This window comes from Elephas maximus, chromosome 21 (genome assembly GCF_024166365.1).
Source record: "Elephas maximus indicus isolate mEleMax1 chromosome 21, mEleMax1 primary haplotype, whole genome shotgun sequence".
NCBI classification, from domain to species: domain Eukaryota; kingdom Metazoa; phylum Chordata; class Mammalia; order Proboscidea; family Elephantidae; genus Elephas; species Elephas maximus.
In genome coordinates, this window is record NC_064839.1 from 53,132,885 (window position 1) to 53,204,006 (window position 71,122).

Below are 71,122 nucleotides of genomic sequence, written 5' to 3' on the forward strand. Positions count from 1 at the left end.
GCTCATCCAAGAATTGGACACCATCTGGGGGAGGGGGCAGGGGGTGGAGAGAGACCTAGTAACACCCTAGCGACGATCCCGATTTGCTTCCCCAAGGTGCCACCACTCCTGGAGTGGTGGGGCTACCAGTCGGCAAGGGCACAGGGGAGGGGCAAAATGGTGGCAACTTTACTCCAAGATTTGTGCGTGTGTCCGAACTTTCAGCGCCCCTCTTAATTTAGGGAGGTGGGCATTCCCCAAATAAATATTTTCGGAGATAAGCCTGTCTCCGCCAACCCAGACGTGGACACCAACTGTTCGGAGGAAAGGATGGGTTCTTGCCACAGGAAAAACCACCTGTGGTTTGGAGCCTCTCTGTCAACTCGGGGCGGGCGGTGCAGAAAGCCAGGCGGGAGGGGCAAGGAGCAGGAGTGGGGGCGGGGAAGGTTGGGGCGCCTTCACAGTAGGGGCTCCCCCGCCCGCCCCGGTTCGACTCTGTCGAGCACAGCCTCCCCGCTCCCGGGAGAGACCGAGAGCGCCCTGGGCGCCTCCCCGTTACACAGTCCTATCCCTTTAAATCCTCGTGTCGGGGATGGGTGGCCGGGACGCCCCGGCTGGATCCCATTTCCAAGCCGGCCTGGACAACCGGGTTGCTGGACTCCCAGGGGTTCCCGAAAAGACCCGCGGGCCAGGCCAGGCTTGGCCGCGCTTCTCTCCAGACTGCGCGCGCGTCCCGGGGGCCTGGGGCCCGGTGCGGGGGCGCGCGGGCGGGGTGAGGGCGCCGGGCGGGGGCGCGCGGGCGGGGTGTGGGCTCGCGCCGCGCCGGCCGAGCGCGTGAGCTACCCGGAGCGCACGCCGCCGCCGCCGCCGCCGTCACCGCCGCCCGGGCCGCCGCATTGCTGCTGCCGCCGCCGCCGCCCCGCGCCCGCCCGCGGCCCCCAATATGGTGCAGCCGTCCGCGCCGCCACCCGTGCCGCCGCCGCCCGCGGGCTCCGCCGCCGCCCTCGGGCGCCCGCAGCGCGGCAGCCGCAGGTGGGGCGCTGCGCCCCGGGCCTGAGCCCGTTCCGCCGCGTCCCGGCGCCCGGCCCAGCTCGCCGAGGCTCCCCGGCGCGGGCTCGGCCGCCGAGGGGCATTTGCTGCTGAGGTGGAGCCGTTTGCACCCGCCGCTCCCGCTCCTGCCCCCTCCCGCCCCTCCCCTCCGCTCCCCTCCCCCCCTCCTCCCCTCCGGTCCTGTTTCCAGCGGGAGCGCGAGACGCTGGTCAGGCTCCGCGGCGCAGCTCGAAATGAATAATCGCCCCCAATTGACTTAAATTCCACTGAAGCCGTCGCTGCGGCCGCCCGCCGCTGGAGATCTGGTCGCCGTATTTTTCGCTTTCTCCATTCTTCTTTAAAAAAAAAAAAACCAGCCAACCAGCCAACCAAGAATCCGGTTTGTTAATCGCCTTCTTTTTTTTTTTTTCACCGTTTGTGGGATTTGCAAACCGAGTTTCATGCATGTCAAGTGGGGGTAGGTTTAATTTTGACGATGGAGGGTCCTACTGCGGAGGCTGGGAGGACGGCAAGGCGCACGGCCATGGTATCTGCACCGGCCCCAAGGGCCAAGGCGAATACACCGGCTCGTGGAGCCACGGCTTCGAGGTGCTGGGCGTCTACACCTGGCCCAGCGGCAACACGTACCAGGGCACCTGGGCGCAGGGCAAGCGTCACGGCATCGGCCTGGAGAGCAAGGGGAAGTGGGTGTACAAGGGCGAGTGGACGCACGGATTTAAGGGGCGCTACGGGGTGCGGGAGTGCACGGGCAACGGGGCCAAGTACGAAGGGACCTGGAGCAACGGGCTGCAGGACGGCTACGGGACCGAGACGTACTCGGATGGAGGTAGGTGCGCCGGCGGTCGGGGCCTGTTCTTTCTCTCGCCCCTGCTGCTGATCTCCGGGGAAGTTGAGCTGCTCTCTCCAGTTGGGCTGTGGGCATTTCTTGGGGCTCCTTGGAGGCCACAGCGGCCCCTGGCTACAGGTTGCCCTGCTGTCTGGTGGGGGCCAGTGCCCCGGTGCCGCTGAAGGGTGTTGGGGGGCTTTCCAGGAGCAGAGCTGGGCCTGGGGAGGGGAGCTGAGGAGAGCACGCGAACATTAGCCAGAAGCAGGCAGGGACCTGCGAAAAGGCCAGGCTGGGCCAATGGCCGCCTCTGGACCGCCAAAGGGGGAAGTGCAGGGAGACGGCCCCCTCCCTTGCTGGCAGAGTCCCCCTTGGTGTGGCTTCCAGGGACAGGCCCCAGCTTGGCTTCTTGTTTTCATGCAGTGCTGAAGGGCCTCCCTCAGTCCAGAATCAACCCAAGCCAATGGAAAGGGAGTGCTTTGTAGCGCTAGAGGCGGGGGATGCAAACCCAAACCAAAACAACAAGGCAATAAACTTCTAGGTGGTTGGACGCGGGCTAGCGTCTAAGCAGGCTGCTGGAGGGAGGGCGGCCCATCTGTTTAGCGAGAGCCCAGGAATCTGGGATGTAAGTGGCTGAATCATTTTCCCCATCAGTTCAGGGACTGGATCTGTGCCTCCATCCTAAGATGCCGCCACACGCCACACTCTGGGGTAGAGCCTGGGGCTGGAAGCCGGTGAGCTGCCTGCCTGCGCTTTTGTAAGATGGTTTCTGTGCTGGGAACTGTGGTCTGGCTGGCATCTTAATCCTTGTCCTGGACACTCCAGTGACCACCCCTTGGTGCATCAGAGACGCACAGAGCCTTTATCCTTGCTGGAAGCCAGATCCAAAACACGCCTGCTTTTAACATGCCCCTTCCCTCCACCTCAGAGCTAATCCCCAGAAGTGGCTCCCTTGCCTCCCTCTTGGTGGCTTGGTTGTTTTAGGCATGGAAACCTGGGAAAGAGGGAGCCACGGCAATGACTTATGTGCTTCTGCCAAGAATAAAAGCCATGAGTGTACGTGTGGTCTTTGACTCCCTGCCTTCTTGCTTCCTTTGAGCCTCATGAAGAAAGCTCTCAACACCTGCTCACTGGCCACATTCAGGAGTGACGGAGGGCTGGAGAGTAATTATTATTTTGGCTTATGCAACCGAAAGGCAGGGTTCATTATTACCCAAAGAGGAGGAGTCTGGGGCAGTTAATTATATAATGGTCCTGCTTGTCACAGCCCTGCCCAGCCCTAGTCCCAGGCGGCCTTTTCTGTGCTGTTGTTGTTTTCATGGAGCAGGTTGGAGAGCGCCCCTCGCCCTGGGGTGCTGGGGCCCGGGCTGGAGCAGACAGCCCTCCCTCTGTCTTGGCCATGGGCTTGTGTGTGTGTGTGTGTGTGTGTGTATGCCCCCGCACAGGCAGGACAAGGCCAGGCAGCAGATGTGGGTGGCCACGGCAGCGGGCAGGCAGCCTGGTGCTCCCAGCTGGTCTGTTTGTGAACCCAGGGGCAGCTGTCACCCCCAGGGCTACTCTGCAGAACCATCTCTCTGGGGTGCTCCCAGCTGTGCCTGTGCCAGGAGAGCTGCCTCCCTATCCCTTGCAGGCCAGCCTCACGCAGAGCATGGAGAGAAAAGAACCCAGGCCCCTCACCTTTGTGCAACTTCCCAGGATATTAAGAGTGGCATCTAGCACTCTGGTCTGCCCACCATTCTCAGCCATCTCCTGTGGCTCCCGTGGCTCAAAGAATTCATGTTTTCATTCAAATGTTTATTGAGCGCTGACTACATGCTGGATGCTGCTGGCCCTGGAAAAGCAGCGACAAAGCAGGGAAATGTTTTTGCCCTCATGGAGCTTACATTTTAATGGGAGGAGGTAATAGCTATGTTGTTGTCATGTAGGGGATGGGAGGATCTGAGACTGTGGCTGGCTATGAGTTTAGAGTGCACTGTTGACAGGAGAAATTTTTTTTTTCCAATGTATCCACTTCCTTTGGGTCTCTGCCCTCCATAACCAGCTAGCAAGCTTTCTGCATCATAAAGCACTCCCCGCTGCATGGTCCTGTTTGAGCCTCATGCGATAGCAGGGCAGAGATTGTGCCTATTTTACAGGCGAGGTCAGTGAGACCCAGGGGTCCATGCGACTGGCCCAGAGTCCCCATATTGGTGGCAGAGCCAGGGTTTAAACCCAGTTGTGTCTGGGCCAAGCGCACTTTCTCCCTCAACATACTGCTCAGATTTGTTTCCCTACCCTCAAGGGGCTCATGGCTCTCAGCTCTCTGGTGGATGAACAAAAGGCAGGCACACAGACCTGGGGCTTCTGGGTGGCAACGTGGCATGACAGAAAAATTGACCCTTCTGGTCTAGATGCCTGGGACCACTTTTCTGGAACACAGTCCCTGCTTCCCATCAGGAAGGAGGTGACTGTTGAGAATGTGTGCCCTCGGGCAGTCTGTCGGCCAACAGAGCCAAATGGGTGTCATCATCCACCGGAACACAGGTAAACGGTGGAGGCTTGGCTTCTTGTTCTCAATCAACTGATGGTCAGTGATGGGGCACACACTGGAGTGGTCAGGGAGAGCCTTTGTGAGTTAATGGTTCTGACTCCAATCTGACTTTTCCTTTGCACAAGAGAGAGAAAAACTAGGCAGGCATCCGCAAAGCTCCAAACTTTAGCCCTGCTCCAGTGCTGACTTGGGGAAACGCATGTTTTATGAATAATGCAGGAGTGGCAAATGCACCCCACATTAGCTCACGTTGGTATGGAATCTATTTCCACTGGCCACACTTCTGCCAACTTCTCCTACCCCAGGTTTGTCCTCACCTGTGCGTAGGCAGGTGACGCTCATTGATGGGAGCTGAGTGGCTCACAGTCTGCCGTGGCAAGCCCACGGAGATGCTAGGGCCTGGGGGTGTTGGATTTGCCAGCCTGGGCTTGAGTCCCAGCTCTGCCATGGCCTTGCTTTGTGACCTTGGGCAAGTTACTTCACCTCTCTGAGCTTCTGTTTCCTCATCTGTACAAAGGGAGCTAATAACATTAGAAAAGTAGGGGAGAACTAATTGGGATGGTGTGTGTGGCTATGGAGTCCCCGGGTAGTGCAAATGGTTAATGTGCTCAGCTGTTAGCCAAAAGGTTGGTGGTTCAAGTCCACCTTGAGGTGCCTCAGAAGAAAGCCTGGAGATCTACTTTTGAAAAATTAGTCATTGAAAACTCTATGGAGCACAGTTCTACTCTGACACACATGGGGTCACCATGAGTCGGGGTGGACTCGATGACAGCTCTTTTAACAGGAATATAGTAAGCATTCATTATTATTTATTATTATTTCTTGTTACCATTCACATTCAATGAATGTTACTTAGAATGATCATTATTGTAACAGTAGCTGGGACACGATAATGAGGATAATGATGAAAATGATAATTAATGGCAATATGCTACACTTAGTCCGTACCTGGCATGCAGCAAGTATCTACACTGAATTACATAACTTAGTTCTTACATCTCTATAGGGTTGACCTCATCATTAGTCCCACTTTACACATTGGGAAGGTGAGGCTCAGAGAAGCTAGATGGCTTGGCTGATGAATACTGGATGGAACCAGGATTCATACCCCGGAGAGAGCTTCCAGAGCCTGAGCTTTTATCCATTATACCTCTCTAAACTTCCTTGTAGAAAAATTCCTCCTCGCTTCTTCCTCTTCCTCCACACTCATTCTTCTCTTTTGGGTAAAGCAGCCCAGAGTTGTAGTTAAACACACAGGAGAATACAGGTACACCTGCGCCCTACCCGTACCCTCCCTCCAGTCTAACTGCAGTGCTCCACCTTGTCTCCACTCGACTCACTGGACCCTGGTGCCTTGCTGCACAGGTACATATTTCCCTTTGCGTGCCATGTATACAGAACCCCTCAGACCAAAAGTTACCCCCTACAAGTAAACCCACCCACACCCTGAAAGATATGAGTCATCCACACACCCGGCCTCTCCCCCATACACAGATTCCGTTCACTGGCCCAGATCCCTCAGCCCACACAAATCACACACACCCACAGTCAAAATCCAGAACCACCCAGGCGCCTGCGCACGAGCACACACACACGGTACACCTGTCACCCGGAGACATTTTCCACCCTGTCCCCCCAAACACAGCCATGTGCATCCTCCCAGCATTGTCTGCACGCTGCTATCCGAGCATCCGGAATCTCTGCTGGTTCCTGCTCCCGAGAAGCACATTATCACTCTAAGTGGAGGATGCCAGCCTCAGAGGAGGGTTCAGATTACAGATGTGGTATTATGCTTTGTTTCCATCTTAAATACATGTTTATGCTGCTAGGGCCTCCTGTAAGGGGGAAAAGCCATCAGAACAAAATAAACTACCATTGGGCATATTTCCGGTGGTTGGCCATAAATATGTGAAGCTGTAAACTCTTTTTTGCCCAAAAGCCTAGGCTAAGAAGGAGCAGGTCCGTCAACACGGATATTATGCAAAAAAAACTCATTTCAGAAACAAAAAGAGGCAAGAATTTAGCAATGAGAGATAAAAAAAAAACAGTTCCTCAGATTTGGTTTCAGCCACTTTAAGGGAAAAAAGTCTCCATAAGGTGAAAGGAGAAGGGAAAAAACAGATACTAGTGTCTTCGTTGCCAATTATAGCTGGGAGAAAAGCATTACTGAAAAGCATCCCCTCACCCCAAACTCAGCCCTCAAGCTATTTGACGTGCTTTATATAAAGAACCCTAATGCAGGCTGGGGAGGAGACGAGGGTCAGCACCCTCCTAAAATAGCTAGTCCACAGGGTGGTTAGTGAGTAGCCGTTGCTGACGTTAACAGTTAACACAGCTAACCTGAGGAAAGGGAGAGCCGTAGTTCATCTTTTCTGAGGTCACCCAGCTAGAGAGATGGAGTCCCAGAAAAAAGATGGTGATGGTGGCAGTAGGGAAGGGCCAGGGACCTCTGCAATTTCTCTCCTGGACTCTCTTTCTCTTTCCCCAGGCCTCCACAAAACTCTAAATACAACTAGCTACCAACACTGAGCTGATGATTTTGTGGGCAAACCGGGCTATATGTAACACTTTTTATGTCCTCAAATGACAAAGAGGTACTTAGATTTGTGGAGACTAGAAGAAAGATGTTTGTTTAAATTTTCCACAGTGATCCATCCCTTCTTGGCTTAGCTGCTCCCCCAACTTGTAGTCCTGTCGCTTGTGAGAGGCACATGGTGGGTGAAGGTGGGCATGGCATGGGGGTCCTGGCTTTGCCACAAATAGGCTCTCTGGATTTGAGCAAGGGGCAGGCTTTCTTTAGCACACCATGTCTTCCTTCACGAGGGGAGGTGGTCTTCTGGCTGTAGAAGTGTGAGGCAGGCTCTTCAGCACCTTGGAGAGCGCTCTCCTTGTGCACTGCCTCTGCTGTCTGGGATTTCCGGCTTTGCTCCCATTCCCTTCAGGTGATCTGTCAAGCCAAACCACATCTCCCACGCGTGACCACCGCGCCATGAACCTTCTGGCACATTTGAACATTGGAGGTTCACCTGTTCCCACTCTGCCACTGTGTGGGTTCCATACTTTGAGAACACTGCCATGTGGAGTGTTTGCCTATTTTTTTTAAGTTACTTTTGGTCTTTCACCCCAATACTGTCAGCCCTTTCTAAAATAGTTGAGTGCTTTTGCTTGCCAAGCAGTTTCCTGGTCAACTGAGAGAGCATCTGCCAGCTATGACGTGGGTTTGAGGTAGGGTTGGGGGACTTAAGTAAGACTTGTAGAAGCTGCTCTGAAGTCAAAGTTTTATTTCTGCTCGGGTTATGTGTGTTTAGTTCCTATGGAACATAACAGAGGTTACAACTGCACAGTCAAAGGCAAGCAAAGGAAAGGTTTTGATTGTAGCAACTAAAGAGACAATATTTTGTCACAGCCTCTTCAAGTCGGTATCAACGGATTAATCATCTGGACCAGCCCTGTCTAATATGGTGGCTACTGGCCACACATGCCTATCTGAATTTAAATTTAAATTAAATACAATAAAAAATCTAGCTTCTCAGACATACTAGACACTTTTCAAGTACTTATAGTCACATGTGACTAAACCCATTGCCTTTGAGTCAGTTCCCATGCATAGTGACCCTATGGGATTAGAGGCTAACATATTGGACAGTGCAGATGTAGAACATTTCTATCCTGGCAGAAAATTCTATTGGAAAACATTGGACTAGAACGTAAGCTTCATGTCATCCACTGCTATGTGCCCCGTGACTAAACTAGTGCTGGCATATAGTGGTCATTCAATAAATATTTGTGGAACGAATGGACCATGCAAATAAGTACAGTAGTATTTGTTCACTTCATTCACCATCCATCATTTCACACATCCATTTCATTGCAACAACTTGGAACTAGACAGAGATAGTTTAAAGGAAAATCTTCCCCCAAAACCCTTTTGCCAACAGGTCAACCCCACTTTAAAAACCCCCTTGAAGCATCACTGTTATAATTCCGTAATCAGTTTTGTTTTGTTGTTGTCTTTGTTGCTGCCCATCTGAGACTCTGACAGTGTCTTACATGAGTAAGATGGATGGTGTTGACTAAAGTGAATAATGGAGTGGTCATGTTCTAATGAGTGAAGCAATCGCGACCAGGGCCCGTCTGTGGAGCACTGTTTAATGAGCAGTGTCCATTGTGAAGTGCCAGGCAGGACAAGCAGAAAAGAAGCATCCTTTCATTTGCTCACTTTCTGACTCTTTGCAGCTGCCTCATCCTTGCCTTGGTTCATTCAGTTGTTCAAGAAGCATTTATTGAACTCCACTCTGTTCAAGGCACAAAGACAGAACAGCTCAGATCCAACTTCAGTGAATCAGCCTGTAAAATATTTACTGAGCACTGACTGTGTATGTGGTACCTAGTGTTCAGTATACACACACACAGACACACACACAAAGGAGCCCTGGTGGTGTAATGGTTAAGTTCTCGGCTGCTAACAGAAAGGTTGGTGGTTCAAATCCATCAGTTGCTTCTCGGGAAAAAAGACCTGGCGATCTGCTCCCATAAAGATTACAGTCTAGGAAACCCTAGGAAATAGAGTTCCTATAGGGTCGCTATGAGTCAGAATCAACTTGAGGGCACACAACAAATATATGCGTACATACATACATATATTTATATCAGTTGCTGTTGAATGGATTCCAACTCATGGTGACCCTGTGTGTCAGAGTAGAACTATGCTCCGTAAGGTTTTCAGTAGCTGATTTTTCAGTGTTTGTTAAATTAATGATTGATTGAAATGAATGGATGGACATGTGACTAAGGGGGCAGAGGAGTGGGGATTTGAACCTAGGCTGGCCCAACTCCAGAGACTGTTCTGGTGCCATGTCCAGACCTCCTCCCTTGGCAGGGGCACCACCTGCCCCAATGTAGGTATTGGAGATGACAGCCAAGCTGCCCCTTCTTCAGAGACTCACCACCTCCTCCATAAGCTACAACCCTCACCGGCTGAGGGCACAAAAGTTCAGTCCCCTTGTCTCAAGGTAGGGGTAATTCACATGGACTGGTCTGGGGCTCTGCTTCTGGGCGCCGAGCTGAAACACTGCACTGTGCTCACTTATTAAATGGAGAGGCTGGAGTTCATGCACACGCTGTCTCTCTTGGAGCAAAGGACTCTCTCACGTTCTTTGTTGGGGCTCCAGCCCGGTCAGTGTCCCCTCTACATCTCTCCTTGGCTCCAAGCTGGGCCACATGTCAGGTGGAGAATCAGGTGCTAGAACACAAGGACACTCCCTGTAGACAGCTTGTCATCCAGGTGAGCAGGGAGGATACACTTTGGAAACATGAAGAACATAGAACTATCCTGAGTCAGAGTGCCAGGGTGGTGCAAATGGCTAACACACTTGGCTGCTGGCTGAAAGGATGGAGGTTCGAGTCTACCCACAGGCACCTTGGAAGAAAACCCTGGTGATCTGCTTCCAAAAAATCAGCCATTGAAAACCCTATGGGTTTGCCTTGAGCATTGTGCTCTTTTAAAGAACTGTCTATATGGGATCAAATTGACAACAGCGACTCGAAATGTTAGCAGGAACCTTAGGAGGTAGTGAGTTCATGTTAATGGGGGAGAAACAATTCAGAAAAGGAGGGTGAGAAGGGTTGTATGACTCGAAGAATGTAATCCGTGTCAGTGAATTGGAAATGTAGAAATTGTTGAATTGGTGCATGTTCTGTTGTGTATATTTTCAACAATAACAACAAAAATAAATTATTTAAAAAAGAAAAAGAAAACCCTATGGAGCACAGTTCTACTCTGACACATAAGTCATGAGTCATGGTTGACTTGATAGCAATGGTTGGTTTTTCTTTTTAATTCCAAGTCAGTCTGCAGCATGTTGGGCCTGATGTGGGGCTGCTCACCCTTGTGGGCTAGAATGGCTGGAGGAGGTGTTATTGAGGAGAGGACATGGGCTGGGGTGGACTGAGCGGGGTCTGGTTTGTAGAAGTGGGGATTTTGAGTAAGGAAGTCTGAGTGGACAAAGTGTCAATCAAGGACCCTCTCAGACTTGGGGGTTGTGGGTGGTGACAGATCAGTGGCTGAGCTCGTCTAGGGTCACACTGCAAGGTTTTGGGATCCACACTGTTTGGATTTTACCCTCTTGCACAGGTCATATAAATGAAGGAGGTGGCCTGGGTAGAACTTGGTAGGGAGTGGTGGGGAGTAAGTCAAGCTGGAGGGTGTAGGCCCTGACTACAGGGACAGCTCTTGCTGGATTCCAGTCCATTTTTGCCATTTGAAAACAAAGATCTGGGTTGCCAGATCCTCTAATTTTTCAGGAGACAGAAGAGATCTGGACTTTCATGTGGAAATCTCTAGATTTTGAAATGTTGGCAGTTAATCCCAATTTTATATAAAAACACTGTGTGAGACAAATAAAGCCTGTTTATTGATAAGATGCAGCCTCCAGGCCTCTGGTTTGCTGCCTCTGCTACACAGAGTAGGGAGAGTGGCATGACAGCCCCTGTATTCTCTCTCTACAAGTCCTCACCAGGGTGGGGAGCCCCTGGCTGAGGGTTGGGTAAGAACAATACTGACTCTAATAGCGCTAATGACGAATGTGGAGACTTCTCACATGTCAGGTACCATGCTGAGACCTAAGGCTCACAATGGCCAATGGCTGCAGGTTTCTAGATCCATTCTGTAGATAAGGAAACTGAAGGTCAGAGAGGTCCAAAAATTTGTCAAAAAATGCACAGATAATATGTAGAACCCAAGTCTACTGACTTTAATGCGTTAAGGCCATGTACCACCATCCCTTCCTCACATCCTTCCGTGGCATCCCTGCCAAGTGGCTTCTAATCTCTCTTTGGATACCTCTGTTGTTGTGTGCCATCAAGTCAATTCTGACTCATAGGAACCCTGCAGGGCAGAATAGAACTGCCACATAGGGTTTTCTAGGCAGAGATCTTTATGGGAGCAGATTTCCAGGTCTTTTCTCCCATGGAGCCCCTGGTAGGTTTGACTGCCAACGTTTTGGTTAGCAGCCAAACGCTTAACCAGGGGGCCACCAGGGCTCCTTGGATATCTCTAGCCACAAGGAAACTAATGCCTCCCAAGACCCCTGTTTTGTACCTAGTTTGTAGCCCAAATCTGTGTCCCCTGGCTGCCACTCTGTGGAGCCACCCAAAGACATCCTTGAGACCCCCCGACCCCACCTCTTGGTTGGGCTTTGTGTCCTGCTCTTTCCAGTCCACACTCTTGTCTCCACATCAGGGCTCTGTGTCTCCCTCCACTGCCCAACTTCTGGGTGAGTGAGCAAAGCTCAGCCAGGGGAAGCAGGATGGCCACGTCTTTAACACAAACGTTAGAGCGTGCTCTGAGGCTCTGTCTGCCCCACCGTGAACCTCAGCTCTGACGGGACAGGAAGTGCACACAGAGAGGAGCTGTGGGCGGTCCACGCCACCCTCATGTGCAGACCCCTGCCCAGGGCCCTGCGCCACGTGGCCGCGAGGCCCCGGCTTACCCTGTCCTTTGTCTCTCCAGGCACGTACCAGGGCCAGTGGGCCGGCGGCATGCGCCAGGGTTACGGAGTGCGGCAGAGCGTTCCGTACGGCATGGCGGCGGTCATCCGCTCGCCCCTGAGGACATCCATCAACTCTCTGCGCAGCGAGCACACCAACGGCACGGTGCTGCTCCCAGATGCCTCCCCGGCCGTGGCCGGCAGCCCCGCCGTGTCCCGCGGCGGCTTCGTCCTGGTGGCCCACAGTGACGCCGAGATTCTCAAGAGCAAGAAGAAGGGGCTGTTCCGGCGCTCGCTGCTGAGTGGCCTGAAGCTGCGCAAGTCCGAGTCCAAGAGCAGCCTGGCCAGCCAGCGCAGCAAGCAGAGCTCCTTCCGCAGCGAGGCTGGCATGAGCACCGTCAGCTCCACGGCCAGCGACATCCACTCCACCATCAGCCTGGGCGAGGGCGAGGCCGAGCTGTCCGCCGTGGAAGATGACATCGACGCCACCACCACCGAGACCTATGTGGGCGAGTGGAAGAACGACAAGCGCTCCGGCTTCGGCGTGAGCCAGCGCTCGGACGGGCTCAAGTATGAGGGGGAGTGGGCCAGCAACAAGCGCCACGGCTACGGCTGCATGACCTTCCCCGACGGCACCAAGGAGGAGGGCAAGTACAAGCAGAACATCCTCGTCAGCGGCAAGCGCAAGAACCTCATCCCGCTGCGGGCCAGCAAGATCCGCGAGAAGGTGGACCGGGCCGTGGAGGCCGCCGAGCGGGCCGCCACCATCGCCAAGCAGAAGGCAGAGATTGCAGCTTCCAGGTAGGGCAGCGGGCAGGGTGGGGCGCTGGTGGGTGTCCACAGCCTGATCTGGGAAATGTCTGATCCTCCAGGCCTTGGGTGAAGGCCCGTGTTAGTGTTTCTCAAACTATGCCCCATGGGATCCCAGAGGTACCCAGAGGTGGCCGTAGGCAGGGGTGGGGCAAGGAAAAGGCTGAGATGAAGGGGTTCTGAGTCCAGCAGCGTGTTTAATCTTTTGGTGTTTAATATAAGGCTTTGATGGACAAAAACGGTGCGCCGTCCTGTTGTTAGCGTCCGTGGGACAAATGCTTGCTCAGGGAGAGGTGTGACACCCCCACGGCCACATACCGGGTATGGGACATAAGTGAGGGTAGGAGCTGCCACAGCCACCCCTACCTGCAGCCCAGCTTTCTCACAGACTGAGGGCGGCAGCATTGGCTGGTGAGACCGGCTGTGGGTACCAGGCCTGGGGCTCACGCAGGCCTCAGGGCTTAGTGAATGCAGGGTCCAGTGGGGCCACACCAGGGCCCCTAAAAGGGGGCCTAGAGCTGACAGTTCGCTCCATGCCATGTTGGACCATGAGGCGTGGTGCAGGTGCAGGGATGGCGGTTCGGGGGGTGCCCGGGGCTGGCTTCCTGGGAGCTGCAGAGGTTTGGTGGTGGGTGTGTGGGCCTGTGTCTGGTCCAAGCCAGGCCGTGGGACATGAGGGGCAGCAGACGAGGGAAGAGGAGCCACCTGGCAGGTCTGAAGAAGCCAGTGTGTGAAAGCCAAGGGCTCCTTGGGTGGCTGTGGGCCCTTCCAGGAGTCCTAAGGAAACAGTACCTGCCTCTAAGTACCCAATGGCTTCGTGAAGACTGCGAAAGGCATTTCAGAAAACCATGGACCGTGGGTTCCTGCCCCTGTGCTTCCGGGATCAGGGTGGGCCCTCGGGGTCTACACTGAGGCTCCTGGAGCATCGGGTGAAGACTGGGAGCTGCCCAGGCAGGAGGCTGGGGGGCAGATCTGGTGTCTTTCCTGAGGGATCTGTATCCCAAGCTGGGGGCCAGGCCTGGCGGGTCCAGGAAGACCCCCAGATGGGGCCCAGGCCCTCCCCTGCTTGTCACTAATGAACACTCCGGCCCATTTGGGTCTGGTTTTAAATGAACTTTGATCTACAACAGAAGAACAAAAATGGTGGTGTGGTTTGCGGGCAGGATACCTGCCACTCATGGCCTCCAAGGTATTAGAGGGAAACAAACCGGTCCGAGAAGCCGAAAGGCATTCTACCTGAGCACCAAGGCCTAGAGTGCGCCGCTCGCCTCTGCCCTCCTCCCCCAGGAACACTCCGGCAGGGAAATAAATAGCAGCCGCGTTCATGACTGCTCACCTGGTATTTTAGGAACAAATTAGGTCCAATTGTTATTTTTTTCATTATGAACGTAATCATCGCTCCATATAGAAAATACGGAAAATGGAACTGTAAAGGAATGAAACAAAGTGTACTGGGGTCTAGCCCATTATGCGAAGACCTGGCATATTGCTGTATTTCCTTCCTTCCAGTTCTTTTTCTTTTCTTCTTATTGATTGATTGATTGTTTTGTTGACCACTGCAAACAAGAGGCAGTTTATAGTATGGGGGGCGGGGGCAGGGCCGCCCCATCAAAACTTTGGGATGAGGAATCGACTCGACGGCACTGGGTCTAGGTAGTCTTAACTCCTGTTCTGACCGGACAGTTCTCAGCCGAGGGCTGTGAGGTAGAAGCACAAGGATTTAATGGAAAGTCTTCCCCAGAACTGACTTCACTGTAAAGGCCCATTGACCAGGTGAACTCCTTTGGGACTGAGGACATGGGACCCAGGGCAGTTTTCTGACAAATTCCACAAGAAACGAGGGGAAGCAGGGTGGGTGCAAACGATAATGTGCTGGGCTGCTAACCGAAAATGTGCTGGGCTGCTAACCGAAAGGTCGAAGGTTCAAGTCTACCCAGGGGCACCTTGGAAGAAAGGCCTGGTGATCTACGTTGGAAAACGCAGCCATTGAAAACCCTGTGGAGCACAGTTCTACTCTGGCACATATGGGTCACCACAACTTGGAGCCAACTCCATGGCAACTGGTTTGGTTTCTGGTTTTGGTCCCAATTAGGGAGCATGGTGGTGGTGTGGGCAGAGGTGGGGGTCAGCCACCTGAAGAGTTTAAGCCAGGGCAGGCTTTACTCTCACACAGCCTCACTTTCCTCATCTGTAAAATGGGGATAAGGGTGCCTACCATGGAGGCTTGTGAAGATTAGGTGATAACAGCTCTGTGATTGGGGGCTGGCTCCTGGCAGGCTCCAGCCACTGCCTGTGGCCTTCCTTCCCCTCTGGGTAGGGGCAGCTGGGGGTCTGGCATGTGGGGAGAGCACAGGATTGGAGGAGGCAAGGACACGTGAGTGAGCAAGGAGCTGCTTCCTTGTCATTTTCTCAATGAGCTTAGAATTCAAAAACAAGGGAGAGAGGTGCTGTTGTCGAGAGTGAAGCCAGCAGATGAATGGCCATATCTGCTACAGCCCCAGAAGGACCAGGGCTCTTCCTCAGCAGCCTGAGGCCGACCCTCCACTGGAGCGTGAAGGCAGCCAGTGCGGTGCAGAGGCTGTGGGAGTGGCTGGCCCCAGCGGCAACCTCACTGTCAGAGCTCAGAGACGGAGAGACGGGAGGGGCCAGCAGCACCGTCCTTGGATTCCTAACTGGGCAGGAGCTCATTCAGCCGAGTGCAGTGTGAAACTCACACGCAGTGCGAAACTCACACACACAGATACAGGCACATAAACACACACAACACACATGTGTACATACACACACTCGCATACACAAACTGAAACATATAACACACACACACACATGCACATCACAGTCACTCACACACACATATACATGCACACACACACACCTGCATATACACACATGTACACACACATACAAACATACAGAGGCTGAGCTGGGCACCTAGCAGCCCAAGAGCCAGGTTTGCTTCTATCTCCACTCTTGAATCAGCTGTGCCTGGTGGGATGGGGGTCGACAGAGGCGAACAGCTGGGCTCCAGGCGGGTACCGATGTGCCAGTGCTCCCTGTCCACACTCAACGTCCTGGTGGGTCCACTCTCTGGCGCTAAGCCCACTACCTCAAGCTTTAGCTCCTGTGTGTCCTGGGGTGTCCCACCTTCTTGGGGGTTTGTGGGTGGCGGCGCAACAGGGGTGGCTGCAGCTAAGGATCCATCTGCCCCCGGGGAGCAGCCCTGGAGCGTGGGAGCCGGATGTGGGAGGTAAGGCTGGGAGGTGGGGGCATCAGTGTTCTGGGTGGGAGTGGGAGCAAGCTGCAGGGGTAGGGTGTGGGGAGCCTTCCTGGAAGAGGCATGGAGGGTGCTGGCATCTGCTCCCAGGAGGTAAGCCTCAGTGGCAGTCAACAGGGCAGTAGGGACAAGCCCTGTGCCACCAAGTGACGACTGGCACAGCTGCCACCCTGTCTTGTGATGATCTGCTGAGTGTGCAGAATCAGACAAGCCAGGAGTGCCTTTACCAGGTGTCTCCATCAGAGATGACAGTCTCTTGGCATCCTTGCTGCCCTCTTCTCTCTGCATCCATGGCAAACATGACTAATGGACCACTGCATCTTTCCCATGGACCCAGCGGCCACCTGCAGCCAGGCACGGCTAATTGATCAGATGGCCCTGTGGGCACAGTGGGAAAGTGAAACCATGACAACCCTGCCGATGCTAAGGCATTTAGTCTACAGACGGGGAAACCGAGGCCCTGTGATGCCAGGAAGGCTGTACCTAGATCTCAGATCCAGTCAGCGGCCCAGTCGGACAGGAACTCACTTCACTGCTCCTTCTCTTGGGTGCCTTCAATCCTAAACCCCAGTCTGGGATCTCGTGGTAAATACAGCATGGCAGCTGGCATCCTTCAAATGTCCCTTAAGAAGAGAGGTGCCCCCTGGGGTGGGGAGATTCAGAAGGGGGGCTCCCAGTCACTACCTGTTTATTGAGCGCCTGCTGTGTGCCGCCGGCCTTGGGGTTTCACACTTGCTCCCCTTCAGCTCTCTGCTCCTGAGGTTCCTTTCCTGTGTATTACTGATGTCCACCAGGCCAGGTCCGGAGTGGTGGTCGGTGGGGGGCAGACCACAGTGGCCCCCTGCGTGGGTTCAGGGGAGGAGTAAGTTCTCTCCCGGGAAAACTGCCTGGCTTCCCTCCTGGGAGTTCCCATTAGGAAGCAAAATCTATAAGGATCTAAACTGAGAGGAGGAGAGGTATTTTTGCTTCTTTTGGAAAATATTTCTTGTTGAAATTATAAAATAATACTGTTATTGTTGTTGTTAGGTGCTGTCGAATTGATTCTCACCCACAGTGACCCTGTGTGATAGGGTAAAACTATCCCATAGATTTTCTTAGACTGTAATCTTTACAGGAGCAGATCGCCAGGTCTTTCTCCTTGGAGCAGCTAGTGGGTTGAAACCACCGACCTTTGGGTTAGCAGCCGAGCACGTAATCATTTGTGTCACCAGGGCTCCTTATAAAATAATAACCTGCTGCTGTTGAGTTGATTCCAATTCATAGCGACCCTGTAGGACAGCACAGATCTGCCCCACAGGGTTTCCAAGGCTGTAAATCTTTATGGGAGCAGACTGCCACATCTTTTTCTCACAGAATACCTGGTGGATTAGAACTGCTGACCTTGGTTAGCAGCAGAGAGCTTTAACCACTGCATCACCGGGGCTCCTTATATTAAAAAAAAAAAAAACCAAACCCATTGCCATCCAACTCGTAGTGACCTATAGGATAGAGTAGAACTGCCCTGTAGGATTTCTAAGGACCCTGTAATTACCTCTAAGGAGATGGACAGCTTGTGTGGTACACCGCTTACTTTGTGTGTATCTGTCTTATTGTTTTAATCTTTTCACAGGGGTCTATATATATGTGTGTTTTATAAAAGCTTTTTACAGGTGTCTCTTATTTTATGTTTTTAAATAAAATCTTTTTATAGGGGTCTATTATTTTTCACAGTTATGGGGTTTATTAGGAAAGTAACAGATTGCAATTCAGGATCAGGAAGGACTCAGCACAGAGTTCTTTGATTAGGACAGCCTCTTCTCAGCCATGCCCCACAGGCAGGCCTGTCTCTGGCCCTCGGTCCCCTGGCCTGGCCCCTGCCCGCCTGCTTCCTGCCAGTCCTCTAGTTCTGCCTCTGCCACTGTTTCTCTGCCACTGCTTCTCACCATCTTGGTTTCTTTGTTGTCACATCTCTCTCTCACTGTCTCCCGGGTCTAGGAGGGTCTCAGTGCAGGGATCCCGGTTCAAAGGATGTGCTCCGCTCCCATTTCTTTTTCCTGGTGGTAGTCAGGTTCCCCTCTGCTCTGGGATTGGCTCTCTTTTAAGCCTAGCAGGATGGCAAAACTCACCAATCCCCTCGTTAGGGTTCTAGAGACCTTATTTGCATGGTCTCATATCCACAGGGGTACCAGGCACCTTATTTGCATTATTTGCAAACTGTCCAATCCCCTTGGTGGACCACAAGCACCTTATTTGCATAGTCCTACTGAATCATTTTTTTGCATTACTGAATCATTTTGTAGGAGTCAGAAGACCATGGTGAGAAAGGCCATATAAAAACAGTTCATCACAATGCACAAGCCAAATAGTGAAAATACAGTTTGACAGTTGGTACGTGAAGAGCTTCCCCTTTAACCATTAACCTGTTAGGACCTAACCGGGCGATATAATTATAGAAGTTCCAAGACCTAAAACTACAGAAGTAGTTTTCTGTGTAAATAGTTTAAAATTGCCGAGGCTGTCACAATATCCATTTATGTACTCAAATAAAACAGAGGTAAATAATTGAAAATATTTAATAAATATTGAAGGGAAAAAAATACAAGAAGGTTCTACTCACAGAATCTTTAAAGGACTGCCAGCACTTATGTTTCATTTGCTTGTTGTCATTTACATTTTAAATATGGCTTAAAATCCATTGTTATATAGAAATTTACAGACTTTAAAAAAAGTTGCAATCTCTTAGGCTAATTTTCTTTATTACACCTACCATTACCTTGTTTATTCTAGACCTTTTTTCTCTGAGCATATAATTGTGCGTGTGTGTGGTTTATCTTGTTGAAACAAAAACTAAACAGAACTAAGATCATACTTTATATGTTGTTGTTAGATGCTGTCGAGTTGGCTCCAACTCATAGTGACCCTATATACAACAGAACGAAACACTGCCGGGTCCTGCACTATCCTTATAATCGTTGTTATGCTTGAGCTCATTGTTGCAGCCACTGTGTCAATCCACCTCGTTGAGGGTCTTCCTCTTTTCTGCTGACCCTGTACTCTGCCAAGCATGATGTCCTTCTCCAGGGACTGATCCCTCTTGACAATACGTCCAAAGTATGTAAGATGACAGTCTCTCCATCCTTGCTTCTAAGGAGCACCCTGGTTGTACTCCTTCTAAGACAGATTTGTTCGTTCTTTTGGCAGTCCATGGTATATTCAACATACTTCACCAACACCACAATTCAAAGTCATCAATTCTTCTTCGGTCTTCCTTATTCATTGTCCAGCTTTCACATGCATATGATGCGATTGAAAATACCATGGCTTGGGTCAGGCGCACCTTAGTCTTCAAGGTGACATCTTCGCTCTTCAACACTTTAAAGAGGTCCTTTGCAGCAGATTTACCCAAGGCAATGTGTCTTTTGATTTCTTGACTGCTGCTTCCATGGCTGTTGATTGTGGATCCAAGTAAAATGAAATCCTTGACAACTTCAATCTTTCTTTTCTCAGTTTATCATGATGTTGCTCACTGGTCCAGTTGTGAGGATTTTTGTTCTTTATGTTGAGGTGTAATCCACACTGAAGGCTGTGGTCTTTGATCTTCATTAGTAAGTGCTTCAAGTTTTCTTCACTTTCAGCAAGCAAGGTTGTGTCATAACGCAGGCTGTTAATAAGTCTTCCTCCGATCCTGACGCCCCATTCTTCTTCATATAGTCCAGCTTCTCGTATTATCTGTTCAGCATACAGATTGAATAGGTATGGTGAAAGAATACAACCCTGACACACACCTTTCCTGACTTTAAACCAATCAATATCCCCTTGTTCTGTCCGAACAACTGCCTCTTGATCTATGTAAAGTTTCCTCATGAGGGCAATTAAGTGTTCTAGAATTCCCATTCTTCACAATGTTATCTATAATTTGTTATGATCCACACAGTCGAATGCCTTTGCATAGTCAATAAAGCACAGGTAAACATCCCTCTGGTATTCTCTGCTTTCAGCCAGGATCCATCTGACATCAGGAATGATATCCCTGGTTCCACGTCCTCTTCTGAAACTGGCCTGAATTTCTGACGGTTCCATGTCGATATACTGCTGCAGCCGTTTTTGAAAGATCTTCAGCAAAATTTTGCTTGCGTGTGATATTAATGATATTGTTCTATAATTTCCACATTCAGTTGGATCACCTTTCTTGGGAATAGGCATAAATATGGATCTCTTCCAGTCAGTTGGCCCGGAAGCTGTCTTCCACATTTCTTGGCATAGACAAGTGAGCACCTTCAGGGCTGTGTCGGTTTGTTGAAACATCTCAGTTGATATTCCGTCAATTCCTGGAGCCTTGTTTTTCGCCAATGCCTTCGCAGCAGCTTGGACTTCTTCCTTCAGTACCATCATCTGTTCCTGATCATATGCCACCTCTTGAAATGGTTGAACATTGACTGATTCTTTTTGGTATAATGACTGTGTATTCCTTCCATCTTCTTTTGATGCTTCCTTCATCGTTTACTATTTTCCCCATGGAATCCTTCACTGTTGCAACTTGAGCCTTGAATTGTTTCTTGAGTTCTTCCAGCTTGAGATATGTTGAGTGTGTTCTTCCCTTTCATCTCCAGCTCTTTGCACATGTCATTATAATACTTTACTTTGTCTTCTCGAGCCGCCCTTTGAAATCTTCTGTTCGGTTCTTTTACTACATTAATTTTTCCTTTTGCTTTAGCTGCTCGATGTTCGAGAGCAAGTTTCAGAGTCTCCTCTGACATCTGTCTTGGTCTTTTCTTTCTTTCCTGTCTTTTCAATGACCTCTTGTATTTTTCATTCAGTTGGTGTATGTCTTAGTCATCTAGTAGTGCTATAACAGAAATCTTTTTTTTTTTAATAATTTTTATTGTGCTTTAAGTGAAAGTTTACAAATCAAGTCAGTCTCTCATGCAAAAACCCATATACACCTTGCTACACACTCCCAATTAATCTCCCCCTCATGAGACAGCCTGCTCTTTCCCTCCACTCTCTCTTTTCGTGTCCTTTCTGCCATCTTCTAACCCCCTCCACCCTCTCATCTCCCCTCCAGGCAGGAGATGCCAACATAGTCTCAAGTATCCACCTGATCCAAGAAGCTCACTCCTCACCAGCATCCCTCTCCAACCCATTGTCCGGTCCAATCCGTGTCTGAAGAGTTGGCTTCGGGAATGGTTCCTGTCCTGGGCCAACAGGAGGTCTGGGGTCCATGACCACCGGGGTCCTTCTAGTCTCAGTCAGACCATTAAGTCTGGTCTTATGAGAATTTGGGATCTGCATCCCACAGCTCTCCTGCTCCCTCAAGGGTTCTCAGTTGTGTTCCCTGCCAGGGCAGTCATCGGTTGTAGCCGGGCACCATCTAGTTCTTCTGGTCTCAGTATGATGTAGTCGCTGGTTCATGTGGCCCTTTCTGTCTCTTGGGCTCATAATCACCTTGTGTCCTTGGTGTTCTTCATTCTCCTTTGATCCAGGTGGGTTGAGACCAATTGATGCATCTTAGATGGCTGCTTGCTAGCATTTAAGACCCCAGACGCCACTCTTCAAAGTGGGATGCAGCATGTTTTGTTAACAGATTTTATTATGCCAATTGACTTAGATGTCCCCTGAAACCATGGTCCCCAGAGCCCTGCCCCTGCTACGCTGGCCTTTGAAGCATTCAATTTATTCAGGAAACTTCTTTGCTTTTGGTTTAGTCCAGTTGTGCTGACCTCCCCTGTATTGCGTGCTGTCTTTCCCTTCACCTAAAGTAGTTCTTATCTACTATCTAATTAGTGAATACCCCTCTGCCACCCTCCCTCCCGCCTGCCTCGTAACCGCAAAAGAATATTTTCTTCTCAGTTTAAACTATTTCTCAAGTTCTTATAATAGTGGTCTTATGCAATATTTGTCCTTTTGCATCTGACTAATTTCACTCAGCATAATGCCTTCCAGTTTCCTCCATGTTATGAAACATGTCACAGATTCCTCACTGTTTTTTATTGATGCTTCGTATTCCTTTGTGTGAATATACAATAATTTATTTATCCATTCATCTGTTGATGGGCACCTTGGTTGCTTCCATGTTTTTGCTATTGTAAACAGTGCTGCAATAAACATGGGTATGCATATATCTCTATAACAGAAATATCTTAAGTGGATGGCTTTAACAAAGAGAATTTTATTCTCTCGCAGTCTAGAAGGCCACAAGTCTGAATTCAGAGCACCAGCAGCAGGGGATGACTTTCTCTCTCTATTGGCTCTGGGGAAAGGTTGTTGTCATCAATCTTCCCCTTGTCTAGGAGTTTCTCAGCACAGGGACTCCGGGCCCAGAGGACGCACTGTTCTCCTGGCTCTTGTTTCTTGGTGTGAGGTCCCCATGTATCTCTGTTCGCTTCTCTCTTTTATGAGAGATTTACTTCGGATACAGCCTAAACTTGTAGATTGAGTCCTGGCTCATTGACATAACTGCCTCTAATCTTGCCTCATTAACATCATAGAGGCAGGATTTACAACACATGAGAAAATCACATCAGAAGACAAAATGGTGAATAATCACACAATACTGGAAACCATGGCCTAGTCAAATTGACACACATTTTTGGGGAAAACAGTTCAATCCATGACTGCCTATCACTGACATTTTCTCATGTAATTAATACACACGTACATCTCCTTTTTTAAAAGCTGTATAATATGTACCATAATATAATAAGCCAGTTCCCTTTCTCTCCTGATAGAATGTGCTTAATAAATGTCTAATCGCCCAGAAAAACATGGTCTTTTGGTTTCCAGCATTAGATATTTTAGCTAGATTCTTAAGTGTTGGGAAAACAACAACAAAAAAGCCATTTTTTTCATGTGATTACTGTAATTTACATTCCACTGAAGCTGAAACTTATTCTCTGGTAGAATTGCAGGTTGTGGCCATTCACACCCCCCCACCCAAACACACACACCCCAGTGCTACTCTCCAATTATAGGATAGCCAGAGACTCAGAGGCCTCAGAGTTGGCTGGAGCCAGACTCTTTGGGATTGAATCCCAGTTCCACCAGCGATAAGCTGTGTTACCTTGGGCCAGTGTTTCTTTTGTCTTAGTTTCCCCATCTGTGAAATTGTTGTTGTCGTTAGGTTCTGACTCATAGTGACCCTATGTACAACAGAACGAAACACTGCACCATCCTCACAGTTGTCGTTATGCTTAAGCCCATAGTTGCAGCCACTGTGTCAATCCATCTCGTTGAGGGTCTTCCTCTCTTTCGATGACCCTCTATTTTACCAAGAATGATGTCCTTCTCCAGGGACTGATCCCTCCTGAAGTGTCCAAAGTATGTAAGACAAAGTCTTGCCATCCTTGCTTCTAAGGAGCATTCTGGCTGTACTTTTCCCAAGACAGATCTGTAAAATAGGGGTGATCACATTACCTACTTTTTAGGGTTGCTATGAGGATTTATTTTTTTGGGGCTAATATATGGGAAGTGTTTAAAATAATGTCTGGCACATCGTGAGTGCCGTCTGTGTGCGTTAATAATAACTTCATCACTGTCACCATCACCATCATCATTTCACGGAGTTTGCTTTGTTCCGCATCGCAAATGGCTTCTCATAAAAGAACATTCATGGGAAGTCCCTGGTTTTGAAAGATTGGGTAACGTAATTAATACAGTGACTTTAGCTAAACGGGAGAGAGATAAATTATACAGCCTGATTTATTCTGTTTTTAGCTGTAAGAGGGCAGAGAGATACCTGTTGCATGCGGCACACCACCTGGCGCATGAGGCATACTTCTGAGTTGACTTACTTTACTTATTCTGCTGAATTTTTATTTTCAAAAGCATGGAATGTAAACTTTTTGTGTGTGGCCTTAAGCAGTTAACAATGTAATTTTATGTGTACATATAAATAGAACATTCTTATTTTAGAAGTACTCAAGTTTATTTTTAGTTTTTCTCTGTAAAATAAACCATTAAATATGACTTTACATTTTCTTTGTTTTATTACCAATGCTGGTGAACCAAATGACAGTAATATCTTGTATACTTCAGATGAAAGGGAAGTACTGTACGAAATTTTTTTTTGACTACTGAAAGCATTTTTTTCTGTTATTCCCTAATTAAGTGTCTCTTGGGCTCATAATTACCTTGTGTTTTTGGTGTTCTTCATTCTCCTTTGCTCCAGGTGGGTTGAGACCAATTGACGCATCTTAGATGGCCGCCTGCTAGCGTTTAAGACCCTAGACGCCACTCTCCAGAGTAGGATGTAGAATGTTATCTTAATAGATTTTATTATGCCAATTGACTTAGATGTCCCCCGAAACCATGGTAGGGGCCTATTATTTTATATATATATTTTTTAAAATACTATATTTTTTTGTAAAATAATAGATCCCTATAAAAAGATTAAAACAGCAAGACAGATACATACAAAGTAAGCTGTGTACCATACGAGCTGTCTATCTGCTTGGATGTAATTACAGGGTCCTTGCAGTTCTCCTCTGTCCTAGGGTCACTTTGAGTCGGAATCAACTTGATGGCAATGGGTTTGGTCTTTTTTGAGACTTTTACAATATATAATATAAATATATGTATCATACATACATAATTTCCTTTTACAGAAATGGAATTGTGTTGTGCATATTGTTTGGTAGCTTCCCCCAACCCTCACTTATTTCAAGAACATTGTTCCGAGTCAGGGAACCCAGACGTGTATATTTCCCCAAGAGCCACATAGTATCCCGTGATATGGAGGCACTATATCTGTCTAAGCCTGACTCTGTAAAGAATGTTCTGGATGGGCTTTTAGACAAAGCTGGAAATCCTGTCCTTGTTCATCCTCTTTTGCAGCCGTGTGCATTTCTGTACACTAACCTCCTAGGACGGGCATCACTGCCTAAAAGATATGAGCACTTTAAGTTTGTGGTGGGTGCTGCCACGTGGCCTGTGAAAAGGCTGAACCGATTTATCTAGGCTGGGAGAGACGGATCAGGAGGCTTGATGGCCGTGACTGATCACTGGCATTGAGTGGGTTCACTCTGTGGTCAGCCGTGTAATGGAGCCCAAAGATGCTCATATCCTAACCCCTGACACCTGTGAATTTGTTATCTTACAAGAGGTCCCTGGGTGGTGCAACAGTCAATCACTTGACTACTAGCCAAAAGGTTGGCGGTTCAAACCCACTCAGAGGTACCTTGGCAGATAGGTCTGGCAATCTGCTTCTGAAAGGTCACGGCCTTGGACACCCTATGGAACAGTTTTACTCTGCACATGTGGGGTTGTCATGAGTTGGGATTGATTGGACGGCAAGTAACAACAACAGCAAATATATTAAGGGGGACTTTGCAGATGTGATTAGGGATTTTAAGATGGGGAAGTTATCCTAGGGTACCTAGGTGGGCCCAATGATACAATCACAAGGGTTCTTATAAGAGGGGAGCAAGAAGGTCCCAGACAGAGAAGGAGACAGAAGCAGAGGTTGGAGCTTTGCTGGTTTTGAAGGTGGAGGAAAGGGCCATGAGCCAAGGAATGCAGGCAACCTCTAGAATCTAGAAAAGGCAGGGAAATGGATTCTCCTCTGGAGCCCCCAGAAGGAACCAGCCCTGCCCACACCCTGGTTTTAGCCGATAAGACTACTCATTTTGGACATCTGACCTCCAGAAGAGAAAGAGAATGAATGTGTTGTTTTAAGCCACTAAATCAGTGGTCTTTTGTTACAGTAGCCAAGGAAACCCAGGCCCTCCCAATTCTGGCTGAGGGTGGGGTATTCCACCTCTGAGTTCCCACCTCTGGAATGGGCACGCTGCCTCCCCTCTCCATCAGGTGGGTCTGCTCAGCACCCAGGTTCTCAGCCTAGCGGGTTGGTCTTTTTCTTTGCGGGTACTCCTTGATTCCTGCCCATGTAGGAGGCCGACCACATGCTAGGACAGGCCTCCTGTGGGCGACTGCCCATCTGCTCGGCTCTGGGAAACAGAGACGAGACGAGGAACTGGGTGTTAGAATCCCAGGGAATGGCCAGGTTTGAGACAAGCCAGTGGGGTTCACTGGGGGCAAGGGGCCCTACATGTTCTTAGAGGCCAGGCCACCTTGGGCTCCTGCTGCCCACAGATCGCTGGCCTTCTCCCTAGGGATGCAGGAACTGCAGCTCGGCCTGCATCTGACTGTGGCGTTGATGCTTCCCTGCTCCTGGTAGGTATGGGGTACGTGGGCTCAGGCCCCCACACCTCCATTGCTTGGTCCTCCCTGCCATGTCTTGCCCTTGCTCATGGGGTCAGGAGACACGGTCCCTGCTCCCCCTCCCCTCTGTATCACACCAGCTGCTCTTCAGCCTGGGCAGCTAAGGCTTTGACCCATCCTACAGTCCTGGTGCTGGGTGGCAGGACCCTCACCCATGCAGAAGGTGCCACACAGTTCGAGGTGCTGCAGGCCCCCTGAAATCAACTTCTTCCAAGGAGAAGCCATTGGAATTTTAAAAGTCTCCTGGGGCCCAGGGATCCCAGTCCTAGATATATACTGCACCCCCCAAAGAAGTGAGGGCAGGAACACAAACAGAAACCTGTAAACCGATGTTCGCTGCAGCACTTTTCCCAATAGCCAAAAGGTGGAAACAACCTAAATGCCCACCAACAGATGAACGGATAAACAAATGTGGTATGTACGTACAATGGAATATTCCTTAACCCTGAAGAGAAATGAAGTCCTGATGAATGCTGCAACAGGGATGAAACTTGGAAACATGCTGAGCGAAGTCAGTCAACAGCAAAAGGACAAATACGATATGATCTCACTTACGTGAAATAAGCAAATATATAGAAACCAAAGATTTGTGGTTACCGGGGGTGGGAGGAAAGGGCAAAAGGGGAGTTTTTGCCTAGGGGGCATTGAGACTGTGTAAATGGCGGCGGAGTGACTGGGAAAAGGACAGCGAGAATGGGGGCGCCACAAGAACGATGTAATTCATGTCACTGAACTGTACATGTGGAAGCTCTTGTGCTGGCGGATATTTTGGTCTTTATATTTTCACCACAATTTAAAAAAAAGTAAAAAGCCCCAGGAAAGATACTCTAAGACGTGCTCTGTGATCTGCCCCAGGATTTGGTAACTGACAGGAAGTTTTCCCTCGAAATCCAACCCAGACCCTCACCCATCAACAGCTGGAGCCTGTTTCCTTCCTTCTTTCTTTTTTTTTTTTTTTTAATTGTGCATTAAGTGAAAATTTACAAATCAAGTCAGTTTCTCATACAAAAATTTATATACACCTTGCTATTGTAGCCTGTTTCTTCTCTGTCTTCCAGAGAGAAAGGAGTCCTAACTGGCTCTGATTTTTTGTTGCCTCGGAGGCCTTGGATAAGGCTTAAGCTGCTGGACCTTTGTTTTCCCCTCTGTAAAGTGGGCTGATGATAGCAGTGCCCTTGGCGGTTCGAAACCACCACCAACTCTGCAAGAGAAGGAGGTGGCTCTCTACTTCTGTATAGGTTTACAGCCTTGGAAACCCTATGAGGTCGCTGTGAGTTGGAATCAAATTGACAGCACTGGGTTTTTTTGGTGTTTAGAGCAGGCAGAGGACTTGGCTCAAGGCCAGTATTTCATCATTGTCATTGTCACCTTGATGTGGTTCAGACTAACCCAAAGGACCCCACACAGGAGATGGTAAGCACCCCTGGCTCCCCCACCTTGCTTCCTCAGGAAGCCCCCTGGCTCTGCACCCCACCACCACCTGCTCCCAGGAGAAGGGGTGAGCAGCCAGTTCTTTGCACGGGACTTGGCATCTTAATAGCTTTGGTTACCTCCTTCTGAAAGTTTACAGTTTCAGAGTTGGAATTGAGTCTGAATCGGAATTGACTCAATGGCAACTGGTTGGTACTGGTATCAAATCCACCAGTGTCCTGGCACTGGTGCTGGGAATACAAATGTGAACTGGACACAACCCCCAGTCCTGCCAGGGAGACATCTCTGTGACAAAGCACACCTTGTCTGTCCGTATGGCATGTTGGAGCAGGTGGGGAGAAAGATGTGGGGAGGACGCCTGTCCCTCGAGTCCTTGGTGTCATCGAGCTTCAGTTTCCCCACCTGCATCAAGGTGACAGTAATTACCATCCTCCGGCTGGTACTGAGGCTGGACAAAGTGCTGGCCTGATCTGAGTGGTTTACTTTCTCTTCAGGCCAGCCTGGAACCCAGTAGGTACTTGCGGGAGATTACATTCTTGTTCTTGATTCTTCTTCCCTACCTGTGTCCATGCCCTTTGCCATGCATGTGACTTGGCAGGTCCTCCTGCTAAAGATGTGGCCATGTGGCTTATCCGGCTGATGGAATGGGGCAGGAGTGGTAGAGTGCCAGTTCCAAGCATGGGTCCTAGGAGGCCTCTCGTGTGTGCCCGCTAGCCCTGTTGTGCTCCTGCCAACCCCACAACAGTGTGGTCTGGGCAGTCCTCTGGTCCCAGTGCGGGGCACAGATCCTTGAGGGAGACCCAATGCAGCAGAGAGAATAACCAGTTGTCGTCCAAAGCCACCTACTATTTTTTTGGAGGGGTGGTTGTTACACAGCAGTGTTGGGGCAGTCACTGACTGATACAGCACTCAGTGGGTATTTGTTGCAGGGAGAAAGGATCGTACTTGGTCCCCACTCACCATGGGCTCCAGCCACAATGGGTGTTGGTCCTTCTCAGAACACTCCTGACCCCACCCCAACCCCCGCCCCTAGTACAGGCCCCGGTGTCCCCTTGCCTTTGAGCGCCTTTCTTAGTTCTGCACCTCAGCCCCTCTATAATCACAGCTCCCTGCCTTTGGAGTTAAGCCTGCCCTCCGGAGTGCTGTTTAGAGCTTGCTATTTACCCTGTGCGCCCAGCTGTCAGCTCAAGTCCCTTGTCCCAGGTTCCACATCCCCGAAACGTTTTTGTATGTTCTCAGGGCCCAAGAGTGTGCATGGTATCAGCTTTCCTGGCCTTTTGCTGACTGTGTTGTGGATTGAATTGTGTCCCCCAAAATATGTGTTGGAATTCTAACCCCTATCCCTGTGGATGTGATCCTGTTTAGAAGTAGGGTTTTCTTTGTTAACGTGGCCATATTAGTATAAGGTGGGTCCTAAACCTAATCACTTTTGAGTTGTAAAAAGAGGATATTAGATGCAGATGCAAACTGGGGAAGACAGAAGCCATGTGAGGACCGTCTGCAAACCAAGGAGCCATGGTGCACCCAGGGCTACTGACAAGGAAGCCATCGACACAGCCAAGGTCCACCGATAGTGGAAGAGGGTTCTAATCTCTCCGTGTTCTCACCAACACCTGCTGTTATCTTTTTGGTCATTCTCTTCTTGCATCTCTGTAGTGACTAACAGCAGCTTTTCACGTGCTTATTGGCCATTTGCACATCTTTGGAGAAATGTCCACACTGGGGTTTTAATAAACATTCATATCCTATTCCACGTTGAACATATTTATGGAAGATGATCAACCCTCCCCTGCAGGAGACTGAGTTCCGTGAGGGCAGCACTATTCTTGTTTTTCTGTGTTCAGGCAGCGCCTTGCTGGGACTGCTCAGGCAGAGCTCTGGGCCATAGGCCTGGGCGGAATCCAAGGGCTCTTTCCAGGAGCAGGGCTAGCGGCTGGGCCCCCCTGCTGACCTGTCCCAGCTCTGAGCCCTTAGCCCTGCTGTGCTGTCTCTGGTAGGGGAGGGGGTGAGGGAGAGGAATCTGGCTTTGGGAACAAACCTCAGTGTCTGGCCTTCTGGGAGGGCCTGTTGCTCTTGCAGCTGTCGCCAGGGAGACACGGCCCCTCCAGCCCCAAGGCCCTTTGGAGCTCATCTTCTGCGAAGGAGCTATTGCAGGGCGCTTCTGGGCTAGGGTTCCTCGGGGAAGAGACAGAAGCTTCTGGGGACCTGAACCCTTCCTGAGCTCGCCCAGTGCCCCCAGAGCACTGGGGAAACAGCAGCATTGTTGGAGGGAAAAAGTAGGATCCCTACTGCTTCCCACCTGACCTCTTTGACCGTCTTGCCTTCAGTGGCTCCCAAGCTCCCCCTCCCACCCTGGACTCCAAGGCGTGGGTGAGAATGGTGTAGGCCTTAGAGCCCCAGCTCTGCCATTTGAGGCCTCAGTTTCCACACCTGGAGATGGACAAGTAGACTGCCACCTTGGGGCTGTGCGAGCTCAAGTATGTGAAGAACATGGACAGTACCTATCCCAGGCGGATCCCCTCACACAAGGCCCACTGTCATTTCATCTATAAGGATAAAAAGTCCTTTCTAAAAAAGCGCAACAACAATATCATTGTCCCACCGAAACATGGGGTTCACACTTCACTCTGGGTTTACACCAGGGGGCATAGTCTCCCAGCTGCCTTGCTTTTAAATTAGCTTATTTGTTTAAATCAGGATTAAAATAAGAGCCATGCGTTGCAACTGGCTGATGTGTCTCTTAAATCTCTTTTAATCTATAGATTGCCCCCCTCTCTCCCTTCCTTTTTTTTTCTTCACAATTTATTTGTCAAGGAACCAGATTGTGTGTCCTGTTGGCTTCCCCAGAGTCTGGATTTGGTGAGAGCACCCCAGGGTGGGTTTCACAGGTTCCTTTGTCCCCTGTATTTCTTGAAGTTGGTCGTTAGACCAAGAGGCTTCATCAGATTCAGATGGTATTTTATTTTTTTGGAAGAATACTTCCTAGACAGGGCTGTGTGATTCTGACAACCACCAGTATCGGTTACCATTGAATTGACCCCGACTCATGGCACCCGTGTGTGTGTCAGAGTAGAACTGTGCTCCATAGGGTTTTTAATGGCTGGTTTTTTAGAAGCAGATGGCCAAGCCTTTCTTCCGAGGCACCCCTGGGTGGACTCAAACATCCATCCTTTCAGTTAGCAGTCGGTAGCGTTTACTGTTTGCATCATCCAGGGGGTCCTAATTCTGACGACAGGTGCATGAAGGCCAGTGAGTCTCTGCGGTCAGCAGCCATTCATGGCCATGGTCTAGACCCACTATTTCAGCAACACCTGGTTTGACTGTACATGACCTAGAAGTAAACTTGGATGTGTCCGAGCTATACACATCGTGAGTCTGCTCGTTACAGCAGCTCCCCCAGCCTGACCGATGCGCGACTGCTCCCACCGGCTCCATCCCAGCCCAGCCCCACCAGGGGCCCCAGCACAGGATAGCCTTCAGGGAGGCCATGTGGCTCTCGTGAGGTGGCTAACTCATCTCCAAGAGTGGGGGCCCCTGCCCTGTGCTTGCTCATCTCTGGGGCCAGCATGAATCCGTCTCCGAGGAACTCCGGGCTGCTTGTCTGGACTGAGGCCAATGGCCCTTCGTGGGGAACGTGGGGACATTGCACATGTGGCCCTGAGTGCTGAGCAGTCACCCAGAGAGACAGCTGGCAGGGAGAGGGAGGCGGTGGCCGGCAGGTGGACCCGCGTGTGGAGACTCCAGGACAAGGCTCCCCCGACCAGCCCCATGGCCACAGGGAGGGGCTGTCCCTCACACTCCTTTGCTTGGGCCTGGCAGTTCGGGATGTTATGTCTTCTTCCTCTTTCTCTAAAATTAAAGAATCAGATTAAAGAGAAGCCTCCAACCCTTATCCCAGGAGAGCCGCTGTATTTTGGGACACTCCTTTCAGGGATGTTTTCTCTCTCTCTCCTCTTCTGAAGTTGGTTGTTAGACCAAGAGGCTTGATCAGATTCAGACTGCATTTTATTTTTTTGCACAAATTCTTCCTAGATGACATTCTCCTCTCCTTCTCTCTCCCTTTCCCTTCCCCCCACCTCTTTCTCCTCTCCTCTCTCCGCCTTTCACCCTTTCCTTCTCTCCACCTGTGGATCCCAGAAGCACACCCGGGGAGGCCCAGCGGGGATGCGTAGCGAGGAGAGAAGGATCGAGGTGCCTTCCAGGGTGAACCCCAAGTGTGGGCGGCTGGAAGGCGGGAGCATGGGGCCTCCCAGCAGGTGGCGTGGGAGAAGTTGTCCCCTGTGCTGGGGGAGCGGCTGCCACTTCTTGAGCCTCCCCTCCTCCACACCACCTGCTCCCTGGCCTGACAAGGGGTGCAGTGCTCAGTTCCATCATCAGCCTGAACCCCGATCCCAGGCTGCCGGGGGCTGTGCGGAGCAGCAGCTATTGGCCCTCACAGCCCTCATTTCCTCACCTTTTCTAGCCCAGCGATCCCCCTGGTTGGTTATTTACCCAGCGGGCGGCTTGACTGGCTGGCGCCTGAGCAGTAATTATGTGAAGTGGTGAAGGAGGCAGCCGTCCTGGCAGGCGCCCAGCCACTGTGACCTTGCTGGTCCTGTACGATGGAGGCCCGTGGAGCCCAGCTGGGGCACCCGCAGCACAGCCCCGAGACAGCCGCCTCTGGGTCTGGAGCCTGGTGCTTGTCTGGACCAGCTACTGAGTAGCTCTAGGGGGATAGGCTTGCTGCCACTGGGATCGATTAGGAGCGGCTGCCTGGAGCGTTGAGTTGAGAAGGATTCTGAGGCTCAGTCTGTGCTCGGTGGAGAAGAGCCTCGACTGATGAGTGATGTCTGCCATGGGCATACTAGGACGTCACCAAGAAAGGCACACGTGTCTCATCCCCTCGCTGTACCTGAGGGGTCCTCTCAGATGCAGAGCATGGCTGTAAAATTTGGTAGAGTGAGTTGCTCACCAGCTCTGGCCATGGATGCGTCTGTGAAATTCAGGTGTCTTAGTGTTCTGTGGCTGCCAAACAAAATGCCACAAACTAGGTGGCTTATAAGAACAGAAATTTATTCTCTCACAGTTCTGGAGGCCAGAAGTCTGAATTCAGGGTGTCGGCAGGGCTGTGCTCCCTCTGAGGTCTCTAGGGGAAGAGCCTTCCTCGTGTCGCCCAGCTCCTGGCTGCCCTGGGTATTCCGTGGCCTGTAGATGCGCCATTCCTCTGTGTCTCTGCGTCTCTCCTCTTTGATGGGACATCAGTCATGTTGGATTAGGACCCACCCTACTTGGGTAGAACCTCGTGTTAACTGATAACACGTGCTGAGAACAACAGTTGCCACCGAGTTGATTCTAGCTCATGGTAACTGTACGTGTGTCAGAGCAGAGCTGTGCTCCATAGGGTTTTCGATGGAGAATTTTTCAGGACTCGATTGCCAGGCCTTTCTCCCAAGGTGCCTCTGGGTGGACTTGAACCGCCAATCTTTCAGTTAGCAGCTGAGTTAACAATTTGTGACATTGGCAAAGACTCTTATTTCCAAACAAGGTCACATTCACAGGTACCGGCAGTTAGGACTTCAACACATCTTTTCCCAAAAAACCAAACCCACTGCCATTTGAGTCGTCTCTGGCTCATAGACACCCTGTAGGACAGAGTAGAACTGCCCCGTAGGGTCTCCAAGGAACAGATGGTGGATTCAAACTTCCAACCTTTTGGTTAGCAGCCAAGCTCTTAACCATTGTGCCACCAGGGCTCCAAGGGGAACACAATTCAAGGCATCACACTAGGCTTCCCCATCTCAATAAGCAGCAGTACTATCTACCCAGTGGGACAGGCCAGCACCCTGACACACCCTGGACACCCTCCCTCACCTCCCCAGCCAGTCCACGATTTAGTCCTGTTGGTTCCTAACGATTCTGCCTCCAGAGAGTGTCCCTTGAGTCCTTCACTCTTGTCCTCACCACTGCACCCAGTGGATCCAGTCCACTGTCTTGCCTGGACCACATTGTCCTTCTTCCAATGCCACCAGAGCTTGGAGCATTTTTTGCAGACTCTTGTATTGGTTTCCTATGGGTGCTGTAACAAATTTCCGCAACTTCCGTGGCTTAAGTCAACACACATTTATTCCCTTACAGTTCCGGAGGTCAGGAGTCCCACTGGGCTAAAGTCAGGTGTTGGCAGGGCTCGTTCCTTCTGGGGGCTCCAGGGGAGAACCTGTTCCCTTGCATTTTCAAGCTTCTAGAGACACCTGCATTCCTTGGCTCATGGCCCCCTCCTCCATCTTCAAAGCCAGCAGGCTCCCCTGCTGTTGCCAGACTTGTGCCCGGCCGACCTCCTCTAGCCGGCCCTTTGCACATGCCATGGTCTGCTCTCCAGGGAGCCCTAGATGCCTTACAAACATCTCGTTAAGCCAGGAGGATAAGCTCACTACAGCTGTCCTTCGGAGAACTGAAAATTAACAAGGAAGTCTCTCCTAGCCTCTCCAGGTGGATGCTACGTCTCACCCAGTGCGCAGGCCACTGCTCTTTCCAGAACCAGAAAGGGAACGTCTGCAGGGCGGGGGTCTGCCCTAGGTCTCATGAGAGGGTGTGGAGCTTCAGGAATCAGCTGGCTATAGGGCCAGGAGGCAGTCTGAATACCCCAGCCACCCCCTGCACTCCTGCAGGAAAACTGTGGTGTCTGTGGGGGAGGCCGCCTGCTGGAGGAGGCTGCCTGCTGGAGGCGGCCAGCCTGCCCACAAGGCCCCACACTCAGAAGGACCTGCATGGGGGCTCAATGCTCTGCAGCCGCTGTCTTAAAATTCCTAATAATGGCATCTCTGAACTTGTGTGTTGTCAGTGATGTCCTCTGGGACAGTGGAGCACGTGGGAGGTTTGGAGCCTCAGCTCACACGGAGTTGGCCTCTCCTCACCTCGCACCTTCCCAGAACGTTTCTCAGCCACCCGCTGCCCATCCCACAGTGTCCAGGCCTGCCTGGCCTCATTGCCTTGCAACCACTGCCACCCTCCTCCGTCCAGGATCCTGTTGGTGGAGGGAGGCCCGTGTTCTACCGCTGCTGCCATTTGTCCCCAGCAGGGACCCAGGGGGCTGGAGGGTTGGGGTCAGGCATGTGTCCTCCCACACCCTGGGCTGGCATTGTCCCACGTGCTTGGTGGGTGACTCGCAGGGGGCTCTGGACCAGCCCCATCCTGACTCTGAGCTTGCTCTGGCCTGCAGGTTGCAATCCCTTGTGGGTTGCCTGTCCTCCAGAGGGTGGGGCGGTGGGGCTATGGGAGGGGAGTTGATACCTGGGGCCTGCAGTCTCACTTTGCACTACCAACCAGTTACCATTGAGTTGACACCAACTCATGGTGACCCCATGAACTGTGCCCCATGGGTTTTCAATGGTTGATTTTTTGGAAGTAGATTGCCAGGCCTTTCTTCCGAGGCTCCTCTGGGTGGACTCAAAACTCTAACCTTTCTGTAAGTAGCCAAGCCCTTTAAGTGTCTGCTGATTTTGCACTGGGCCCCACAAATTTGTAGCTGGCCCTGGTGGTCACGGTTATAATACAGATCACCTTCACCTGTCCACCCTCCCCCACAAGGCCTGGACCCTTCCACCTGCCTTAGCCCTGCCTGTGAGCTTTGGTCTTGAGGACCCAGCACCCCTGGGTGGAGTCGCCCTGCCAGGCCCCAGGTTCCTGGAAAGTTTGTGCCCTTCTCCATGCCCCATGGAGGCTGCTGGTGCTGGGCCCAGTCCAGATACTGGGGAAGACGTGTTTCCTTTTTCAACTACATCTAATTGAGTTGTTTTACAGATAGGGTTTCAGTCGGGTCGTGAAAAGGCAAACCAGCGAGGAAATAGGCCCTGCCCTCCCGAAGCTGGGTTTAAGTAAACATGTATCGTCCATGGTGGAAGGCCTCACCCAGCCAGCCCTCTGTACCTGAGGAACAAATGGCTCCAGTGCGATTAGGTGGCTTCTGTCTTGGGGCCCATTTCTGCTCCAGCCCTGGTCCCCCTACAGCCACACAAACAGTTAAAGGCAAACACAGGCCTGCGTGCCAGCCTGTGCTGGCTGTATGTAGTGCCCAAATTAGCCAAGTCTTTTGACTTGTTCACTGGGTATCTAGGCTACTCTTGGGGCGGCTGTTGGCCTGCTATTCCTGGTGTGCGGGGGCTCAGGGTGTGGGGTGAGGGAGGAGAAGAGGGGGCCCCTGGTCTAAAGATAGCCACGCTGCCTGAAGGTGAGGGGAGGCGGCGGGAAGGAGGGGGGTGTAATAGTTGAAAATCAACACTTTAGGAGACTAGAGTTTTTAATGAGCCAGGAGCCCTGTGGGTTGTCATGGCAACTGGAATGTACCCCTGTCTGCCCCCCACCCCACCAGAAACAAGATGGCTCTGGGCCTCAAGGGGCATCCTCTCTGGATTTGCACTGCTCCCAGACCTTAGCTAGGGCTTCCAGCTGGAGATGGTAAAGGTAGCAGCTGTGCCCTGCAGGCCTCAGTTTTCTCACCTGTGAAATGGGCGAATGACAGGAGCCACTCACAGAGTTTCTGCGAGGATTGAATTCTGAGTGTAGAGCCCAGTGGACAATTGATAAATTGTAGCTGCCATCGTCAGTAATATTTTTTTTATCCTGTATGATAGGAGAAGTTGGCTCTGTTTGGGTCCAGCCATCACGGGGCTGGCCGGGGCTCTGTTTAGTGTTGGGGAGGAGAGTACCTGCAAGGCCAGGATGAGATGGATAGAGAGAGTCCAGTTAAGAACGATCGAGCGTTAAACTGATAAAACGGGCATTACACATCACTAAAAGGAAACGGGTTGTGGTGAATGGTGTCCCCCCAAAACATGTGTTGTACATCCTGACCCCTATATGTGTGGATGTAATCCCATCTAGGAATAGGGTTTTCTTTGTTACGTTACTTAGGACATGCAGTGTAGGCTGTGTCTTAAGCCAATCACTTTTGAGATAGAAAAGGGCAGTTTAGATGCAGAAGCCAAGCGAGGACAAACTGGGGAAGATTAATGCCACATGGCGGCCACCAAGGAACGGAAGCTAGAAAGAGACAAGGAACTTCTCCCAGAGCTGAGAGAGAGAGAGCCTTCCCCTAGAGCTAGGACTTCAGCCTCCTAACTGAGAAAATACATTTCTGTTCACTAAAGCCCCCCGCCTGTGGTATTTCTGTCACAGCAGCACCAGGAGACTAAGACAGTGTGCTAACATTGCGTAAAGCTTTTAATGTCTGTGAGCATGCAGAAAATGGGACTTGTCCATAGAATGGAATATTATGCAGGCATTAAAAAGAACAAGAGAGATCTTAGCAAACTAATAGAGGTATTAAAGTTGGAGGAAAAATAGAGTATGACCCCATTTATGTTTAAAAACTAAGAAGTGTATGTCTAAAACTACCTGCTGCGGAGTCGACTCTGACGCTGGGCGATCCCACGGGTGTCAGAGGAGAACTGTGCTCCACAGGTTTTCTGATGGCTGATTTTTCGGTACTGGATCATCAGGCCTTTCTCCTGAGGCAGCTCTCAGTGGACTCAAACTGCCAGCCTTTCAGTTAGCAGCCAAGCTCATTCACCATTTGCATCACCCAGGGACTCCCCAGTGACTCTTAGTCTCTTGTTATTTCTAAGGCTGGCAACAGGGAGGGGGTGGTCTGGCTGGATAAGAGGCCAGAGGCTGGCACTGAGCTGGGCTAGCCCTATCCTCCCTGCCTCTTGTTGACTGGTGCTGGGCAGCAGGGCCTGGGGAATCTTCCGGAAGACCAGCAGGCTGGCCTCCAGGGCTGGATCTTGCTCTGGCATCTGCCGAGAGGGGGATGGGAAGCCTGCTGCGCTCCCAGCCCTGGGCGTGGGTCCCTCCATCCAGCCGCCTCCTTCAAGGAGGTGGGGGTTGCCTTGGCAACTGCAACCGAGGAGAAGAAGCTTGCTCTGGGATGGGCTGCTTGTGTCTCCTTAGTCAAGTAGTCAGAGTGGGAGAGCAGGGATGGGGATTCTGTCTGAGCACCCCTGAGGCACCAGCCAGTGGGATTGGCCCCAACTAAGTGGTTGAGTGTGGCATCCGGATTGGTGATGGCCAGTAAGAAAGAGAGGACTTGAGTAAAATGAATGTTTGTGGAAATTAAAGAAATATATATGTATATCCTTTGTCATGCTTAAAGATCCTCCCAGCAGTGAGAAAGATAAAAACCCTATTTTCCAAACAGGAAGAGCCATTCTGCCAGTGGTGGCCCCGGCCCGCAAGCCTGCTTTGTCACAGAGGGGCCATAAGCCCCTAGATTTGAGACCCTGACCCACCCCTCGCCCTGGGTGCGACCCTGGGTGTGTCCATTCATTTCCACAGGCCTTAGTTTTCTCATCTGTGAAACGGGTCACCTAGGGGCCAGCCTCACTGGTGCTGTCTGCAGCCCAGCACCTGTTCCACATCGTCAGGGTTACTCTCTTCACTGTGTCTGTCCTGTCAACCTGTAAACGTGCCCCTATGCTAATGAAGGAGTCTCCTGCCCCATCTTTCTGATCTCCCCCCAAACCCCCGCAAAGTTTGCACCTAGATGGACGTGGACAAAGAGAGAGGTCATGGTGGGGTGGGACGGGAAGGAGAGCCTGAGTCCAAGGAATCTAACAAGTTGTTGGAGGAGTACTGTACGGAGGAGCTGAGGTCGCCGAGAAGAAGGGAAGGGCTCTCAGGACTGGCCTCCATGGAGAGCCCCTTTTTAAAACATAGAAAACTAATGCCGTCCAGGTCTGTCCAAGGCCCCCTGCAGCCCAGCTCAGCTACTCCTTGGGGGGCCCCATGCAACTTGCTCAACATCTCTGGCCTCAAGTGTTCTCATTTGCAAAATGAGAATATTAGTGACTTCATGGAGTCATGAGGAAGACTAAATGGGAACTTAGTGCACCAAGTGCCTGAGCAAAGCCAGTGTCTCTGTCAGCTACTGAGGAGGGTGCATCTTGTCTAGCCCTCAGGAAATAAGACAGTTCGTGGGACGCCCTTGGCAGAGTGCCAAGAAGAGATGAACCAACGTTGCCTTTCGTTAATATTCACACCAAAGCTCAAACTGGAGTGGCTTGGTGTTTAGGCATATCAGTGGGAGGCTGAGTGTAACATGGCTTTCTGTAAATCAAATGGTGTGTCCTCATTCACTTCATAATATGCTTGATCTCATTTCCATTTATTGGGCATTCATCAAGACTCACAGCTCTTCAGCTGGAGGCCGCCCCTGCATCTCCTCAGCAAGTATTTAATAATGCATAAACAAAGGGTTAATGGCACCAGGGAGCTGCCCTTGAAAGGAAGGATTTTGCACTAATGTAAATAAGTCCTTCATTTGTTTTCTCTTAAATTCTGACTCTCTTCTCTCAGCCTTTCTTCAGGGGATCCACAGCTACATATTCTGCTCTAGAGACACCTTGTCCTTCCGTAACCCTGTGCTGGCGTTGGGGACATAAAGTATGGCCCTGCGTTCCTGAGGCTCACAGGCAGTGAGGGGAGATGGAGGCAGACCAGGAGTTAGAATGAAAGAGCCTGCTGCAGTGAAGTTGGGCACAGGGATTCTGTATGAGCTCCCAGAAGGGATCTTGACCCCTACTCTGGGGTACATGAAGGCTTCTGGGGGAGGTGGCACCTGAGGTAGGTGTGTCTTTAAGGAGAGGCGGACTTAGCCAGGCAGAAGTGGAGCAGGTACCAAAAACCAAAAAAACCAAACCCTAGTGCTGTCGAGTCGATTCAGACTCATAGCGACCCTATAGGACAGAGTAGAACTGCCCTATAGAGTTTGCAAGGAGTGCCTGGTGGATTCAAACTGCCGACCCTTTGGTTAGCAGCTGTAGCACTTAACCCCTATGCCACCAGGGTTTCCCGGAGTGGGTACAGTGAGCATTAAACTGCTTTACGCAGTTGCTTTTTAAACCAGATAGGAGAAAAAAGGGGTTACCAAACAAAAAATACATTAATACTGTCTTTTGGGTTTATATTTACCTAGGTAGTTACTTTTACTGGTGCTTTTTATTTCTTCTTGTGGACTCGAGTTACTGTCCAGTGTCCTTTCATTTCAGCCCAAAGGATTCTCTTTAGTATTTCTCATAGGGCAGGTCTGCTAGCAACAAATTGTTTCAGTTTTGTGTGTGCATGTCTGTGTATGTGTAATATCTTAATTTTGTCTTCATTTTTGAAGGATACTTTTGATGGCTACAGAATTCTTGGTTGACATTTATTTTCTTTTGGCACTTCGAATATGCCATTCCACTGCCTCCTGGCCTCCATGGTTTCTGATGAGAAATCAGCTGTTACCATGTTAAAGTTTGAGAACCACTGCTTTAGAAGACAGTTCCAGCTCCTTAACCCCTGCCCAGGCTCCTCCTCCTTATCATGTTACTGTCCTGGCCCCTCAACTACCATCTTTTCTCCCCTCAGGGCTTTTGTACATGCTGTCATGTCTGCCAGTTCAAATTCTTCTCATTTTCCTGGTCCCTGCCTAACCATCACCATATCCCTTCTGGGACCTCCCCAACCACACAGACTATATTAGCCTCTACCTTCTTAACATGCCCCATAATACCCCACATTTTATCTTCTGTCATCTTTGGCTGAATGTGTACTAACAATTGGGAGGGTCCTGCTTTCCAAATGTGAGACTGGGCATGAAAAGCAGCCCCCAACCCACGTCAACAGGGTCACATTGACTGATTCTCAGGGGGAAAATGACCAATGTCTGGTTCTTTGCTGGGAATGGCAAGTTTTCAATGGGGAGAGAAGGAAAGGGCAGGGGGCATAAAGATGCTGGTTCCTGAAGGAGAAATGGGGGTGGGGTGAAGAAACACCTTTGTACAGCTCAAGCCTGGAATGTGTGGCTAATTGCCTCCATGAACAACTGCCTCCTTTGCCATGAGACTGGAAGAACCGAAGAACTGGATGGTGCCCAGCTACCATTAAAAACATTTTGATCAAAGATTCTGTAGAAGAATTCTGAGCAAAAGGGAGGAAATGCAGAACAGAATTTTAAATTTTCGAGGACTCTAGACTTTCTGGAGGCATGGAGGCTGGATGAACCCCTGAAACTATTGCCCTAAAATAATCTTTAAACCTTAAGCCAAAACTATCCCCTGAATTCTTCTTAAAACCAAACAATAGTTTAAGTAGTAAAGAATGCCTGCTTTGAGCATTGTGCTCTTTTAATATCTATCTGTATGGCATCAAACCGACAACAGTAACTTGAAAGATTAGATAGGAACATGAGGGGGCACTGGGTTTATGTTAATGGAGAAGGACCAACTCAGTGAAGGAGGCTGAGAATGGTTGCACAACTTGAAGAATGTAATCAATGTCAGTGAGTAGTCGATGTAGGAATTGCTGAGTTGGTGTATGATTTGTGTATGTTCTCAAAGACAGCAAAATAAATAAAATTAAAAAAAAAAAAGCTCAAGCCAGCCCCAGGTCCTATGGTAACTGTGTTTCTCAGATCCTGAGCACTGGACTGGGAGTCAGGAGCCCTGGACTCCCTTCCAGGGTGGCCTCAGGAACGATCCCTTCCTCCCCTCAGGCTCCCTGCTCTGAGAAACCTGTGGCCATTTGCCCTCAGAGGCACATGCAGAAGCGGGTGGGCCTGCCGCTGTTTCAGTATCTGGTACACAGTAGGAGCTCAATGTCTGAGGACCAACTGCCTCCCTTCCTTTGCCCTTATAATCATCAACCAAATAAGGAATACATTTTTTAAGATCTGTGGTTGGACATCTGTGTTGATTTTAGATGCAGGCCTGAGTCAGTATCACTTGCTGGTCCAGGGTGCAGCGTCTTGAGCCTCCTCTTTCCAAGATAAAGGCTCTTTGGAGACACCACCTTTTGTCCTGACAGCCATGAAGATGCATCCTACCGTTGGTGCAGCCTAATTACAAAGGAACCCGACTCCAAGTCTGTGTGGCCTCTCTGGAAAGCCCTAGACATTTCTTAATGTCCTGTGAAGTCATCTTTTTCTTAAGCACTTAGCTGCCCCCCCCCCCATATTTCTGGGGGCTCTAGATATGGGCGCCATGCTGTACTGGGCACTATGCCAAGTGCTAATCGGCATCAGCTTGCTTGTCCTCTGAGAAGCAGGAATCATTCTCTCCATTTTACGGATGACGGAATTGAGGCTTGGAGAGGTTATGCCACTTGGTCAAGGTCACACAGCCAGTGAGGGTAACTGCTAATGCGTGCAGGGTTTCCTTTGGGGATAAGAAGGTTCTGGAACTAGACAGTGGTGATGGCTGCCCAACTTTGTGAATGTTGTAGAAACCACTAATCTGCAGACTTTAAATGGGGGAATTGTATGGTATGTGATTACATCTCAATAAAGCTGTTACCAAAAACAGAGAGAGAGAAAGAGGAGGCAGTGGTTACGAGGCCTGGGCAACCTGGGGTCAAGGCTTGGCTGGATACTGCCCATGTGACCTTGGGTTTCCCTCTTGGAGTCTTGGTTCTCTGTGAACAGAGATTATCACCATCCCCCCTTTATGGGCTGTTCTGAAGATGTGGTGTGAGCCCCACAGGGGCAGGTCTCTGCCTCTTTGCTCTCTTGTACCCTGGGCTTTGCAGGAGGAGGGGACCTCGTGGGTGAATCACGTGTGACAGTGACTACAACAGAGTTCTGACTGGGGTGGGAGTGGGTCCGGTAGAGCTGGATGACCATGGGGGTCTTCGGGTAGGACTCTGCAGGCCACCTTCTCCAGCCGACAGGAAGAGCAGGGTCTGGGGCTGTACTGGCAGGGCAGGGGGGCTCTGTGGCAGAAGGAAGATGGGAAACCAAGGGCGCAGGTGGGCACTTGGATGGTGGCTCATCATGGTGTCCGGATGGATGAAGAGTGGACAGGAGACGTGAGGGCAGGTGGGGGGAGGCTGCGAGCAGGACAGCTGTTCCAGGAGATGAGGAGCTAGGGGACGGTATGGGGCTGCACGCCACCCATGGAAGCCACAGTCTCCGCCTTGAGCGAGCCCCAGCGCCCCTGCAGAGCATGATAACCCCAGATGGCCACCTCACCCAGGCTGTCGGATCAGGTCTGGGAGGGGGCCAAGAATCTGCATGTCCAACAAGCCCCCAGGTGTGGGGACTTGCGTTGAGAACTGATGACCACACCTCCCCACCGCCCCTTCCTGCCCCTGCCCCGTCCCCTGGTCAGCAGTGGTGCAGGCCTTGAGTTCCCACCTCCTCCTGGATGGGTGTTGGTGCAGGGAGCCATGCTCGCAGTGCCGGTGGGGAAACGTGGCTAACAGGTGTGCACAGGCCAAGAAGGTGCTTGCAATGAAGTGGGGGGACTTACCAACCACACAGGCATGGAGCGGGAGCAGGGTTGTCCTGCCCACGCGTCCACTGTGCCCAGGCCCCTGCACAGGCTTGGCTAGGACTCCTGGGAGGAGAGCTCCTTCAAAGGAATGCTTGCAGTCATTTGGACGTTCTCTTTTCTATTAGATGCACCCATCTTGATTTACTTTATTTTGGGGTTGGCATAGCATATTCTTTTTATATATGTGCGAACATACATATGTAAATATATGTATGATGTTGGTGAATTAATGTTTGTGGTATTTTTACTAAGCAAAAAACGTGGGAACCAAATAGTAGCCCCTTTGGGGGAGTTTCCATGGGCTTGCTGGTGCTGTAGCGGGGAGGGGTGGTGGTCCTGGTTAGGGTTCTCAGTGGCCGGGTGGTGCAGTGTCACTTCTCAGGAAGAGTGGGGGAGGGGGATGCTCACACTTATGGAGAGCCTTCTGTTAGGAGAGTTGGGCGGACGGCATTGTGATCATGGTCCTGGGTGGGTGGTGAGATCGGGTGCGGGAGGGTGGGTCTGTCCGTGTGATCTCTGGGGTAGAATGACCTCACCACACCCACTTGAAGGATGCGCAGCCGCAGAGCCTGCAGACACGAGGACAGAAGCTGAGGTGGCCTGTCTGAGGATAGTCACAGAGCCCAGGTCCAGTGTCCTGGGCAATGGCAGAGCGGAGACATGGAGGGGCGTCTTTCTCTATTCCCTGCAGAGTCTGTGCTATGAGAGCACCAACCTTGGTGGCAAAAGGGCAGAACTCCCAAGCAGTGGGCGTTGGAGCAGAACCAGGCATCCGAGGGTTGTGTGGGCTCAGCGGGGTGGCCGAAGGCCGGCACATGTGTGCCCAGGGAGTCCACAGGAAGCACTGTCCGTCCCAGGTTCTAGCCAGAGGGCCTTGGGGGTGCTCCGTCCCATCAGCTTTGCTGCTCATCCCCCAAGCCTTCTGGGGTGAAGGCAGCATGCAGTGTGGTGGGAGGCTTCAGGGCCAGACTCCAGGAGCTGCTGACCAGGGTGTGACCATGGTGGGGGCACAGTTACCTCCTGTTGTGGCTTCATGTGGTGTGGACAATGGGAAGGTGTTTCGTCAGCTCTGATGCTCAAAACCGTATAGGACTGCGGAGAGGGGGAATGGGGGTGACTGCTAATGGCTATGGGGTTTCCTTTTGAGGTGATGGGAATGTTCTAGAACTAGATAGAGGTAGTGGCCCAGCTCTGAGTGCAGTAGAGGCCCCTGTATCATGCACTTTAAGATGGCTCATTTTATGTAATGTAAGCCTCACCTCAATTAAAAAAAAGGGGAAAAGGAAAAAAGATCAGTTGGGCATAAAACATCCAGATAGGCAAATTTATTGAAACAGAAAGTAGATCGGTGGTTGCCCAGGGCTGATGGGGAGGAATGGAGGTGACTGATACGGGCTGGGCTTTCCTTCTGGAGGGGACGGAAATGTTCTAACGTTGACCGTGATGATGGCTGCACAACTCTGAGTATGCTGAGTGCCACTGCATGGTGCACTGTAAGTGCGTGAGCTGTGTGGTGTGTGAATTACATCTCAGTCAAGCTGTTACCCCTAAAAAGCAAACCCTTAGAACATTCCGGAGCAAGGTGCATCTTTCCAGCAGGCAGTATGCTCGGAGCCTCTCTGCTGGTTGTGGATGAGGCTGACCTGGTGCGGTCACGAGCTGCCTTTCTCTCGAGGGAGCCCACAGGCATGGGGCTATTGGCATGGCCAAGGGTCCAGCTTCTGTGGAGAATGTTCTTCTGAGCCTTTCTCCGTTAGGGGACCAGCTGGGCCCAGACTACTGAGTCTTATGCTTTGGGGCATCCCAGACCCTTCCGGAATCTAATGAAAGCCATAGACCCTCTGCTTTGGGGGAGCAAGTACAATTTCAGGGGGTGTGCGGATCACCTGAAGCCTACCCACAGGCCCAATATGAGGCGCTCGGTGTGTTTGTGGGCTAGAGTGTTGATGACGGCGGCTGCTCTCATGCTGCTAGGGCTGCTGCCTGGGCGGGCCGAGGAAGAAGGGGGAGATGCAGAGAAGTGCCCTCCAGGCTCCCGGACACCGCCTCTGGTGCTCAGGTAGAAGACATTCTCCTGAGCCCACAGCCAGTCTGCAGTGGAGGACGCATGCAGCCAGACCCTTGGTCTCTATCCTCTCCACCTCCATCATGAACCCCGCGTCTGCCCAGAATGCAGGGCAGACCAGACCTTGGACCAGACCGCAGCCTGGTGTTGACCCCGACTCAGTCCGACTTTCAGCCCCATTTCTGAGGGCTTCTCCACAGCATGATAACGCCTATGGTGCTCATCCTACAGACACACCTCTGACAAACCTCCAACCTCAGAGCACTGGATCGGCACCTAGACAGACTGGTGGTGACCTTTTCCCAGTTTCTCGCAAATAAAACTATATCAAGGATAGAATCTTCTCAATGCCAAGCTTCTGCACACACATTTTTCTTAAAACTTCAGGGCCTACAATCAAGTGATACCAGCAGATGATGGGTGGATGAACACCTCGGAGATTAAAGTTATAGGAAACCTTGGAGGCTGGAGCCCAGCATCTCCCTCAGCTTGCTGGATTTCCTGAATATGTGCTAGTGGCTGTGGGTATGGTTTATGTTGTGAAAGTATACGTGGCAGACTTATTTTCTTCCAGTGCGAGTGGTCTGAGTTGGCACAGTGTACTGTTAAAGGGAGAAAGCCTAGTTTTCCATAGGCTGCAGGCGGAGCTCGTGGACTGTAACTCGGATCTCAGAGATGCGACACTTAGGCTGTCTGAAAGGAACCTGGGAGAAAGAGACTCCGAGGAAGAGTCCTCCTTTGTCCTGGGGATGGGTCATTGTGACTTGGTTTCCCCAGTGTTGGGGAAACAGTGCTGTGGTGACTGCAGGGCCCCCTGGGGTCAGGGGCCCAGTGAGGAGAGCACAAATGCACAGGCAAGTGGGACACAGATGCTGCATTGCTGCGCCTCAACATCAAGTGCAGCCCCTGTCTTACAAAGGGAGGGGAGTCCCACGCAGGGACTTGACTGGAGGAAGCCAGTGGTGGGGACTTGCCAGGCAGCCCCTGGTCTCCACTTCATTTGTTTGCAAGCATGTGTCTGCCATCTTCCCTCTTCTCCAGGCTCAAAGACCTGCCTACTCCCCAACCCCCCAACCCTGGGTGCATTTCAGAGTCACTGGGCTTGCTGGACACTGAGTCATCATGCAGCTATCAGGGCAGGGCCGTGATGGCAGGGACTCAGGGCAGCCTGTCACTGCTCCCACCTGAGGTGTAGCATCACCCAGGGCTGGGCCCTTGTGGCCAGGGGGAAGGATATTGATAACAAGGGCAAACATGTCTGCCACAGTCTGCTGGAACCTTCAGTAGACATGGGGAGGGGCAGTCCCTCTATAGCAGGGACCTGGCCAGACATGGACTGTTCCACCCCAGGCCAGCCTGCCCTCAGCTCTGCTGTCCGCTGTCTGCTGTCCACTGTGTTAAGGACCTGGCAGCACCCCCTGGCCTGGCCAGAGCCCCAGGAGTGTCTGCTGGATGAGTGAACATGGTGTGGTCCCAGAGGCTGGGGGGCAAAGCCCAGCATCAAGTCTCAGGCTGGGGGGGGTGGTTGGTGCGGTATCCTGCTGCCCAGACTTCACCCTCTCTGCTCCTTGTCCCGTTTACCTCTTCCTTTTCTCCTCTCCCTTCCAGGACCTCCCATTCCAGGGCCAAGGCTGAGGCGGCTCTCACAGCGGCACAGAAGGCCCAGGAGGAAGCACGGATTGCCAGGATCACTGCCAAAGAGTTCTCCCCTTCCTTCCAGCATAGGGAAAATGGTGAGTCCGCGCATCTATGCGGCTTTATGTGTGGCCCTGGCTATCCAATATGTGACTCACTCTGTCATGATGGCCCTGAGACCCTGGCGCCTTTGTGTGTGCCTCTCCCTTCCAGGGTGCCTGTCAGTGCCCACCACTGCCACTCATGTCCCTTGCTCCACAGCACATCCCCGGGTGTCCACATACTTCTTGCCTACTTTCCACAAAGGGGATGCTGCAGGCTCTGCTTATCCTTGTGCTATCATCTCCCCCTGCCCTTCCCTCAGCGTTATTCTGGAACTTTCTGTGATGATGGAAATACTCCATATCTGCCTTGTCTACTACGATGGCGACTAGCCACAAGGAAAACATGGCTAGTGGCTGAGGTGCTGAATCTTCTGTTTTACTTAATCTTAATTTACACACATTTACACGCAAGCCACTACAGGTGACTAATGGTGACTGTTGGGCACCGCTGCCCTGGAGCAACGAACAGAAGCTCCGCTGCATCCTCTGGGAGGGGCCAGAAGGTGCTGGAAGCCACTGAAAGTCAGCCGGATTGATGAAACTCTTCCTTCCCTCCAGAAGATGGGCCATGGCCGGGTGGTACCTTCCCCACGATCTGCCCAGTGAGCTGTGACTTGTTTCAAAGTCTGTGACAAGACAGCTTTACCTGGGCCTGCGGTGGCAGTGATGGATGGCTTAGGATGGTCTTGTGGGGAGGACAGGTCACTGATGCCAGAAAGGCTGCCGGAGCTTTGGCTCACATGCTACCCACCGGGTGCCCTGGCCCGGTAGCCGCCACTGGGCTCCCCTAGCTCCCGGATGCCGTCTCTGCACAGGAAGCCCTGAGAAAGGTTCTGATCCACCCTGTCCACCCCACTGCAGGTTTCCACAGCACACACACAAAGCAAGCGGGAGGAAAGCAGCTCTGGGTTTTAGTACCAGAACCTGAGTTCTGAGCCCACAGCCCAGAGCTCTGCTCCTCACCCCACAGCCCCTTGGGCTCTCTGCCCAGTCCCAGGCACTGGCTCATCAGGGCCCCAGGGCTTTGGGGTAGGGACAACAGGGGAGCTGCAGGGGGTGGTGAAAAGATGGAGTTAGAAGTCACATGTAGGTCCTCCATGGCTGAACACTTGCTCTGAGTCCTTGTCTGTGAAGTGGGCATCTTGTTCTTGATGAGAAGGTAGTTCTCACCGTCTTAGTGTGGTCTTCCTTCTATTAGGGCGAGAGCTTCTGCCTCCAGCCTGGAGAAAAGCCCAAACCACAACAACAGCCCCCCACCCCCACCCCAAAGCCCCTGCTCCAAGCAGGTGTCTCTGACGGCTCAGGGTCCTCCTGCCAGAGAGGCCTTGAGCCAACATGTTAAATTCCGAAGTGGCCTCCTGGAACAGTGTCTCTTCTTGAATTCACGCACTAATGTAGCCTACAGTGTCGCCTCCACCCATCAACTTGTCCCCTCTGGGGCTGGAAGTGTTTTGGGCTGGAGGTACGGCTGTCCACCACAGCTGGCCTGTCGGCTGAGCATCAATCTGTGGGCGTCTCCTGAGGCTGATCACTGGGCTTCGGTCTCCTTCTTCCACGTGACTTGATGAGACATGCTGCATTTTGGATGGCTGCCAGGTTTGGAGCAATGTGACCTCACATTGAACAAAGGTCTTTGCAGATGTGATACACCTGGAACCTACGAATGTGACCTCACACTGAACAAGGGTCTTTGCACATGTGATGCTCCTGGAACCTGTGAATGTGACCTCATGTTGAACAAGGATCTTTGCAGGTGTGATTAAGTTAAGGCTCTTGAGCTGAGCAGCTCAGCTTCAGTTATCTGGGCAGGCTCTAGGTCTAGTAAAAAGTGTCTTGATAGGAGGCAGAAGAGGAGGAAACAAACACATAGAAGGCAATGTAAAGATGGAGGCAGAGACTAGAATGATGCAGCCATAGCCAAGGGACGTCAGGGGCCACCAGAAGCTGGAAGAGACAAGAAAGGATCCTTCCCGGGAACCTCCGGAGGGAGGGTGGCCTGCTGACACCTTGATTTTAGACTCTGGCCTCCAGAACTGAAAGGATATACTCCCATTGTTGTAAGCCCCCATCTGGGGTCATTTGTTGTGGCAGCCCGGGTATGGTCACGCAGGTGCCTTCCAGCTCCCCAGATCAAGCGCTTGGGCGTTGGAGTTGATGTGGCCAGGCTCTGGCTCCTGTTGAAAATGCAGCCTCCTAGATGTGTCTCTTCTCTGAGTCCTGTTTTACAGACTGGCTTTGTGGTGGGATATCTCTGCAAGAACTCCGTGGACGAGGCCAGGGTGCTTCTACGTCACCATCATGTGGGCTTACAACAGGGTCTGAAGCGGATCAGCCCCACCCTCCAGCCTGTTGCATCCAGCACCCTTTTCCATCCCAGGACATCAGCACCTGGCTCAGCACCCGCCTCCCATGAAGCTGCCTCCAGAGGCCCTTGCTTGCACCCTCGCCCATGAAGGAGAGTTCATATCCTGTGCCTCTTATTGGCTCCGAGGGTGGCATCTGTTTTGTGCTGGACTCGTCTCCCCAGCACCTGGGCATTTTCTCTCCCCTTACATGCTTTCAAGGTGAATACTCCCAAACCAGGGACTGTAACAGCAATGTCTCCGGCCATGGGAAGGGAGGAAAAGGAGAGAGCAGGTGTGACACTGCGGTCTTACTGTGTCCTCACAGCTGGAGTTGTTACCTCTTCTTGACAGAGAACAGAAGTGAGGCTGGCAAGGTGAGACCACAGGCCAAGGCCTCAGTGGAATGTGGCGAAACCGAGGTGTGAGCCTAGGCCTGCTCCAAAACTGCCCTGGTCAACAAGATTTCTGTCGGGGAGAACTGCCGACCCCCACCATCTTGGCTGGCCCCAGCTGGCAGTCCCATGCAGCCCCAGAGTGCTGAGCGGAGACCCAGTCTTGCCTGAAGCCACGAGGATGTGTGGTGTCAGGACGGGGCAGTGCCCGGTGTCTGCCCAGCCCCTCCCAGGGCACATTCCACCACTCCTGCTGATGGCACACACCTGAGCCCAGTGAGGGAGAAGAGAGGGCAGCAGGGGCCTGTGTGTGGCCTCAGGACCCCAAGAAATAAGACAGGAACAACACGCAGGGACTCAGCCTCAGACGCCCATGTTCTGCTTTGTATTTTCACAGTGACTCTTCCAGGAACATCACATGCTCGAGGAGTAATTTTAGTGGAAAGCGACCTCCCAGTGTAGGGGTGCTTAGGCAGGTGCCCGCTGAGCACAGAGCACCAGCCCCTGTGGGGAGATGGGGCCAAAAGGCCTCAGTGGGGTGGGGAGGGCGGTGCTCAAGGGCCCCCAGGTGCAGGGAGCAGGAACACTGGCCATGGAGGTCTCAGCCCAGAGGGGAAGGTGGGACATCAGGGCTCCCACAGGGCATTGTGTGCGGTTCTCAGCCTGTTCCCACAGACCATCTCTGGGCATCTGAGTAACCACTCTGTATGCTTCTGTCCCCTCATCAAGGGCTCGAATGCCAGCGACCAAAACACCGGACCTCGAGTGACGACCTAGAGGTGGCCTCTGTAGGGACACCCCTGCCACAGGAGAGCCCCGAGCTATACCGGAAAGGCACGACACCCTCTGACCTGACGCCAGATGACAGCCCCCTGCAGAGCTTCCCTGCCAGCCCCTCAGCCAGCCCGCCGCCAGCCCCTGCTGCCCGGAACAAGGTGGCCCACTTCTCCCGGCAGGTGTCAGTAGACGAGGAGCGGGCTGGGGACATCCAGATGCTCCTGGAGGGACGGGGAGGGGACTGCGCCCGCAACAGCTGGGCCGAAGAGAAGGCCAGGGTACTGCGGGGCATTCGGGGCGGCGCCCTCCGGAGTGGCCAGCCAGCTGACGACCACCACGCCCGGGGCCCTGGCCACAGGCAGCCCGGCAACCCCCGGCCACGGGAACGGCGGACGGAGTCGCCCCCCGCGTTTACGTGGACTTCCCACCCACGGGCCGGCAACCCCAGCTCGGGGGGCGTCGCGCTGCTGGCACTGGACGAAGAGAGGTTGAGCAATTATGAGATGGAGATGAAGCCGCTGCTGCGCATGGACTCGGCCGCCCAGGAGATGCACCCCCAGAAGAGACGCTATGGCAAGGGGGGCGCGGGCCGGGGCCCAGTTGAGGATCGGGGCTTCGGGGTGCAGAGACTGCGGTCCAAGTCTCAGAACAAGGAGAACTTCCGGCCAGTGCCTGCCAGCGCTGAGCCTGCAGTGCAGAAACTGGAGACCCTGCGGCTGGGGGACAAGGCAGAGCCCCGGCTGCTACGCTGGGACCTGACATTCTCCCCACCCCAGAAGTCCTTGCCTGTCGCCTTGGAGTCCGATGAGGAGAACGGGGATGAGCTCAAGTCCAGTGCGGTAAGTGCCTAGCGCATGGGCGGGGGCAAGTCCAAGGTCGGGCCTCACGCCTTCCTCATCTGCGCAGTGACTGGGGCCTTCTAGGGGTGGAGACAGAGCCACAGGGACACAACCAGGGACAGCAGGGGTGGCAGCTCCTGGGTTGACTGCATTTGTCTCTGCCGGAGGCGGGGACCCCCACCTCACGCCATAGGAGGCCAACATGGGGTGCGGGCAAGGGTCAGCTCTCCTCAGATGGAGCAGCAGGAGGGTGCTCCCTGCTCAGTCCTTCCAGGAAGAGGTTATGGGGGTGTCAGAGCCCCTAAAGAGAGAACAGGTGGCCCAGGACTTCCCTCAAACGTCCTGCTGGCTCTTAAGTGCTTCCCCTGAGCACGTGCTGGAGAGAGGTCCCTGCTCCCAAGGAGTGCCACCGTGCTTAGAGGAGTGGACAGAGAGCATGGGGTCTCGGTGGGCCACGGCGGGAGGCAGGCCTCTGAGCGCTTTTATCTAGGAGCTCGATGCTGGCCAGGCATGGGGACATAACCACCTCACAACTCAAACGTGCATTCCAGCTAGGGAGAGAGACAGACAAGAGTGGTCATCACTCATTTTACTGTTTGGGGAAACGTCTGCCCACTGCCCCCTCCCACAGACTGCTTTCCTGTGAGGGGTGTCTGCAGCCACTGGTCTCTGTGTGACCCCAGGACTTAGCACCTGCTGGGGGCTTGTTGGAGTGCACGCTTAGGCTCCACTGCAGACCCATGGAAACCCTCAGGGGGTCCCGGCACTCTGGGTTTTATCGAGCCCTGCGGGGGGTGGGGGCTCATGGACAAGAACCCCTGTGCTGACCCCCATTCACGCCTCCCCCCATGGCACTGGGGAGAAAGATCATAATTCCCCACGCCGGGCAGACTGGATGTGTGGGGCCTGGGGAGGCCTGGGGTCTCACCCAGGAGGGGCTCAGGGCTTCCACCACAATTGTGGGGTAGCCCGTGCCCTTGACTGAGCTAGGCGGAGGAGGGTGATGGGACGTGCTGAGACCCTGCCCCAAGGCGTTGGCCGTTGACTGCGCCTGAGCCAACAGCAGGAGCTCACTGGTGCTGCTCCCTGCTGGTGGCCCTGGGCATGAATCCTGATGTCCCGGCAGCACTGTCCTCGCTCCGGTCTGGAAACAGCCTCTGTGCTTCCCGGAGCACTGACTGTGCCGTGCAGCAGAGTACTCAGCACCTGCCTGGCCTTCTGGCTGGCCGCCCGCCACGGCTGCCGTCACCGCTCTGACACAGCCTCCAGGGCCTTCTCCCACAGACCCTCTGCCACATCTCTGACCAGGACACTGCACTGTGCGCCTGGGAACCTCGGGTTTAACCCAGGCTGCTCCCCCGCCCCCACCCCAGGATCCCATTGTTTTGATGCTGCACCCTGCAAAGGGGACACTTCCCGTTGGAGGGTGGCCTGCTGGGGCCTGCTCTGCCTCGATAGGAAGCCTGCGCGGTCTCTGTCCTTCTTGCTGGTGGCTAATTCCTAATATCGCCCCCCACTCACCCACAGAAAGCAGCCCGTATGTCCCAAGGACCAAAATACCAGCTCGCACTTAGAACTTACCGTTCCTTGTAGCAGCAGCAAGAAGCGTATGTGCGTGTGTGTTCTCAGAATGGGCATGTGTGTGCATGTGCACTTGGTCTGTGTGCACACGTGCATGTGATCTGTGTGCATGTGTGTGTTCTCTGCATCGTGTGTGGCCTATTAGTACACAAGTGTGCATGTACACTTGATTGGTGTGTGCACACGTGTGCATGTGATCTGTGTGCATGTGATACGTGTGCTCTCTGCATCGTGTGTATGGCCTATCAGTACACAAGTGTGTACCTGTACACTTGATTGGTGTGCGCACACGTTGGCATGTGGTCTGTGTAGCTGTGATATGTGTGCATTAAGTATTCTCTGCATGGGGGTGTGCGTGGCCTGTGTGCAAGGATACTCCAGGAACAGCCAAGTGGTGGCAGGGGTCGAGGTGGGTTGGGGTCCACACCAAGGCCTCTGTGAGCATGCTGGGATGGTGCTTTCAGGTCCCCTGAGCAGATGGGATGTGCTGATGTGCCTCAGGCTGGCCACTGGCTGCTGAACATCTTTTCATGTGCTTATTGGGCATTCGTGTGTCTTCTTTGGAGAAATGTCTATTCAAGTCCTTTGCCCATTTTTTAGTTGGTTTGTTCGTTTACTGTTGAGTTGTTAAGAGTTCTTTATATATTGGAGATTCAAGTCCCTTACTAGATATATGATTTGCAAAAATTTCCTCCCATTCTGTGGGTTGTCTTTTTATTTTCTTGGTGAAAGCACAAAAGTTCTTTATTTTGATGAGGTCCCATTTATCCATCTTTTCTTTGGTTGCCTGTTCTGGGCCCCTCCTCTCTGACAGCTGCTTTCAGGGATGCTGGGCCTCCTGGGCAGCAGAGAGGGCCTGGAGGGGAGATGGGCCCGCAGTCGGTGCCAAGGTGTGGAAATCACGGCCTGGAGTCAGGCAGGCTCTCTCTGCGCCTGCAGTCTCTGTGGCTAGGAAACTAGCGACCTCTCTGAGCCTCAGTCTCATTTCTCAGATGGGGTACATAGGAGCTACTTCCTGGAAGGGCAGTGAGAGTTTACTGATAAAAATATCATGCTTAATGCTACGCCATCCTCACAAACAGAGCCCTGACTTGCTGACGTTGCTCAAGAAATGAGGAGCTAGCTGCTGGTGCCTGGGAGAGGCAGTTCCCTATAGAGGACGAGTCATTTTTCAGGCCACCTGATCGAAGCCGGATGCCTTGGGCTCCAGGTCAAGAGGGAGGATTCTGAGGTTCCTCTAGGCCCCTCTGTGGCTTTGGGGACCATTTTCCCTAACAAGAAAATTCCCTGAATGATGACCAGGTCCCAGAGCTACACCACCAGGGACTAGCAAACTACAGCAAAGTAGGGTGATGGTCCCAAACTGAGAGTATCAATGGCTATAAGTTAACAATTCAGGCTTTTACAACTGGGCAGAGCCACAGGGGTCTGTCCTGGGTGCTCAGAGAGCCCACAGCAGCCATGGGCACTGAGGCCAAAGACTAGTTTGGGTGCTTCCACGGAGTCCTGGCTGGCTTGCCCATGTTGGGTCGGGGCCAGCACATGCTCCTGTGGATGACCCTTGCCCCCGCCCCTACATGCCCCAAAACATGCATGTCGTGTCCTCAAGGAGCCTGATGACTGCCACTGACCAGCTTTCCAGGCTAGAGCCGCCATGAGGCCCCATGTCCCAGCCACGCCCACTTGGGGAGGCCTTCAGATACTTCAGTGCAGTGGAAACCACACAGAACCAGGCAGCCCAGGGCACTCAGCTCCAGGGAGCCAGCGGTACCTGCTGGCTGAGTGAGAAGGGCCCTTCTCTAGAGATCACAGTCTACAGCAGGACACCCCCATCTCCAGTCAATCTACCTTATCCCAGGCACTGCTGTCCCCAATCCAGGCATTGCTGTCCCCAACCTGGTGTTGCAGTCTCTTCCTCAGACATCACTGTCCCCATGCAAGGTGCTGCCACCCCAGCCACGGGGCTAAAGCTGCACCTATGGCAGCAGCAAACTGAGTGTCATCCTGGGAGAAGCCTGGGATCCGCTCCTGGTTCTGTTACTTCCGTGGGATTTCCTTGCTGCCTAACACTATACAGATGGCCTCTGTTATGTCTCTGAAATCTGGCCAGATTTGGAAACTTTTGTAGATTGAGCCTCTTCCGTGATAAAGGGGTCCCAGGCAGGTAGAAGGAGGGAAAGTATCCGTCCCCCAGTGACATATCCTATGACCTTCATACCAAGCCCTGGTGGACATATGAACGGGTAGAGGTAGGAGGGAGGCAGCCCCAGGCTGACCCTGTCACACCCGACATCTGTTCTGCCATGAGTTCTGGAGGGCGGCAGGCCCGTGAAGGTGCTCAGCGTGGTCCAGTGGGTACAGAGGAGAGGGAGGTGGGCAGGGAGAGATGACAAGTGTCCCTTTTGTCTGGGTCACACCAGCAGGCAAAGCCTGGCCACCAGTCCAAGTGACTCCAGCCAAGCCAGTAACTTCAGACTTAGAAGCAAGTGGGGTTCTACTTTCCGGTTTCTGAGTTTGGGGGGCTTGAAAGCTCTGAAGAGTTGTACATTCATATCTGACCAATAGATTATCTCTTGAAATGCCTTGTTGGGTTTAAGAAGAACCTGCTGTGTGGAGCTGATTCTGCCTCATGGTAAACCAGTGTCTGTCAAAGTAGAACTGTGCTCCATAGGGTTTTCCATGGCTGATTTTTTGGGAGCAGACCGCCAGGCCTTTCTTTCAAGGCACCTGAAAGGACTCCAAAACCCAGGGACTCCGGGGTTTAAGGGAAATGGGTGGGACAGACACTCACCTCTCCCCTCTCCTTTGTTTTAGGGCTCGGCGCCTATTCTGGTAGTCATGGTGATCTTGCTAAACATCGGAGTCGCCATTTTGTTTATTAACTTTTTCATCTGATGAGATTGTCGAGTTAGCAAAAAAATAACAGTTCGTGTACAAAAGGGGAAAAAAAGCAAAACGACGGGAAGGGACAGAGAGTTAACTCAGACAGTCCAACAACTACTTCCAAGTCTTTTCACAGAAGAACAACATGATTGGGTATTACTCACAGTTTGCCTTTTTTTCTGGGTAATGTTTTTTGGATTTTAGCCAAAAATTCTTCGCTTGTATAACACTATGCTGTGTGGCATGGCAGACGGGGGCCACCACGCCGACCCTCCCAGCTTGATGTGGAGCGAGAAGGGATCCCGGCAAGTCTACGGCAAAAAATAAAACCACTGTCGTCGCCATCGCCATCGTCACAATGTCAAGGAAGCCAAGTTTCCGGACCAGGATACAGAAAAGCCGTCCCTCAGAAAAGCTGCGTCCCTCGCTGCCGGTCGAGGAGGGGTGGTTGCTGCTGAGCACGTGTGGGAGTTGGTTCACTTGGCCTCGATAGGGGGAGGGCATGGGGAATAGGCATCCTCTCCCGGCTGCTCCCAGGTAGGCCTCTGGGACTGTGAATCTGCACCGCATATGCATGGAGGAGAGAGAGGAGGGCTGCCCCTGGTCTCCACTGCACAGGCCACCCCCGTCCTCTCCTCAGCACTGCCTATGGCTTCCTGGAGAAGCCAGACCCCACGCTGCGTCCAATGAGGCAGTGTCCTCATTCTTCCCGGTGTCTGTCATGACTCCTGTATGCCTGTCCCTCGTCTCCCCCGTCACTAGGGAAGCTGTGGCACAGCATCCAGGGGCCAAATGCAAGTCCACCCTGGCAGGTCTGAGAGGTAAACCGAGGCTGGGGCTTGGGGGGAGGCTTACTTTGCAGGACAGCCCCTGACTCCATGCTTGGGCTGAGCATGTGGCCTGTTTGCACGTTGTATGCAGGATGCACACTCAGGCTTCCACCATGTCCCCTGTAAGATGTCACTGGCGGTGACAGCCCCTAGAGGACATCCTCTTCTCCACAGGTGTCACAGCCCCACAGGTGTTGCCGTCTCTGTACTGTCCCTGCCCTGACCGCCCACCGACAGATATGCACACTCCTTCCAGAGGCCTCACTTTTCCTCCAAAGCTGGTCTGGGCCGGGGACAGGGAGGTGGTTCCAACTCTGTGGCTTGAAAATTCCCGAGCAATTGTTGCATATGCCCCGCATCCCCCCCACCGCCGCCCAAATTGTATAATGAAACCTGTTCCAGGCAAACAAAAATAGGTCCCTCCTGTTTCCGCCTTCCCCACCTTGCCCGAGTGGTTGAATGCCCTGAGGTCCGAGCCATGGAGACAGGCCTGGCCGGTGTGTGGGTAGACACCCCCTCTGCCAGTCACCCACATGCACACTGGGGAAGGTCCCCACCGTGACTTCTCACTGTCTCGGGATTAGCCCGTCTGGGGATGCTGCCTTGCTTTGCTTATGTTTAGCTCTTTCTCTGCTACCTTTCGAGCAGATTTCTTTACTACACTGCACTGGATTGCTATATTTTTAACCAGAAATAAACTAAAGATTAGAGCATGTTCCACTTACATCCAGTTTTCTTTTTTTTTTTTCTTTTTCTTTTCCGTTATACATTCACTCCCCGTTCCTTCTCACAGTTTGGTTTAGTTTGGGGGTCTTTTTTGAGGGGAGTGGGGGACACGAGAGGGAGGGAAGACCAATAGGGAAATACAAACACATTTCTGATACTGTTGCTTTCTAAAGGAATATGACATCTTTTTGTACATCTTACTTTTCCGTTCCTCTTTTTTGATACCGAGTGGTTGCTGCAGACCCGAAGTGAACCAAATAAAGATTCCTGTTCCTTGCAGCTCTGAGAATCATCCATGCTGGGATATGTGTTTTGTAATTCTGTTTGCAACTCTTTGTAAAGATTATAGAGACTTTTTTTGTACATTCCAGTAACTGCATGACACAGAACGGTACCTACAAACGCAGGTTACATATTCACACGCAAACACCATGAAATATTTAGATATGTATAAAAGCGACAGCACAAAACTGCGTATCGTTAAATAAAAGCACGAATGGTTTCATGACCAGGTGGCTCACGCTGCTGACTGACTAGCCCCCTCACCCACCCACTGCCTGGTCTGGCTGCCGGGGAGTACGATCATGAGAGCCAGATTGAGAGCCCCACTTTCACCCCATGTGCGGGGAATGCGGAGCAGGTTCCTTTGAGACTGAAATGGCCTGGGTCTGAAAGACTTGAGAGGCTCATTTTTAATTGGTTTCCAAGTAATGTGATTAAAGCCCAGGTGGACCAGATGAGTCCCCGCAAGCTGATCCCTTTGCTTGGCTTCACCTGGCTCCTTCTACCAGTCAGGGCCTCCCTCCCCCTGGCCAGAGTGTCTGGCTCCTTATTCCCAGGCACGTGGTTAGCCAGTAGCACTCCTGGGGGACACGGGTGTGCTGAGCTAGATACAGGCAAATGGGACTACCAGGTGCAACAGAAGGGCTGGCACAGCAGCTCCCTGGGTGCAGAACCTTCCAGAAGTTTTAATGAATGCCCAAAGCAGTCTTGTGAGAACCATTTATTCCATGCTCTGAATGTGAGAAACTGAGGCACACAGCGAATGAGTTGGGGTGTCGGGGGACAAGAGTCGGCCCTCCCAGCTCGCCTCTCCATCACCCTTCTGGAAGGCCAGGGAGCCTGCCCTTGCACCCAATCCTCCAAGAGCTGGAAGTGACCCTGTGCCCTCTGGGGCCATCGGCTTGCCTGTGGCCATGTTTCCCTGCCTCGTTGACCAAGCTCTCAGGAAACCACCTGCCTCAGGTTTACCTGTCCTTTCGGCAGTCCATTCAGTGCATGTGAAATGCTTGGATCATTTCAGGGAGATCCTCCGTGTCCATCGTTTTGGCATCTTAGGCTTTATCATCTTAAGCACACAGGATTCTCAGAGATACATACTAGGTATGCAATGATACACCAAGATAATCAACAAGATGGTGCAGAAAGAGGAAAGCTCAGTGTAGCTACCAAGATGCAGCGCCAGCTGGCCAGGTCCATAGAGGGGAGAGAGGAGAGTCATAGAAGCGCCAGGGCTGACAGACTCATCTTCCTAAGAAATCCATTACCACGACTCACAACCAAAAAAGTCTTCTGTTTTTTAAAAGCTCCGTTTTACCGGGTGTGAATAAACGCATACACTGTAGGGTAATGGCTATTTTCTACAATGTGCTAAACCCAAGTTTCCCTGGTGTAGTAGAAGCGAGAGCATAGACCAGGTTTCCCTCGGGCCCCTGGTACTGGTGCCCAAGACTCACAAATAGCATGTCCACACGTGATGTCTGGTACCTGCGGGCCTGGCCCAATTGCTAACAGGCCCCCTCACCTTCAGGAAAAGGCCCCAGCTTGGACAGTTAGTTATACAACCCCTCACCTGAACACTGTAGTCATTCCTGAGAGCCTTCGGGGGGCTCAGATGCCCGAGATGTGATAGACTCAGGAGCGTGTGTCCATTTTGGGGAGTAAGTGAAATAGTATTTTGAGTTTCTTAATTTTGGGTCTTTGGTTATTGTTTAAGGACTTCCAAGCATCTTGAACCAGCACCGGTATCCTCTCAGCAGGGTTTTCATCTTGAGATAGCTCTCCATGGGGTCCAAAGGGATGGGAGAACCCCCGAGGCCCAGAGGGCCACTCCCTGGACTTATGTCTTCATAAATGTCGATGCATCAGCCCTCCTTTGGGGGCTGTGTTAGGGTAACACATCTGAGACCTCTGGTCTCTCCCAGGTTTCCCTGCGGGACATGGCTTATTTTGTTTTCATATGTGTGATAAAAACCTTTATCCAGAGGAAGGGCTGAGGGGCAGCCTCCTCTTTTCTAGGTGAGCTCAGTTTCTTTAACTCCTCTTGGGCCTGTCTGCTCTTTTTTCCTATCTTTGATCTCAGAAGCTTAACATCAACGTGCCTAGGTTGTAAGACATCTCCTTCCCCAGCAGGTCAGGCTTTGTGGTGGTACTGCCCTACGATCACCGGCAGGCCACAGCTGACAAAACAAAAGCCTCTGTATTTTCCTGGTGTGGAGTCAACACCGCGAGGCATTTTTATGCCGTCTCTAATTTCTCTGAGGACATGGATTTGCCTCCTGTAAGGCTGAGAATAGAAGTGAGTGATCAAGATTCCAGATAAAGAAAAAGGGTGTAAAGCTGAAGGGAGGCTGTTATCAACCCTAGCGTCTGTGCCTTCTTGCCGGGGCCACCATGTGTGAGGCACCGTATCAGGCAGGAAAAACTGGGGAAACCGATCGGAATCACAAGTGCCAAGAAGTGTCACAAACTCAGCCTTGAAGCAAAAAAGAAAAAAATGCACAGTTGCCTTTGTTTAAGAAAATAAACTGCATTTTTACAATGCATCCATATACCCAGAAAATGTGAACTGAGAAACATGGCATGTCTGAAAGGTAGAGAACACGAGGGTTGCAAATCACCAGGATGAGACTGACCATCCTCGGAATCAGAACAGTGTGTGGTAGAGGACTGGAAGGACAGCTATGGACGGCGGGCGGGTGGGCAGGCGACATCCGTCCCTCAGGCCAGGGAGCCAGTCCCAGCTGACACAGGCCGCTGTGGGTAACCGGGAAGGAGAGGGCAAGTGTGGGGCTTGGGACTAGGTGGGAGCCTGAGGACTCAGGAGCCACTCCGTGAGGACCAATAACTCCTCTCTACGACTCGAGCCCATGACGCATAAGCAACAGACGCTGTCTCCAGAGTTTGTTTCTGCATGAAATCCCCCAAGTGGGAGTGCCCGAGAGAGAAGTGGGGCAGAGACATTTTCTTCCTAAAATGCAGGGAAGCAGGCAGCCCCGACGGCATAGATGGCGGGTGGGTCTCACCTGCCTGGTACGCATCTGGGCTGCTGGTGGTCCAGCCTGCAGGTTCCAAGGATGGCAGTGCAGATGGCGGGGCGGGTATGCCTGGCGGAGCCCAGCCTGTGAGCTCCATGGACAGCAGTGAAGAAGGGGAGGTATGAGCTGGGGGGCCCAGCCTGTGAGCTCCAGACAGCAGTGCAGATGGGGTGGTATGACCTGGGGGGCCCAGCCTGTGAGCTCCAAGGACGGCAGTGCAGATGGGTAGGTATGACCTGGAGGAGCCCAGCCTGTGAGCTCCAGACAGCAGTGCAGATGGGTAGGTATGACCTGGGGGGGCCCAGCCTGTGAGCTCCACAGACAGCAGTGCAGATGTGGGGGTATGACTTAGTGGGGCCAGCCTGTGAGCTCCACAGACGGCAGTGCGGATGTAGGGGTATGACCCGGTGGGGCCCAGCCTGTGGGCTCCAAGGACAGCAGTGCAGATGGGGGGGGGGTATGAGCCGGTGGGACTAGCCTGTGTACTCAAGGACAGCAGTACAGATGGGGGGGGGGGTGTGCCTAGTGGAGCCCAGCCTGTGAGCTCCACGGACGGCAGTGAAGATGGAGCGTGGGGCATGACCTGATGGGGCCCAGCTTGTGGGCTCCGCGGATGACAGTGCAGAGGGAGCAAGAGGTATGACCTGGTGGGGCCCAGCCTGTGGACTCCTAAGACAGTAGGGAAGGGCAAGGCTGAGTGGGGGACCTCGCACACCTACCTCACTTGCTCTGGTCTTTGTCTTTCCACAGTGACCCTTTCTTTACATTTAGACATTCACTGTGACTTCTGGGCCCCAGGGTTCCTGTCCTGGGCCCAGCCCAGTGCAGCTGCCCATTGGTCAGCATGTAGTGGACACAGTGCTCTCTGGAGCAGTTCCTTCACCACGTCCACACCAGGCAGAGGACTGGTCCCCAGCTATGCCACCACTGCCTGGGGACACTGGAACTCAGATGGCTGAGGAGCTTCCTGGGTCCAAGGCATGGCCTTCACAGCACTTGGTTTCTGCTCATGTTAGTAGTCCATCCTACCCCTGTTGTAAGGTTGGCATGGCACCGGGCTGTCTCCTATAACAGGCTAATACCAAGGTCCAGCCCTTGTGACCCAAGAGGGTCTGTGAGACCATCTATTCCCATCAGTACTGAGGTCCAGTCCCTGACATGCCTGAAATGGTCCATGAGACCTTCTATTCCCCTCAGTACTGAGGTCTAGCCCTTGTCATGTCTGAGACGGTCCACGACGATTCAATTTCCATCAGTACTGAGTGCTAGTCCTTGATGTGCCCAAGACAGTCCATGAGACCTTCTATTCCCATCAGTACCGATTCTCCAGTCCTTGACATGACCAAGATGATCCATGAGAATTCTAGTTTCATCAATAAGAAGGTCCAGCCTTGACGTACCCCAAGACAGTCTACAAGAACTTCTATTTCCATCATTACTGAGCTTCAGTCCTTGAGGTGCCCAAGATAGTCCATGAGGATTCTATTTCTACCAGTACCGAGGTCTAGCACTTGCCATGACCCGAAAGGGTCCATGAGAACTTCTATTCCCATAAGTATTGAGGTCCAATCCTTGATGTGCCTGAGATGGTTCATGTTGTTGTTGTTGTTAGGTGCTGTTGAGTCGTTTCCGACTCATAGCAACCCTATGCACAACAGAACGAAACACTGCCCAGTCCTGAGCCATCCTTATAATCGTTGCTATGCTTGAGCTCATTGTTGCAGCCACTGTGTCAATCCATCTCGTTGAGGGTCTTCCTCTTTTCTGCTGACCCTGTACTCTGCCAAGCCTGGTGTCCTTCTCCAGGGACTGATCCATCCTAACAACACGTCCAAAGTATGTAAGACGCAGTCTTGCCATTCTTGCCTCTAAGGAGCATTCTGGCTGTACTTCTAAGACAGATTTGTTCGTTCTTTTGGCAGTCCATGGTATATTCAATATTCTTCGCCAGCACCACAATTCAAAGACATCAATTCTTCTTCGGCCTTCCTTATTCATTGTCCAGCTTTCACACGCATATGATGCGATTGAAAATACCATGGCTTGGGTCAGGCGCACCTTAGTCTTCAAGGTGACATCTTTGCTCTTCAACACCTTAAAGTGGTCCTTTGCAGCAGATTTGCCCAATGCAATGTGTCTTTTGATTTCTTAACTGCTGCTTCCATGGCCATTGATTGTAGATCCAAGTAAAATGAAATCCTTGACAACTTCAATCTTTTCTCCGTTTATCATGATGTTGCTCATTGGTCCAGTTGTGAGGATTTTTGTTTTCTTTATGTTGAGGTGCAGTCCATACTGAAGGCTGTGGTCTTTGATCTTCATTAGTAAGTGCTTGAAGTCCTCTTCATTTTCAGCAAGCAAGGTTGTGTCGTCTGCATAGTGCAGGTTGTTAATAAGTCTTCCTCCAATCCTGATGTCCTGTTTTTCTTCATACAGTCCAGCTTCTCATATTATCTGCTCAGCATACAGATTAAATAGGCCTGGTGAAAGAATACAACCCTGATGCATGCCTTTCCTGACTTTAAACCAATCAATATCCCCGTGTTCTGTCCGAACAACTGCCTCTTGATCTATGTAAAGGTTCCTCATGAGCACAATTAAGTGTTCTGGAATTCCCATTCTTCGCAATGTTATCTATAATTTGTTATGATCCATACACTCGAAGGCCTTTGCATAGTCAATAAAACACAGGTAGACATCCTTCTGGTATTCTCTGCTTTCAGCCAGGACCCATCTGACATCAGCAGTGATACCTCTGGTTCCACATTCTCTTCTGAAACCGGCCGGAATTTCTGGCAGTTCCTGTCGATATGCTGCTGCAGCCATTTCTGAATGATCTTCAGCAAAATTTTGCTTGTGTATGATATTAATGATATTGTTCTATAATTTCCACATTCAGCTGGATCACCCTCTTGGGAATAGGCATAAATATTCAAATTTACACACCAACCAGTAGGGCCAAAGATGAAGAAATAGAAGATTTTTATCAACTGCTGCAGTCTGAAATTGATCGAGCATGCAATGAAGATGCATTGATAATTACTGGCAATTGGAATGCAAAAGTTGGAAACAAAGGAGAAGGATCGGTAGTTGGAAAATATGGCCTTGGTGACAGAAACAATGCCGGAAACTGAATGATAGAATTTTGCAAGACCAACAACTTCTTCATTGCAAATACCTTCTTTCACCAACATAAATGGTGACTATACACATGGACCTCACCAGATGGAACACACAGAAATCAAATTGACTACATCTGTGGAAAGAGACGATGGAAAAGCTCAGTATCATCAGTCAGAACAAGGACAGGGGCCGACTGTGGAACAGACCATCAATTGCTCATATGCAAGTTCAAGCTGAAACTGAAGAAAATCAGAGCAAGTCCACGAGAGCCAAAACATGACTTTGAATACATCCCACCTGAATTTAGAGACCATCTGAAGAACAGATTTGATGCATTGAACACTAGTGACTGAAGACCAGACGAGTTGTGGAATGACATCAAGGACATCATCCATGAAGAAAGCAAGAGGTCACTGAAAAGACAGGAAAGAAAGAAAAGACCAAGATGGATGTCAGAGGAGACTCTGAAACTTGCTGTTGAACGTCGAGCAGCTAAAGCAAAAGGAAGAATTGATGAAGTAAAAGAACTGAACAAGATTTCAAAGGGCGGCTCGAGAAGACAAAGTAAAGTATTATAATGACATGTGTGCAAAGAACTGGAGATGGAAAACCTAAAGGGAAGAACACGCTCAGCATTTCTCAAACTGAAAGAACTGAAGAAAAAATTCAACGTCGAGTTTCAATAGTGAAGGATTCTCTGGGGAAAATATTAAATGACGCAGGAAGCATCAAAAGAAGATGGAAGGAATACACAGTCATTATACCAAAAAGAATTAGTCGATGTTCAACCATTTCAAGAGGTCGCATATGATCAGGAACCGATGGTACTGAAGGAAGAAGTCCAAGCTTCTCTGAAGGCACTGGCGAAAAACAAGGCTCCGGGAATTGGTGGAATATCAATTGAGATGTCTCAACAAACAGATACAGCGCTGGAGGTGCTCACTCATCTATGCCAAGAAATATGGAAGACCGCTTCCTGGCCAGCTGACTGGAAGAGATCCATGAGATGGTTCATAAGACCTTCTATTCCCATTAGTAGCGAGGTCTAGCCCTTGTTGTGTCTGAGATGGTCCATGAGGATTCTATTTCCATCAGTACCAAGCATTAGTCCTTGACGTGCCCAAGACAGTCCATGAGACCTTCTATTCCCATCAGTACTGATCTCCAGTCCTTGATGTGCCTAAAACAGTCCATGAGGATTCTAGTTTCATCAATAAGAAGGTCCAGCCCTTGTCGTGCCTGAGACAGTACACAAGAACTTCTATTCCATCAGTACTGAGCTCCAGTCCTTGATGTGCCTGAGATGGTCCATGAGAATTCTATTCCCGCCAGTACTGAGGTCTAGTTCTTGTCATGCCTGAGATGGTCCATGAGGATTCTATTCCCATCAGTACTGAGGCCCAGCCCTTAACATGACCAAGCATCTATTCCCATCATATCATGGGATCATACAGCTTTCATATTGTTTTTCCAGCTTGAGGACACATGGAGTAAACAGAACGTTTTTACATTGGATACTGTGTTCAACCTTGACCAATAATGGAACTGATACAAGCTAAAGGTCCTCACCCCCCAAAATAAGTCCATTAAAAACTATGGCAGGTGTGTTATCCAGCTAGTTAGTCTTCAATAAATGACTCTCCTATACCACAGTGATTTTCACCAGCTAATTTTTTCAGAAGACCACCAAATCCTTCTTCCTAGTCTGGAAGCTCAACTAAAACACTGTCTGATATACTGCCAGAAGATGAGCCCCTCAGGTTGGAAGGCACTCAAAATGCAACTGGGAAAGAGCCACCTCCTGAAAGTACAGTTAACTTTCATGACACGGATGGAGTCAAGCTTTGAGGACCTTCATTTCCTGATGTGGCACAAATCAAATGAGGAGAAACAGCTGCAAACAATCATGAATAACAGGAACGTGGAATGCACAAAGTATGAGTCCAGAAAAATTGGAAAATGTCAAAAAATGAAATGGAACACAAAAACATCAATATCCTAGGTATTAGTAAGCTGAAATGGACTGGTACTGGCCATTTTGAATCAGACAATCATATGGTCTACTATGCTGGGAATGATAAATTGAAAAGGAATGGCATCACATTCATTGTCCAAAAGAACATTTCAAGATCTATGCTGAAGTACAACACTGTCAGTAACAGGATTAATACCCATACACCTACAAGAAGGACCAATTAATATGACTATTATTCAAATTCACACGCCAATTACTACAGCCAAAGATTAAGAAATTGATTTTTACCAACTTCTGCAGTTTGAAATTGATCAAACGTTCAATCAAGATGCATTGATAACTACTGGCAATTGGAATGCAAAAGTTGGAAACAAAGAAGGATCAGTAGTTGGAAAATATGGCCCTAGTGATAGAAACGATACTAGAGATCACATGACAGAATTTTCCAAGACCAATGACTTCTTCTTTGCAAATACCTTTTTCAGCAACAGAAACAGCAACTATACATGTAAACCTCGCCATATAGAATACACAGTGATCAAACTGACTATATCTGTGGAAACAGAAGACGGACAAGCTCAATATCATCAGTCAGAACAAGGCCAGGGGCCGACTATGGAACACACCATCAAGTGCTCATATGCAAGTTTAAATCGGAAGTTGAAGAAAATTAGAACAAGTCCACGAGAGCTAGAATATGACCTTGAGTATACGCCATCTGAACTTAAAGACCATCTCAAGAATAGATTTGACGCATTTAACACTAATGACCGAAGACCAGATGAGTTGTGTGGAATGACATCATGAAGAAACCAAGAGGTCATTAAAAAGACAGGGAAGAAAGAAAAGACCTAAATGGATGTCAGAAGTGACTCTGAAACTTGCTCTTCAACGCAGAATAGCTAAAGTGAAAGAAAGACATAAAGTAAAAGAGCTGAACAGAAGGTTTCAAAGGGTGGCTTGAGAAGACAAAGTAAAACATAATGAAACGTGCAAAGAACTGGAGATAGAAAACCAAAAAGGCAGAACACACTTGGCATTTTTCAAGCTGAAAGAACTGAAAGAAAAATTCAAGTCTTGAGTTGTAATACTGAAGGATTCTGCAGGCAAAATATGAAACAATGCAGGAAGCATCAAAAGAAGAGGGAAGGAATACACAGTTACTGTACCAAAAAGAATTGATAGACATTCAACCATTTCAAGAGGTAGCGTATGATAAAGAACTGATGGTACTGAAGGAAGAGGTCCAAGCTACACTGAAGGCACTGGCGAAAAACAAGGCTCCAGGAATTGACGGGATGCCAACTGAGATGTTTCGACAAACAGATGTGGCGCTAGAAATGCTCACTCATCTATGCCAAGACGTTTGGAAGACAGCTACCTGGCCAACTGACTGGAAGAGATCCATATTTGTAACTATTCTAAAGAAAGATGATCCAACAGAATGTGGTAATTACCAATTCATTAATATCACACACAAGTAAAATTTTGCTGAAGATCATTCAAAAGTGGTTGCAGCAGTACACTGACAGGAAATTGACAGAAATTCAAGCTGGATTCAGAAAAAGATGTGGAAGAAGGGATATCATTGCTGATGTCAGATGGATATTGGCTGAAAGCAGAAAATACCAGAAAGATATTTACCTGTCTTTTACTGACTATACAAAAGCATTGGACTGTGTGAATCATAAAAATTATGGATAACACTGTAAAGAAGTGAAACTCCAGAACACTTAATTGTGCTCCTGAGGAACTTGTACTTAGACTAAGAGGTAGTTGTTTGAACAGAACAAGGGGATACTGCATGGGTTAAAGTCAGGAAAGGTATGTGTCAGGGTTGTATCCTTTCACCATACTTCTTCACTCTGTATACTGAGCAGATAATCTGAGAAGCTGGACTATATGAAGAAGAACTCTGCATCAGGATTGGTTGAAGACGCAGTAACAACCTGCGACATGCAGATGACACAACCTTGCTAGCTGAAAGTGAAGACTTGAAGTACTTACTGATGAAGATCATAGACTACAGCCTGCGGTATGGATTACACCTCAACATAAAGACAACAAAAACCCTTACAACTGGACCAATAAGCCACGTCATGATAAATGGAGAAAATTTCAAAGTTGTAAAGGATTTCATTATATTTGGATCCACAATCAAAGGCCATGGAAGCAGCAGTCAAGAAACCAAATGACGTATTGCATTGGGCAAATCCGCTGCAAAAGATCTCTTTAAAGTGTTAAAAAAGCAAAGCTGTCACTTTAAGGACTAAGGTGCACCTGACCCAAGCCATGGTGTTTTCAATAGCCTCATATGCATGTGAAAGCTAGACAGTGAATAAGGGAGACTGAATCGATTGCCTCTGAATTATGGTGATGGTGAAGAATATTGAATATACTGTGGCCTGCCAGAAGAATGAACCAATCTGTCTTGGAAGAAGAACAGCCAGAATGCTCCTTAGAAGTGAGGATGGCGAGTCTTTGTCTCACATACTTTGGACATGTTATCAGGAGGGACCACTCCCTGGAGCAGGACGTCATCCTTGGTAGTGTAGAGGGTCAGCAAAAAGAGAAAGACCTTCACCGAGAAGGACTGACACAATGGCTACAACAATGGGCTCAAGCATAACAGTGATTGTGAGAACGGCGCAGGTCTGGCCAGCGTTTCGTTCTGTTGTATGTAGGGTCTCTATGAGTTGGAATCAACTCAATGGCACCTAACGACAACAACATACCATGCTGAGTGTAAAAAGGTAGAAAACTAGTTAGGAAGGATGTCAATTCTCCAAATACCCGGTATGGTTTTCCAAATACGTGACTAGGCTTAAGAAGACAGGTGTGAAGGCACAGGAGGAGACGTGTGGTGGGGCCATCTGCAGGCGGGGCCTGCTGCAGGCCTTCTCCAGGACCCCACCAGGGCACTCCCCCCCTCCACCCCCACGGGAGCACACCTGATGGCTGACCCTTCAAGTCCAGCTTGGGAACCTCAGCTTTTCTTCTCGGGGGCTCTGAAGGCAGACCAGTCACTGCCACAGTCAGCAGAGCTGGAACTTAGACTTTTACCCCCGGGCCCTGAGGGCGATCGGGCCCAAGGCTGCAGAATTGAGCAGACAGGCATCTCCTAGTTTACCCTGTGGCGCAGCTCCTCCCCCACGCATGCAGGCTGTCCTACCCCGTCAATGTTGCACCTGTGACACCTAACCTGCCGGCGCCCTCCCGCACACTGAGCTAGACTGAACTTCTAAGTTACCTAGACTTTACTTATTTGCACCATTCATCCATTTCCAAAGAAGCACCACCCAATGTAGCCTGACTGAAGTAAACAAAAACCCAACACAACCCCTCGCCATTTGGGTGAGCATCATGTGAAAACTTGCCCTCGCTCTAGACACGAAACCACTAGCCCTGATGCCTATGCGTTCTCGTGCATTCTAAGGTAAAATGGTCTCCATCTGCGTTTTCTTTTATCACTTTTTTTCTTGATGAATGTGAACTGTTTGCTGATATGGCGCAATTATTTTGTGCATTGGCAAAAAAGGGAATGTTGACTATAATCTGGCTTTCCTTATTAATGACGTGGCTAAAAAAGTGACATTGGCCTTTTTCCTTTAGCTTGGAAATAATTTTCTTTAGTGAATGTTAAAATCATACCATCACTATGTATTTCACTACTGAAAGTAAGAGATTCAAGAAAAATCTTGCTCACCTTAGTAATAAACAACCTTATTTAAAACTTTGGAAAACTTGTGTCACCTCATTACAAATCTGTTTGTTTACCAGAAGTTCCTTACATCGCCAAAATCGTGAGATGGAGAAAGACAAAATCCTTTTTAAGGAACTGAATTGATGTCACCTAACAGTGACTCTGTAGTGTCTGGAGGGTCTTACTGACTTTTGAGGACACGTACCAAGAACACAATTCAGAAATACGCCCACCACCTCCCCATGCCAGTGTTTCCCATAATTAGCTTTTTCTCTCGCCAGGTGGTGACTATAACTCCTTCTTGGGGCCTCTGGTTCCTCACCTATAAGCAGACGATGGCGGGTGAGGGTGGACAAGGCCTAGCGTGTCCTCTCCAGCACTGACATGCAGCATAGCCACAGTTTTCACGGCCCGCAGTGAGCTGACAGAGGACACAAAGGATGAACCTCACTTACAGGCTCTGCCCTCAAGTGCCTCATTATACAGTGTTTTTTTTTTAAACCTCTTTTCACTTTTGGAGGAACGCTGGTGGCACAGTGGGTTAGTGCTTGGGTGCTAACTGAAAGGTTGGTGGTTCGAACCCACCAGCTGCTCCAGGGAGAAAGATGTGGCAGTCTGCTTCTGCTACTCTGCCCTACAGGGTCACTCTGAGTCGGAATCGACTAGACGGCGGTGGGTTTGATTTTTTTTCTGGTTTTTACTTTTGTAAGCTTCTGTATTTGTTTTTCAGGGGGTGATCATTCAACATCTTTCTTCCCGATACGTCTTTTTAAATGTGTTCCTCCTGCCTGAGCAGCTCTCCCTGACACAGACCCTGCTCTCTCCAAGTCCCACCTCCACAGAAGAGCTTCCAAACAGCCGTCCCTAACCCCTCTGCGTCAAGCCCTTACCCAAGATGCTGGCCCTGGCGCTACTCGGGAAAGACCACAGCCCCCAGTCTGCTCCCACCCTGGGTGCCAGACCCACCAGCTGCCACCTCGCAGTGGCCTCTTGAGCACCTGGTGGCTTGCACCCGGACAGCTATTGCAATTCAGACACGGAAACATCAGCTTGAACCCTTGGGGCCAGCATCTGTGGCCACTGCCATGCAGGTTGGTCCTGGTGGTAGCCTGTGGGCCTTGGGGACAGCTGGTGCAGATCTGAGTGACCAGGCTCAGTCTGGGCCAGAATGGCACTGCCGAGATGCTTCGTAAAACAGAAATGAAAACGACTGCCATCTATAAGCAGGGCTACCAGGGCCAACACAGCTTTGCTGCCTGATTTTACATCCGTAATAATTAGAGCACTCTGGCAGTGCGCACAGAACCAGGAGATGGGGCCAGGTCAACGTCAGCAAGTCAGGCTGCAGCCTGGCCACTTCTTTCCCACTGGAAGCAATGGTCACCCCCTAGATATCCTCCTCTGATTAGAGCTGCCAGCCTAACACTGTGTTCCTCGTCCTCCTCTCAACACCCCTAAGCAGTGCTGTCCGAGCCTGACTCTCCTGTCATGTTCACAGACTCCTGGTCACAAGTGGGAAGGCTCAGGAAGACCCTCTCCAGCCCCAGATGGGAATACGTTAATGAGGAGATCATCCCTCATGGCCAGGAGTTCTCTGGCCCCTTCTTCTGGTATTTGGTCCCTAAACCTATTCCTAGTCATCACCTAGTCACTGACCTCCTGCTTATACCAATTCAATCAAGAAATCTGAAGATGTCCAACTGCAATAAACACCATCATCACCTATAAAAAGTAACAAAAACAAAAGAGCCAATCATGCTGAATGATGGTGATTCCCAAGCTTAACTGGTACCGGTGGCTCCCTTGATTTTTACTTACTTCAACCCAGCCCCCAAAACATCAGTGCTTACAGACAACCCCTTAGCGTGCACCTTAATACCACGTGGCTGACCTACTGGGCTCAGCTGCTCTCGAGAGGTGGGGGTAACGAACTACATCAGTCATAAGGTCTCATGTCACCCTCCA

The 71,122-nt window shown here is 51.0% G+C and overlaps 1 protein-coding gene across 1 annotated transcript; it reads left to right on the plus strand.

The window, feature by feature from the left end:
- Positions 1-1,210: 1,210 nt before the first annotated feature.
- On the plus strand, positions 1,211-57,139 carry JPH3 (junctophilin 3). Its single transcript, XM_049864286.1, has 5 exons — positions 1,211-1,855; positions 11,893-12,670; positions 46,536-46,660; positions 50,133-51,019; positions 55,415-57,139. Exons 1-5 carry the CDS (start codon positions 1,474-1,476, stop codon positions 55,493-55,495), a joined length of 2,253 nt encoding a protein of 750 aa, XP_049720243.1. The 5' UTR covers positions 1,211-1,473; the 3' UTR covers positions 55,496-57,139.
- Positions 57,140-71,122: the final 13,983 nt, after the last annotated feature.

What these genes read in the sequence shown, in the direction of transcription:
- JPH3 (XM_049864286.1), top strand. Translation starts at nt 1,474, where the DNA reads ATGTCAAGTGGGGGTAGGTTTAATTTTGACGATGGAGGGTCCTACTGC. An exon ending in GCAGAGATTGCAGCTTCCAG is followed by an intron (nt 12,671 to 46,535) that starts GTAGGGCAGCGG and finishes TCTCCCTTCCAG; the next exon opens with GACCTCCCATTCCAGGGCCA. An exon ending in CTTCCAGCATAGGGAAAATG is followed by an intron (nt 46,661 to 50,132) that starts GTGAGTCCGCGC and finishes CCCCTCATCAAG; the next exon opens with GGCTCGAATGCCAGCGACCA.